Here is a 72,089-nt window from a genome sequence, read left to right on the forward strand (position 1 = left end):
GAGAACACCTCGAATGTTTGCTGTGTCAGTTCTGAACTTTACATTTTTTGTACAAGCATGAAGTTATTTTGAGAGAATATATGTGAAGAAATACATTGAGAATTCCAGTGAATTTTTAAAAAATATGTTCTCAAGTGATAATGCAAATCTTCATATTCTTAACAATCAATTAGATCTGTTTAAAATCATTTTCCAACCTCACCAGCTACAATCGCCTTTATGGTCATTATTATAGTAAGTGGTTTAGGCCTATTTAAAATACAATAATTACAACTAAGTGTTCAAAAGCATTTAGAATAATGATGATAAAAATATAACAACTAAAATCGAATATGCATAAGCCTAATTTGAATCAATTCAGCAAAAGCGAAATCTCTGATTAACGAAACTTATTGAACAGCTACATTAACAGCATTGATTTATTATAAAAAACGCGTAGTGGAAATAACCTATCATTTTTCTCACTTGGGTTTTATTTAAAGATAGCCGGTTTGACGTCCAATATTACAAAAACTCAACTTCTGAATCATTGAGAATTTTTTCAATTGGTAAACCTTGAAGTATTCGAAAATAACTAATTATACTAACAATTTTAATGAATGAATCGAACGTTTTAATTAATAAATTGGACAGTTACACATATTATAGGTCTATGTTGACAAAAGTTGACCCTGCAGTGTACTTACAGAACGATTAACAGGTGCACGATAGATAGATAGATAGATAGATAGATAGATAGATAGATAGATAGATAGATAGATAGATAGATAGATAGATAGATAGATAGAGTCACCGATCATCATATTAATACCGGTTTTAGACATTTTCAATTTCAAGTTGAAAGCTTGTCATTTACCATTTCTAGACTACCAAACTCATTGTATTTAACATAGAAAGGTTAAAGAACTCATAAAACTTACCACCATATCGGGTAACTTGCCATGACACGCGTGATCCCACAAAAAAGAAACAGGAAATATCCAAGATATATCATCCTTTTAAAAAGTTAGGCTTAAACAGACACACACACACACGCACGCACGCACACACACACACACGCACACACACACATACACACACACGCTCACATGCACGCGCGCGCACACACTCGCCCGCGTGTCAGTGAGAAAACGCGAGGTGATGATGAGCGATATTTCTCCCCGATAATCCTACAGCGTTCTCCTGCGCGCGTTCATGAGGCGCATGTTAAAGTTGGGAGCAGCTCTGCGTTCGGACCCAATCACAGGCTTCTGCCACAGGCGAAATTCTGATGATAGAGTCACTCAGTCAGCCTGAACCGCAGACGCTCGGGACACGCACTGGTTTAATAGTTATTGGGACATGCTTTTTGTGTTATATATATAAGGTTGTCTAAGGGTGGGTGGGGGGACCCCTGTGGATCGGGTAGCTATAACAACCTGTCCGGATTTCACCCCCCGGTTTAAAGCCCCTCATACGCGAAAATGAAAACGTGTGAATTGCTTGTTTGCCTTGTGTTAGTTTTTTCTTGCAGTAGCCTATTGCTTGCTTCGCTGTGTTCAAATGATTCCAATCAAGCTGTTTTGTTATTTTTAAAAATAAATAAATTCCACCTGTTTTTTTAAATAAATGTTTAAAAGCTACATTACGGAAGGAGTAACAGCATGAATTATTTTGCAGGTATTGGTTTTCTTTCCTTAATATAAAATGCACTGCAATTTTGAGTATCAAACTAATCAGGATCTGTCCATCTTATAAAAACTTTAAATGAAACGGTACGTTTGCCTAAATCTGAGATCATAAATTGATCAAAACTGACTATTGATAATCATAATAAAAAAAATCATAAACTTTCTTACAGTAATACAATAATAGCTATAGGTTATAATGCTGTTTTTCGCCAAACAGTAAACTTTCTTTTTATTTGCAGAAGTTGCAATAAGTTTCAGAGTCAGTTCCTTCCAAGCACGTGTCGTCTTTCAGATCGGAAGTGTGTTAGTCGTGTGTATTCATATGCATTGATCCTCCTCACACCTGCTCAGATGCGGTTTGCGGAGGAGCAGGTCCTTCACAGAGATCTAAAGGAGAAGCTCACATCGAGTGAACAGGAAATGCTGATGAATTCTCCCTCATCATAAAGTCTTAAAATGTAATGAGTAACTTGCAGATCTAATCAGAGAATTCTTTCCGACTATTAACTGTTAAATAACTATTGATCAACTGTTAATAAAACTGCATATTTCAACAGGACACTAGTCAAATATTCAAAGATTTAAATTTCTTCAAAGGTCATAGAGACTTTTAATGATGACTGGCTGCATTGACCTGTGTTCACAATATATTGATAAAAATACTTTCACGATGTCATCTTCACATCTGAGTCGTTTCAACCATTTCTTAACAACTCGTGTATAATATTTTCGTACTTTAATTAACGACTGCAGCTAATGAGTTACAGCCCATGTACAGGACTGCGTTCAAACACATTTCTGTTTCATATGTCTCCATCTAGTGGCAATAAGCAGCATCAGACTCTAAGTTGCTCTTCAAGTTGCTCAGCACAATATTTGAAATGAAGTAAATAGCCTGTTTTGACACATTGAGTACCGTCCATAACCATCAAATGTCATTTCTTCCACATCTTCAGTGCCAGTGAATGTTCTCTGTCTAAAGCTGTCAATGTTGCTATTAACATCTGACCTGACCAACCTATGCCCTCTAATGGAAAATAAATGTTATATAATAGATAGACAAGATTTAGTCCCTAATGCTTCACAAAAATAACGACAGATTACTTGATTGTGATTTGTGAAGTACTACAATCAGTAAACCTAAGAACCCCGTCTGTAATGAAGAAAGCCTTGGGATATATATATGCACGGTGAAATATCTCTCCCTGACAAATCAGCTTCCTGGTATGACAGACATTAACTGCCATTAAGTCAGAAACTAGTGATTTCTGGAAGTTATTTTGAATGCCTCTGTGTTGTAATAAGTGACTCGCCTGTGTTGAATGAGAAAGTTAATTTCTTTGGATTAGATATTCATTAATGGAATAGTTTACCCAAAAATAATGTCTGGTGCCATTTTTTTTTTTTTTTTTTTTTTTTTTTCAAATCCATAGACTTTCTTTATTCATGTAAAAAAAAAAAGTAGGCTGCATAAAAAAAAGAGTACCTTTTTTTTTTGGGTGAACTATTCCTCTAAGCATTGAATAATTCATATTTAGTAAAAACTGATTGGTGGTGTTGAAGAGGTTTCCAGGCAGAGCCTAATAAACACTCTTTTTACACGCAGACACCCATTCGTAGGGTGCTGGGAGGTGTTCTGTGAAAGTAAGTTCTGTGCACGACATCGAGTGTGTTTTCTACTGTTTATTTCTGGAAAAGAGACAGCAGAGGTGTGAATCGAGGTGCTTTTTCCACCCGTTGTAATCATCATGACCTCACAGGCAGAGTCAGCACTGAAAACATACTCAAATGGCATGAACAACGTCAGCGGTCCCGTACACAGCATCACTGAAACAGACAAAAATGTTTGAGGTTCTGCTTCAGAGTCCAGCTAACAGAGCTTGAAGAGGGTGAGGTGTTGTTTAGTCATGGGTTACAGTGTCGGCTCTATTAATTTAGCCATGAGATTGGAATATGATTAATATTGCCCCCAGGTGAGTGTGAGCTCAGTGAACCGTTACACTTTTTCCTCCTTACTCCACATGACTACCGGATCATGACTACAGTTTTACTAAAACTTCTTGACATTTGGGACATTTAAGCTGCCAATAAAGGGGTCATTTAGTATTATTTCACAATGTTCCTTGAGGACCACTAATGTAATATATGTACTTATATATATATAAGGTTTTTACATCCTAATTTAGAAATAGTTGGCCATATTCTGTCTTGTTTTTGACTGTTTGGTTTGAAAACTTCTTTTAAAGGGATGTGTCTCCTTTAAGACTTCAACATGAATGCATTAAACAGTTGTTGAACTGTTGAAATATGATTACGATAACAGTTGCTGAGATGAACTAATGTAAAGTGTGGATTTAATTGTTTGTTTGAACACTGTTTTTTGCAGCATTGAGCAAGGCATGGCCAAAGTTTTGCTCAGTGTAAGCTCACATACATTCACCAATTCTCTCGTCGTAACCAACAAAGTGTAGAAATGATGTAAAAGTGAGATTTCTTATGCAGTGTAGACCGTTTCAGAGATTTGAACAGAACAGAGCAGAACTTGTGCTGAACTATAGTGATAAACAGCTCCAGCGATTATAAAGCGAGCATTCTTTGACAGTTTTTTGTATATAATCACAATTTAAATATCAGTTGTTTTTAATGCTACTAAAAGGAACATGTGAATATGAGTCGATGTTCAGTTGATGGCTTGATTTTGCCGATGCATAAACAGAAATAAACAATTTTGAGATTGAACAGCGGGCTACATAAATCTTTAGATATCAAAACAGTCATATATCACAGATTAAGCTTTAGAATGAACATTACTGACATGATCAGGCACTTTATTGAAAATAAATGGCCAAATGTTAGAATCCTTCAAGCAGTCTTGAAACGTGTTTTTATGGCACAATGACCTCTTGTCAAAAGATCAAGGGAATTTAGATTTCTCGATTCATGCCTGTTTAAACAGAGCTACTTCTGAGCTACTGTAGACATAAATGAGCACATTACATTAGTTAATGTAAAACCATAAGGTAGGTGGAAGGTGAATATAAAACACTGAGGCATAACTAGCTGTTTCTTCAACAGGAACCTTTATGTCCCAGCTAAAACCTTTTTCTTTCATAATTTTATGTAATTAATATTTTATATTTTATAATATTTGTTATTAAATATACATTAATTATTAACTGAAATAAAAATTCACTGATGTAATTTCTACCATAACTAACATTTTTTTTTTGTCAGTGTTTAGTAAGTTATTGGATACCATGAAGACAAACAGTGTCAGTAAAGTGCAAAGTTGAGAAAAGGTAGCAATTATTATTGTTTTTAAAATATGCATTATTTCCAATCCATTGGGAATATATTATTATGTGTGAAAATATTATTTAAGTGTGTGTATTTAGGACATGCTAGCTATGAAATAAGCTTCAACAAGGGAAAAGAGACTGCTATTTTAGTCCTAAAAATGTTGAAAAAGTAATTTCTACCACAAAACACAATAAATAATCTCAAGGAAATTACATTTGTCATTTGTTGGTTCAGAAAAATGACAGATTAAAAACAAAAACAAGACCCCTGGACAATAATAAATCAAAAATCTTTTCATATTTCCCCTGGTTTCACGGCTTTTAAATGCACAATCTCTCACCCTCAATCCTTTTTGCCCATCTTTCACTTTTTCTGTGGGTAACAGAGGGACCTTGTGTCAACATCATGGTGTTTTCACGCTCCTATTCTGAGCTCACCGAGACCATTATGTCATGTGGAGAAATGCAAAGTCAAGGTGGTGTCCAGGAGAGTAAGTGCACTGGGTGGGCCACTGGGCCAGACCTCCACATTAGCTGCTCGTCACCCAACCTTCCTCTTTCCAAGTTCTGTTTCACCACCTCATATTGTAGTAGGTCTAAATCTTCAGTCCAGCATTATATGAAACAGAAAATATGGTACAGTTAATGTGGATGTTAAAGGAGATCACTCATAATGAAAAAAAAAAATGTGTAAGCTTTTCTTTCTTCTGTGGAACACTTTTGTGTTTCACTAAAGAAAAAAATTAAATAACATAAGGGTGAGTAATGTGAACTATTTGGTGAACTATTCCTTTAAGGAGAGATAATTTATTGTTCTGCAGAGCAAAGAGTGAAATGGGGACTCCTGTGTGTGTGTGTGTGTGTGTGTGTGTGTGTGTGTGTTGTAATCTGAGGTTTTCTGGTCAGTTTTTCAGCAGCCACATAGTTATTGTATGCAAGTCCTTCCCTTAAAAAGATGGCAGAGTGCAGTATATGCTTCTATATTAGCATATACAGCATATAGTTTTCTTGATGTGTTGCATACTTTTTATTTTACTTTTATTTTAGTTTAGTTAACATTTATTTTATTTCAAGTTTTAGTACATTTTAATAACCCTGCTCTCTTGTGACATCTTATGGTTGAAAAATTAAATTGTAAAAATTTAGCACCTTTAAAAGGGAAATATGTACAGTTCACGGTAGCCATTGACTTCCATAGTAATTTTTTTTTTTTTTTTTTTTGTAATTATAGAAATCAGTGGCTACCATCAAATCTTTGGTTACCCACATCACATTACCCACAATCAAACTTTGAAGATGTGCATGTGGGTATCAAACAGGCGGGGCTCTACAGAGAAATATTTGTTGTTGAACATCAAATTTATATGAGAAAGTACATAAGAAAGTATATTTTATAGTGACAGTAACTGTAATGGAATCTTATAAGAGTCTCTTACATTTACAGGAAAGATAATGACAGTTATGCTGAGTATACACTGCATGATTTTGGGTCAAATTTTCACTCGCTGACAGTTTTCTGGAGATCACAGACGAAAATCTGAGATATATGGTGCTCGTTTGGTGAGTCACAGACCAAAGACGCCATCTGAGAGAAGCACTGATGCAGAATTCAGAAGGTTTTTACATAAAATAGTTAGACGAGTTCTGACGATTCTTTCTGATTTTATGAGACTTTGTTTTGCCAAAACGTTACTGGACAGAACAGCTAAATCAAATCAGACAGAACAGGTTGAATGGAATCAGGAAAAAGGGAAAAAAGTACTAAGTTGCTTTAAAATGTTTTACAATGCTGTTTTTTCTTGTGACTCATAAGGCTGAACTAATAATTTCCCCTAGATGACATGAATACATTCCAGTCTTGTCTCTTCACAGCAGGAATAAAATCTATTTCTTTTCCAAGAGCAGATGAGCAGAGAGCAAAAGCTGTCTCTCTGAAGGACTTAAAACATAAATTCATACGCATCCTGTCTTATATCATGAGCGTCCCATCAATCCACTCAGTCTCACTTTCCTTCACAGCAGGCGGCCGGCCGTGGAGTATATTTCATATTCCTGTTTCATAAGATGCTGACCCACTGCCTGGAACATCTGTCAGTTTAGGCCTATCTCAAGGGACCAGGTCTGTGGCATAGGATGCATGAAGAAATGAAATGTTGCAAGCAGGCAAAAGCATTAAGAGAATGATTTAGTTTTTCAAGGTTGTAGCAATGGAAAGAGCCAGTTGTACAGTAGCAGCTGTTTTAAAATATGAATACTCACTTTCACTTTCCTGGTTCACTGTGGATTCATGCAAGAGATTTGTACATTGGGGTTCTTCTAAGGTAGGGCACTTCAACTCTGTTCTTGGGCCACCGTCATGCAGAGTTTGCTACAATCCCAATCAAGGTCACTTGCCTGTAACTTTATAGTAATTATATGTGTTTGTTTAGAGCTGGAGCTCAACTCTGCAGGACAGTGGCCCTCCAGGGGCCTGTACCATGAAGCTAGTTGAACAAACTCCAATCCAATCAGGCTTTGTTGGTACCACCAACATTCTTTCCCAACTTAGGCTTTGATCCCGAGTTCATGATTAACTATGAAGCATGTGCAATTAAAATGTGACATCAGCAAATGCAATTCACTTCTCACAAGAGATTCAGTGTTAACTTTTCACTTCTGGTGAAGATTAAGAGATTGTTATGAAAAATGCATTTACAGATTTTCACAAGGGAAGGTGACTAAAATAAAATAAAATGAAGCAAGCTTAGTAATGTTTTATAAATTGATTTTAAAGCTTATTTATGTTACATGTTATCTGTATACACAAGTTAAACTAAAATCATATTAATTGTAAAATTATAGTTGTGTAATGATGTGTTAAGGGTATGGCACAATACATTAAACAATATAAAATAACCACATTAGTTTAGGGATCAATTATCATTATTAACTAGTTGCTTATTAGTATGCATATTACTAACTACCGGCTGTTTATTAGAATTTATAAAGCACATATTAATGCCTTATTCTGCGTGATTATATTCTACACCTCTTAATCCAACCCATACCTAATCTTAACAACTAATTTACTAACTATTAATCAAATTAGGAGTTTACTGAGGAAAATAAAATAAAATGTTACTTAATAGTGAGAATTGGACCTTAAAATAAATTTGACCAAATGATTATAGCCTACTAAATTATCACTGAAAGCTTTGAGATTTTGTCTTTAAAACTCTTTTACTGTAAATTGACCTTTAATTTGGAGCAAAAGAACCTGAAGGAGTGATTTTGTTGCATCAGAGGTGTCACATTGCTTACAGCTGGTCAAATTTCGGTTCGAGATCTGTTACCCAGAACAAAAACTGCCCCGGAGCAGGTTAGCCTATGCAGGTGAGCGCAAGTTACTATGGCACTGAACACTGGTAAAAGCAGAGCCACTTTCATGGTGCCAAAACCCATGGTTGGCACAAACTAAACTGAAGCCTACTTTGTTATAGCCACCTAAATTGGCTTCATGGTATAGGCCTCGGGACCAGAGCTGAAGAGCCTCATTCTAAGAAGATAGAGGGTTGAAAATTAAAACCACTAGAGGTCAGTATTGTTTGAATATTTGGTTGACTTGAACTCATAGCTGTGTGTAATCTGTGTAATTTTGAAATATTTAATAATATGCAGGGACAACTACAACTCGTCTGTATGTTGTTTCATCTGTATATGGCTACCAAAAACATAAAAACATAGCATCCCCATCATTTTGGCACAGGAATATTGCCTCAACCACTGGCATAAATTTGGGACGGGAGTATGTTTGTCCAACCAAAAGCAAATAGGGGTGTGTTAAGGAAACCTAACTTACAGCAATTCCCATTTTTAAAATTTGTATACAAGTGTTTTAGTTGCAAAGAAATTACACACCTAACACCTGTTTAATTTATAGCTTCAACAATATGTAATAAAAAAACTGATTAATAATTACAGAGACAAATAAACAATAATATTCAGAGCCAAGAACATGCATCAGCAGAAACATTAATGCATGCTGACACTTAAAAGCCTGTAAAGAAGCACAATATTCTAATAACAAATGTTACAAATCATCATTCCAAATGTGATAAGTTTAGCTAGGCATTGTTAAATGCAGCATAAAAACGTGCAGCTTTTGCAATCAAAATGTCACATTTTTCATGACTCACTGAATTTCTGAGAGCTTTCTGAATTCCAGAGGAGAATGTTAGGACAGAGCACAATGAAATACCTGTAGCAGTCAGTCCTTCTCAGGTGTTCTATCTGTCTTGCTCTTGTCACTCCTACACTGTATAAGGAGAAAAATGAGGAGCTTATAAGGAATAGATGAGAAAATAACTTTATTTGCTGTGTAGTTTTTCATAGAGAACCCACAAATTTGGAAGGGAGTTCTTGCAGTTGTTGTAGCATGTGTTTTGTAAAGGCTAATGTACATCCAGCCGATTATGTACATTCACAGAATAAACCCAGACCTGAAGTAGTTTATTTTATGTTGTGTTAACAAACGGCTGGATGTACATTATCCCGCTTATTACAAGGCTACTTGGCTCATAAGTAAACAATCTGACACAAAATATTGATTTTAGTTAAAAATTTTTATAAGCTCTTTAAACACAAAATTTATTTGAGAAGAAAGTCAAAATATTACCATAGGCCTGCCATTAATACTGCAGTCCTCCGGTTTCATTTTACTGTAAATATAGTCGATAATAGAAGCGCAAGATGACAGCAGTTGCACTCAAATAAAATGAGCAAGAGCACAGCGGCGGTGGGATAAGAGAGACGTTGATGTTTAAAGATGCGTCGACCTCAAATACACAGAGCAGTGTGTTATTCTGCGTTGCTATTGAACCAGTGTTGGGGAAAGTTGTGTTATTCTGCGTTGCTATACAATATTGTGTTGCTTTATAATATTGTATGTATTTGCGTTACTGTTTATGGAAAGCAAAGTGTTACATTATTTTTGGGTAATTTTTTCTCATCTGGGCTGAGCTTGTTTGGTTGTTTTTTATTATAAAATATTCTGTTTTTGGCAAATGTAAAAGCCCTTTTATTCCCTCAGGCTTAAGGAATTGAAAAAGTAACTCAGATATTTTCTTGTTAATTAAAAAGCAATGCGTTACTTTACAGTTACTTGCAAAAAGTAATCTGATTATGTAGCTTGGGTTATCTCCAACACTCAGAATAATAACATACCTCAGAATGTCACGACCAATCAGAATCAAGTATTCCAGAGAGCCGTGTAATAAAATTTGATAAATAAGGCCAATGGTCAAAAATTTTCTGAAGAAAATTTGAGTGGTGGGAGATCAGTTTGACCCCTTAAACAAGCTGCATCCAGCTTGAACCAGCCAGACAGCCAGAATGGGTGAAACATGTTCCCACCACTTTTTGGCAAACTGAAATACATTTGCGCCAAACTTGTTCGGTGGTTAAACGGTCGGCTGGTTTATTGGTAGGTCTGGTTTATCATTTTATATGTTTTGAGTGAGTTTTTATGATTAAAGTTTTATTTTATAAGCAAGATTTATGTGTATCTGTTTGCTATGACAACTTCATACTCTTGGTGCTACACAAAGCTGATTGCGCTGCACTTATTTTATTTGTAGAGTTTAGACACATTTGCTTTACATGCTCACTATTGCATTATACTTCTAGCATTTCTTGTTGAAAGAGCCAGGTCTGGTCAAGTTTTGTGGTATGTAGCACACACAGTCTGGCATTCAGAGAATGATGTTCAAACTATTGACTATCATGGTCAACACAGTGGGAAAATGTGGAAAGAGGAACATGTGTAGCAGTAGGACAGCATCTGACAAATACTTTTTCTATTATTCATTTGTATTCGTTATGAATTTTGGAGTGCGATTTCTTCAAGACTGACTGCAGTACTAAACCTATCTTGCGGCAAATATTAATCTTTGTTTATTCATTGCATCCACCTTTTGAAACAAGAGGTGAAACATGACATCTGACTGTGTCTTAATTATTCCAGACATCAGCATCATTACAGCCATGTCCAACTGCGTCAACTTTATTCCACGCAATCATTACGTAGCTGAAATCAGTCGGGTGGATGTCACGGCCCTCCCTTTGATGAACTGCTTATCTGCCCCAGGCCTTTGAAAAATGGGCTCTTCCCTGGAAAGCGCTTGCCCACTGCTGTCACTTTGTCAATCTGAGAGTCTGAAGAGACAGTAAGGGGAAGGAAAGGGCTTTTGTGCTGAAGGTAGTGCCTTCTTTGATTATCACGGACGGTGAGCTTTTATCAGCTATCAAGTTTGATAAACCAAGACAAAGCACTAAGAATCATGTTCTGTAAGGTTAACTGCAGGACAAAGTAGGCAAATCCCAAAAAAACTTGGTTGAGCTACCACATAATTCACTAAATGGAGGAAGGAGTGAATGAAAATGAGATGAAATTTATGGCAGAAGGTGGAGTACAGAGGTCTGGTGAATAGTTTTGTGGTATGTAGCACACATATTCTGGCGGAGAATGATGTCTAAACTACTGGCTGTCTTGGACAACTCAGTGGGAATATGAGGGAAAGAGAAACATGTTTAGCAGTAGGATAATCCAGCATCAGTGCACCAGAAGTTTTATAGGTTTGTGCCTGCTGCAACACAACTTTACAATTCACAATGTAATGCAATGGCATAAGCCATGCAATTTAATTTAAATGCTGTTATATCTGTGAATGAATCTGCATTTTTGAGCAATTTGAAAATGAACAGTAAATGAAAACGAGGGAAAATGTTAGATCTGCTCTGTGTCGTGTGCAGAATACTTATCCATCCTCTTTGGAGTCTCTTGAACATACATGAAGTTTAATAAAAATATCAAGACCTGGTTCGTTCTTGAAGGACTTAAAGTGTTGTTGTTTCTGCAAATTTAAAGATTCACTTCCCCAGAATTATGGCACAAAATTAACACCATACGTGTTTTTAAAATCTGAACACTAGACATCATATACTTGTTGAATTTGTAAATAGTTACAGAGGAAAAACTGGGCATCATACAATAAACAACAGAGGATCACACACACACACACACACACACACACACACACACACACACACACACACACACACACACACACACACACAGACTTTCAAGTCATTCTGAACACACCAAACTCAGAAACACATGCCTTTTTGCTAGGAGATGCATGAAAAATTAAAACAATATGTGCTCTAACAATATGAGTCTGTGACCTTCATGCACTATGTGATTTTCTATGAAATCTGTCAACTCAGATCTGCAGACTGGCTCTGACTTTCGACAACTAGTATCAACTTGTCCAGACTGTAACATAGTCTGACCTGGACACAGGGTCAGTGTAAGAATTGAACTCTTTTTGGGGTACTAATTTCAAAAGGATCAAGTCACTGGGATGAATCAAAATCCTCAATTTGCAAGCACGTATTTATATACAGTTATACTTTACATTAATATTGTAGACCTGGACATTAATACCTCCCTCTGCAACTGGATTATGGACTTTCTGACCAACAGACCTCAGCATGTTAGGTCAGGCCACACCTACTCCACCACAATCACACTCAACACCGGCGTACCACAGGGCTGTGTGCTGAGCCCATTCCACTTCTCCCTCTACACCCACGACTGCAAGCCTGTGCACGGATCCAACTCCATAATTAAGTTTGCAGACGACACCACGGTGATTGGCCTCATCAGAGACAACGATGAGACTGCCTACAGGGAGGAGGTATAGCACCTGGCCTCATAGTGCGCTGACAACAACCTGCTCCTTAACACCAGCAAGACAAAGGAGCTCATTGTGGACTTCAGGAAGATAAAGGAAGCACGTATGACCCCATCCACATTAACGGGATGGTTGATGAACGTGTCTCCAGCTTCAAGTTCCTGGGAACCACCATCTCGGATGACCTGTCCTGGACCACAAACACCTCCAGCCTGGTCAAGAAGGCTCACCAGTGCCTCTTCTTCCTCAGGACACTGAAGAAGAAACAGCTGTCTTCAGCCATCCTGTTGAACTTTTACCGGTGTGTAATCGAGAACATCCAGTTGTATGACCAGTTGTATCACAGTCTGATATGGGAACTGGTCAGTTGCTGACCGCAAGGCACTGCAGAGGGTGGTGAAAACTGCCCAACGCATCACAGGGACAACACTTCCTGCTATTGAGGACATCCAGAGAAAACGCTGTCTACATCGAGCTCGCAGCATTCTTAAGGACTCCTCTCACCCTGACCATAGACTGTTTAACCTCCTGCCCTCCATAAGGTGGTTCAGGAGCCTCCGGACAAGGACAAGCAGACTCAGGAACAGCTTTTTCCATACAGCTGTCTCCTTACTGAATTCTGCCCTCTGACGCCAATCTGTATATCATGCTGATAGTATTTAAAAATCTGTAAATTATTTCCATAGTACTGCCTTATCTGTATATTTATTGTACATTTGTAACATATTGTAGACACTGTATATCCTGTACTTACTGCTTATTGTACTTCTGGTTAGATGCTAACTGCATTTCGTTGCCTTGTACCTTACATGTGCAATGACAATAAAGTTGAATTTAATGTAATCTAATCTAATAGAAAAGAATAAGCTGCATGCACAAATTATACAAAACATATTTGCTCAAAGGAATCTCTACATTGAAAAAATTGCATCAAAATTTGTGCTTTGATTTAAGACCCAACATGGTCAATGGTCAAATTTACACTGCCACCTAACTGACCTCTCTGCTTTCAACATTTTTACACTACATGCAATCAGCTTCTTTTTTTGTGATGTTGGGGTTGATTGCTATGGTACTGTGTTTCCCTCCGGGCCAGCAGCCATGGAATCTAAGCCCCAGGAATCTTTTTCCTTTATAATGTTTAACTAAAAAAACTAGGTTGTATTGTGAGGACAAGGAGTCTACAGAGAAAGCCTTAAGGAGATGGACATGCACCTACATGTCATTACATATTAGCAGAGGAATTTCACAACAATTAGAGACAAAATGTGCATTAACAGTAGCTGACTGATATTTAGAAGACTAACAGACAGGGTCTTTCCATTATGACAGACAAACTTTGCAGCTCTGATATGCACTAATCATGCCATGCAATAAAATCCATTAATGCACACTGTACAAACAGCAGTCTATGGTTTCTGTGTAAGCTGTATTCTGCCTGCACATTCCTTAGACACCTTGAATGAGGGGCTCCTCTGGACCAGATCTATCAGTTGAGGAAATGATGCTTAAAAAGAATTCTTTACATTCTCTTTTCATGCCTGTTGTCTTTCACCAATCGTTTTCATGAGCATACAGTATGCTAGCTAAATATGATGCATAAAGAGAATAGCATTGGTATGTCTGAGGAGCCATCAAGGAATTCTGCAGCACAGAGTATTGAAGAGCTCGGGTTTAACAGCTTGACACATGCACACAGTTTTTACTTTAAACATGGCGAATTTCGTAAAAGAACGAAGAAATGAAAGCATATCAAGCCTGATTTATTTAATCTTACTGGACTTAATTAACTGGTTCACATTATTCTAGGGAAAATATTTACAAATTTTGATCAAAATGTAATCACTTGCTCCAATTCTAATGATTTTTTTCTTTTGGCCTTAATCTTTTACTAAAATTAAAATCAGTTGTTTTAAATGCTGCAAGTCACTGCAAACATTCATTTTAAGGTGCGTTTAACATATGTGATACTGGACCACAAACCAGTCTTAAATGTCAATTTTTTCAAAATTGAGATTTATACATAATCTGAAAGCTGAATAAATAAGCTTTCCATTGATGTATGGTTTGCTAGGATAGGAGGGGGCAAAAAAATCTAAATACGGAGAAAATCATCTTCAAAGTTGAAATGAAGTTCTTACCAATGCATATTACTAATTACTAAAACATAAGTTTAGATATATTTACAGTAGAAAATGTACAAAATATCTTCATGGAACATAATATTTAATTAATATCCTAATGACTTTTGGCATAAAAAAAAAATCTATAATTTTGACCCATACAATGTATTTTTGGCTGTTGCTACAAATATACCCCTGCAACATAAGACTGGTTTTGTGGTCCAGGGTCACATATGTTATTAATGTGTTATTACATTAGTGTTTTTAAATATTAACTTTAAGTTGGTGTTAGATAATAGTAAAAGTAAGCTGAATGTATAAATATAAGAAATGAGCATGTACAAGTAAGTATCCACTCTCAATACATCCAGTATTGGTTGATACTTAAACTTAGAAAAGGGTAATATTGGCCCATAACCAACATGCTACATACTGTATATATTGTGCATCTCTTTTAAATGCATATAATCGAAGTAAATTAGGTAGTGAATGCCATTGCATGTTGACTTTAAATGAAATTTCTTAGCCACTGGCAGCATTGAACATAATTGCTGTTTCTCAACCAACCAGAAGTTGACATGTTGGACCACTGAAACAACCAACCATTTTACTTCTGTAATATGACGTGCTTCAAAGTGAAACTGGATATTCGATGAGAAAAAAACACGTCGGGCGAAACGTGATTTTATCCATCTGGAATTGATTGGATCATGAAAAGTGGTCTCTAAATGACAGGAGGCTGGAGTTGAAAAATAAGAGAGCTTGATGACATCAGCCAAAAAAGAAAGTCATTTTAGAGCCAAAGCAAGATGTTACATTTTGATTAAATATTACAGAGACAAACTTCTTCTTTGGAATGGCTTTGCACTGATGAGAGAGTAAATATGTGTGGTTAAAGGCTCTTGTATATGTCAGGGTGTAGTGAAGGTTGTACCCTCAGATGGTTTAGAGAAAACTAACTCTAGAAGGTGACTCCGCAGTTGTCTGAGGTGCAAGACCTGAGACAGTCCCGCTCCACAGATGCAGTGTCAGCCTCCCCATCCCAAACCACTAATGATGCCTAAAAATCCTGAAAATACCACAAGGGCCCTGAAAAGGTTGGCAGGGGAGTCTGACTGTAATGCTTTAATGTTAACTGGATGGAATCTACATCCTAAACACACAGACATATTCACTACACAAGGAAAATATTTTATGAGAAGAGCCCCACAACCCAGTTCCCAGCCTAATTGTCCTCACCTTTACTTACTGCATGCATGGTATTCACAAGAGTTAGATAGGTGGCAGGAAGCTTACACTGATTTATTTTGTTATAGGGTCTTTGCGTATGCAAACACAGAAAGAAGCCATAATGTTGAGCTTTACACGAGTCTACATGCTGTGTGTAAACAGATTTGTACAGTACATCATCATAAATTAAGAAATAGTTATGTTGAAGAGCTGTTTTATTTGCAATAATTAAATCAAAGTTAAAAAAAACTTGGAACACCTTGAATACAATATTCGTTGCTTTGTATAACAGGAAATTCTAAAATAGAAATTCTGAAATAGTACTTTTTTGAACAACTTAGTCCAACATAGTTTTGTTTTCGTTTATGACTTTGCAAAAATAATTTTTAATAGTGTAAGAACGGATGTGCAAATGCTATTAAAAATATTTTATATTAAGAAAAAGTGGTATCTCAGTTAACGCATAGAATTATGACAACAAATTCTGAATGGGCATGCACATTTTATTATTTTTTTTTCTTACTAAAATCACAAAACATTTCATTAAAGGGTAACTGAAGGACAGTTTTCTTATGTTTTCTTAAATGTTACATTAGCATAATAAATCATTTTAAGTGGGTGCTCAAAATGAGATTTCAACTTTTCACTGGTGATTACTCCTGTGCATTTGCTCAACATATGTTCAGGCACATCTGATCTGGAAAAACACAAGTATAAATCCATGGACATGGATGCACTGTGTGTGAAGGAGTGAATTTGTCTTACACACCTACCTAACCATAAAAGCCTGGAAGGCAACAGGCATGATTATTCACTAACCATGACATGGCTTTACACATCAGTGCAAATGGCCTGTCAATCATCTTCTTCAGCTGTCTTCTTTTTTTTTTTGTGTAAATCTCCATGCATACCTAAAGGAAACATAAACATGTATGTCTCTATGAGCTAATTCTTTCCATTAAATTCCACTCATTGAAACTGGTGAAAACATATATTGCAAACTAATGTGTGAAAAGTAAAGTTTTGCTACTGTCCTCTTAATATTATTTTATTAAATGGTCTTTTTATACCATGCACTAACTTCATCAAAAACCAACTGTTTGTACAGCTGTTTTCCATTACTTTAATTGTTTTTAAACTCTTACAAACCTACGAACAGTGCAGTGTGGTATTGTGATGGTTCTTAATTTTTTTTTTTTATCTAACAGTTTTGATTAATTGCACTGTGCATAGCTATAAAGCAAGTCTATTACAGTACAAATCACATAGTAATAATCCAGGATAATACAATGGATTTCTTAACGCACTATTAGCAGAATTAAAACAATAACACCCCTAACCATTCATTGGAACTAAGTTATAATATCTTTTCTAGAATTAAAACTCCTAAATTTCAGAATCGTCATACATTTTAATGTCTTGTCATAAATGCGTCTACAGAAGAATAAGTAAGCTACTATGAAAAAACATGACAGGGTATTAAACGTGTGCGCATGTCCTGAAAAGTAAATCTAAAACATTTTGGGGTAGGGTTGGTTGAGTGGGGTATGAGTGGAACAAATGAATGAAACACATTTGTCCGTGTTTCACTCTGTCTCTAATCACGGTTGCGCAAAGTGCTTGAGAAACAGTGGCTGCATCTGAAAACTGAAAAATGCTGCCTTCGGAGGATGCATTCCAAGGTTGGAAGGCATCAAGGCACGTCCGAATTCAGTTCCTGTCTCCTGAGATGCCTTCATCTGTGACAGTTAATCCAAAAAATAAAGATGGCGTCTGAAAGTTGCGGTCAGTGGTCAGTTTGTGAGTAAATGTATGTTTTTGATCAACGTTTTCCACTTTTTTTTATTTCGTTTCTTCTAGCGAGAACTTTTAATGTCATTTCTAGCTAGATTTTTATTTTTTATTAACAAAGCTCTCTATATTTTGCTGTAGATCATTAAACCGTCCATTTAGCCTAGTTATCACCAAAGCTCTCTATATTTTGCTGTAGATCGTGGAAAAAACACTGCCTGCAAAGTCATTGCCTGATACGGCAGGGAGGCAGCAAGTCATCTGCCTAAGTTTTTGGATGCAGCCAGTGTATCTTCCACAGCTATCTACACATTCAACTAATTTTTTTAGTCTCGAGCAAGACATTCACGACATTCATGTTACATGATTTGACTAATTTTTATGTAGAAAGGGTCCATATTACAAATAATGATAATAACAATTTCATAACTGCTGGCCAAATTCAAAAAATAAAATAAAACAAAAATTAAATCATATTTGAGAGCAAGTGGGCTCCCTGGTGTTTCGGGGGCCATACGCAGCTTGCGCATTTTGCGTATAGCTATATTTTGCTGTAGATCATTAAACCGTGCAGAGTATCGGCTCTGCACTGGCTGATCAAATGACATCAAGTTGATTTTGGACATTGGTGGGAAATTTAGATGCATCATCCATTTTTTTTTTTTATTACAGTCTTTGGTCTCGACAGTAACATATGGCACAGATTTTGTTGTATATCTTTGAATGTGTGCTTATTAAAACAACAAACATTGTTTAAGCAGGTTTGGACTCTGAAATGACTTAATGAAACAGACTTGTTTAGAACATGCTTGATGATGCATTTAGTGTGAATCTCTGGTTAAAGTGCTTTCATTCAAAAGGTTGTGAGAGATGATGGTGGTCTTTCCAAGCAGCACAACACGGTCTGCTGTCCAGGCCTGTGCTTGAATTTAAGGTAGGTGGTTGGTTAGGATAAATGGCTCTTTCCAGTGCAATTGATGGGATTCGGGAATTCATTATAACAGGTGTTTGGAGGGGAGGGGTTGATAAATGAGGGGGATTTATGTCGTCAGATGAAAAAGAGACCTAGGCTTAAAGGAATTATGGAATCTTTCCATTTAGTCTTTTACAAATCCAGTTCTTTAATTTGTGAGGTCGAACTCCCCATCATCTGGTGTCAACAAAGCAGACGTCATTGCCTCGTGGTTGCTCAGGTAGATCCTCAGTAATGCCATTTCACCCTGTGCATGTGTCACGATCCAGCAGAACATGCAGCTTGGCAAACAGAAACTTGGCAAAAGGTTCCAGTAGCCCACCTGTTGCTACTGTGATCCTTGTGATGAAAAGGTCCATATTGTTGCCACATTCAAGGGCTGTCATTTCAAGCATGTCAATGGCTTCTTCCAGGTGTACCCAAGAGTGAGCTGGAACCAGCCCAACAGATCTCACTAACAATCTGCTGCCAAAACAAAGATGTGTAAGTAGTAATGATGTCAATATTTGTGTTTCATCTGTGCTATTTATGTTATGTTAATGACACATCATTCTTTGCATGTCAATAACTGCTATATTCTTGAAGGCAGAGCAGATTAGCTCTATAATGTGGTGTATGTTGTCTTCACTGCTCATCAATAAAAAGCATTCAAACAAAAATGTACAACCTTTTATCCTCTGCTCTCGCCAAAACAAATCCCTCATCTTGATTTATAACTTCCAATAACTAATTTTTCTCTAGATCTTGCGAAACTAGTAAGGATAGAACAAAAATAATTGGTCTGTAATAGCTCACTGCCATTGAACTTGTGTCAGTATGTCCTCTCAGAAATATATAAAAGAAATCACGACACTGCTGGACAAGTGTTGAAAGGATAGTTCACCCAAATGAAAATTCACTCACTCCCATGTTGTTCCAAACCTGGATGAGTTTCTTTCTTCTGTCGAACATAAAATAAGATATTTTGAAAAATGTTTCTGGTCCCCACTGAGTTCCATAGTGTGGGGGGAAATACTGTGGAAGTCACTGGGGACCAGCAACATTTTTTAAAATATCTTCTTTTGTGTTCAACAGAAGAAGGAAACTCATACAGGATTGGAACAACTTGAGAAAAAAAGACGATGGCAGAATTTACGTTTTTGGGTGAGCTATCCCTTTAACATAATGGAACATAAATAATGGGAAACATATTTGTGATATTAAAAAAGTTTTGAGAATATGCAGTAAATAAGAAAACCGGTATAACCTACTTATTCCATTTCAGAAGTATCACCGTTATTATTGCACATGCTTAGACACAATCTATTAGCCTTTCCTATTTCAGCAAACGTAAATAATTAAGCCAGACTTTCAAAATCCAGCTGCTCAGTCAGTCCCCCCGACTCTCTCTCTCTCTCTCTCTCTCTCTCTCTCTCTCTCTCTCTCTCTCTCTCTCTCTCTCTCTCTCTCTCTTCTGTTCTAAGTGATTGGGAGGGGGGAGTAAATTTCTCTCAAGCAGGGATTTTACACAGCAACTCAGGACGAACGAAATGAGCTGCCCCAGAGCCGCTACAAAATGCTGGATGGACACCTTCTCCTGGGATGGTTATCATTTACCATTATAGTGCATCTAATCAGCTTGCCTGGACCGAGCACAGCTTACTTCGGGTAGGCAGAGGAACTCTTCCTCGATCTTTAAATGCTCTTTAAGTTTGTAATGCATAGACTAAAGATAGATATGCAATTATGAATCAAAAATCATAAAAAAGACCACGCGATCTAGGAAACGTTATGGAAACTTCTCTTTCCATAACAACCTGTGGAGCTGCGATTCAGTGTGAGGGATGTTCTCATTAAAGCAACATGTTTGCGCGAAGTCTCCGGTTAATAACTTATTTACAAGTTCAGCAAATGTGCTCTTATTTATCAGTGCATATCGGGACATTCATCAATGTCTTAATTCAATTACGTGTTTTGAACGGCAGGTAGCTACTAGCCGGTCAGGTTCGTCTTTCTCATAGATGCTCGTAGAAGAAAGAAAACAGACACGAGCAGCTCTTAACAGCTGTTAACAATAAAAGCTACGGAGATCTCTAACCTGATGGCCAAAACGTTTGTTCAGATCGCAGATAATATTTCTTCATCCAGCATAAACACTCGTTTTGGCACCCCCATTGCTTGCTCATAGGAGTTTAATAAGTTCAAGAATGTGTGTTGAATTTACAGTTCCCCCTATAAACATTCCCGTAGCATAATTTTAATTGAGGTAATTGTGATACCGCGGGAACGCCTTTGGAATATTTTCCTCCATGACGCGTGCATTTCTGCTTATTGATATTCTTCCATTACGCGCCTTCATGTTTCGAGAAACATGTGTTTAACTTTTAATCATCGTCTTTAAATCATTGTCACTTGGATCAACAAGTTTGAAACCAAATTTGGAGGGTAAAAGTGAAGAGGTTGACTGGTATGAAAGTCTTTTATATACAGATACAGAAGTGTTATAATGACAATTCTGATCTAAATTACTACATACAATCCGAAAGTATTGGACATCATCCACGGACAGGTGTGCGTTTGAAACTGTCCTAGAGTTCTACCCCAGAATTTGCAGTGATGTTCAAGATAGAAAAGTTTCACCTTTTAAGAGTGTTTTGAGGTTTTTGCTGTGTTTTCTGTGGTGGTGGATTATTTTTTGTTAGGTGTTGTGAGGAGGGGATGTTGTTGTTGGTGATAATGGGGGGGGGGGGGGGTGGTTGCTTCAGGCCCCATTGAACATTATGAAGCAGTAAACCGGTTTGTTGGGCTGCAGTGGTTGTAGACTGGGTCTAAGCCTATTCTACCCCCTCTTAGGAAGTCAATAAATTTAATAAATGCTGGCCTGCGTTCGCATGGGTGGGACAGTACTTCACATAAAGATTTATAGTCTCCATTATTTGATCTGAAAGATTGTTATCAATTGGAGTTAGCCTCTTAAGAATATTTTCCCCTTGTTTTTTTGGCACATTTAATGGAAAACGATAAGCTACAATGTTTGATAATGAGCAGATATGCAGTGTCAAGTGGCTATGTCTAATAAATGTCTGGATATTTTTAACATTCAATTTGTCATGCGTATGTGAGGCTAACTAGCCATTGTTTAGAGGTGCTCAAACTTTGCCAGTTTCAGCACTTTGTCTACTTTGACGGAAACCGCTTCCATGTTATCGGGCCATGGAAACAAACTATAGGAAACTCATTAGTGATATATTTCACTGTGGCATTATGGATGTTCTTTCTTATCTCACACAATGAGTGTTCATTTTGAACGCTGATATGGGTAAGACTTTTTGTTGAACTCTACAGTCAAGGGGCTACTTTTCAAGACAAGGACACAATCACAAATCAAACAAGTCATTTCAACCTTGTGCAAGCAACAGCATGAAACTATTACCTTCTGACATGTTGTCACACTTGCTTCCACTAACATGCAAATAAATACCTTCCATGAGGCGAATGCATCTTCTGGCCACTGATTTACTTAAATAGAGGGTCAATGTTGCATACCCAATTTCCCCAGTGCGGTGAAGCGTATGTGAAACCTAAACACAGTCTCTGTTTGACCTCAGTCTGTGTCTCCGAGGGTTGGGTGGGATTCCTTGCCTAGTTGAGCCGCTGCTGAAATTGTCATCCTGGCCACAAGAATGCAAAGCCTTAGTTTTTACCACCCGTCCCCTCCAGCCTGTAGCGGCAGGTGCCCAGTGTTGAGTCTCATTCAACAGCAGTCTCAAGGAGACCAGGTTTGGTTAGTTTGGGGACAGAATGGTGGTAGAACAATACAGCAATATGGAGGCTGCACACTTTTTGTCTAGGTGTAGAGCTCACCTCAAACAGCCTGAGGGACGAAAGGGGAAGAGGTTACATGCTGGGAAGACATGGGGAAAATAAGCCCTGAATATCCATGGAATGAGATTCTTTTGTACCTGGCTTTGACAAGTTTATGCAGATCTCCTGAGGAAGCCAGCCTGGGGTCACATGTGGAGAACTGCTGTCCCCCTGAATTGAAATGAGGGTATATATTTAAGACCTATATGTGAGGTTTCCACCTAAATTATGATTCTTATGTACGATGTGCTTACATTTGCATTTCTATCTCAACCATAAGTTATGATGGATGTCTTGTTTTTTACAAGGAAGACTGGTGAAATGCACTTGACCTAATAACAAGGAATCATTTAATTGAAACTCTTTATCAGTTCATAAGGTTAAAGTGTCAGACACTTTTCTTTTTCATAATTTCTTTAACATCAGCTGTTACTGGCATGTTTCAAAATACTGTGTAGAAGAAGTTGGCTGCAACAACATGCAAGGGTATGTGCATTATAACCCTGTAATAAAGACTCAACCGGTTTTGGTTTTGGTGTAGTTCTGTTCCCTAGAACCCAGTCAGAACAGGCCCAAGGCTTCCACAGTATTTTTATAGGAAATACTGTGCTTCTATCCCTCAGACTCTGTAATTCATCTGTCATTTATTCTGATTTAGTTGACTAAATGACGAGTCATGTTTTGTCACAACCTGTCCATCATTAGGTGCAGCAGTACTTGCAGTGCCTGATGTTTCCACCAGGGGGTGGAGTCACTTCTGTAAAAGCCCCTGCCCTTCAATCATCATCTGCTTCTTTATGAAACCTTAGCACAGTGGGAAATGAGTGGCAAAAACAGATATGAGCGCAGAGAGCTATGTGACCAGAATACAGGGAGAAGGTCAACAGAGCGGCAGTTTTATTCAAAGGTAGCTGTGGTCAGTTTGATCTGTTTGCATTGGCATTTTTTGGCCTCGACTCTCAGGAAAGCCCCAGTTTGCTGCATAAGACTTCAGATTAAATCTCCCGACTAGACTTGGGCTTGGGAATGTTGATGAGAGCGGCTGCCTGAGCTGCGGTGGATCGCCTTTCAGTGCCAGAGAATAGCAGTGTCTGCAACTGAAGATCCTCACATGCGACCACTCCCTATACACACCCACAGACATTTTATTGAATCATATGCATATTTCCTTTACATCAAACTTAAAATGTGTTTCACTTTTCTAAAGGTACAACTCCACCAAAGTGTGAATCCTTGCTGGACAGCTTAACATAGTGTGATGTTTCTACTATAAACACACTTAAGATTATGAACATTTCTTAGGCTTTCATGACATTTCAAGTAACCACTTGAAAAACATAAATCCATGTCTCTATATTTCTGCTGGTTTGTTTTTCCTCAATGGCTTTCTCGACAAGCTGTGAGAATGGCTTCTCCCACAGGAGTCATCCCAACCCTGCCTTGATTATATGGTATTATTGCTCTGGGGAATGTCTTTAAATGTGTTTGGCTCACTTGCATTCAAATGGCTCAATATTCTGGTTGTACGGCTCCGACCACAGTTTGGAGGTTTGCCTTGATTTTTTAAGAGAGGGCGGGTCCACTCCTGCCATAACCCAGTCAGCGGTGTGTTTTGTAGATATGTAGGCTGTTGTTGGGAATGCAGTGATGGGCATCGCAGACAGGAGCAAATAGCCAGGCAAAACCGGAAAGCCAATATGGAATCTGAATAGCTTTTGGTGGTCAAGGATTGATGAAATGACGTTAATTAGTGGCACTACCATGTCATGTGTTTTCCGTCTCTCACCACAGGCTGTTTTCCGCCACAAAGGGCTTTGGGTGGACTCTGGGGCCAAAATGATCAGTGACTACAGCCAAGATTAGATGACTGAAAAACCATAAGATGACTGTAAAAACCCCGAGCTATGAACCATACATGCACATTTATTACATGGACTGGGTGTTGATGTCAAAACAGTAGGCAAGACAAACCAAGAATGTACCTTGAGTTCATGCTTTTTCCATTTCATTGCATCAAACTAGGTGTTTTTAATTAAAGCTGTTTTTCTTTTCTTTTTTTAATTTAGATTGTTACCGCTGCGCTGCCTGTATAAAGTGAACAAACAAACAAAAACACACAACCACAGATGAATGTATCAATAAATGGTTTTGGCTAGGGTAGGTTATGCACATGACTTCAGACTTTAAGACTGAATTAGGGAACAATATACTGCTAAATTATTTGGTAGCAAACATATGATTTGAATAAATATATAATAGATATTTTTGGCTATGGTAACCACAAATTCAAGCACTTCAACTGGTTCCTCTAGGCATCAGTAGTAGTACTTGTACACTTGGATTTCACGAGAATCTCTAAGATGTAGAATAAGATATATAATCTTTGTCAGTAGCAATTATAATTCATGTAATATAATTACCAACTAATTAAGTTTAAGATTAATTGGTTCTGTAAAAGGCATTTTGGTCTTTGGTTCCTTAAGGCACCAGCTGTAGTACAAGGTACACATAGGCTTTACGAGTCTCTAATATGTAGAAAAAGCTATATAATTTCTGTCAGCAGCAAATATAAATAACTGTAACTAATATAGCTGTCATTTTAAGATTAATTGGTTCTGTAAAAGACATTTTGGTCTTCTATTTGGAATGAAGATGATCAATGTATCAGTGTGCCCATAGAATCAGTGTCATAGTTGCTGTGTCATTATATCATCACACAGCTTACAATAAGAACCATAAATGCTACGTTACTGATCCCCGCAGTCAAAGCATGTTAGGATTCCCATCTTCTCAAGTCCATTTTTATGCTTTTCTGGTAAGAACAAACACATCATTAAGATCTATGTTTGCATGCTTTTAGAAAAGGCTTTTAGTGGAAGCCCAAATGTGAGAGTGGAACAGCTCTCGTACCTGTCACTGGGTGCTGGGGTTCTCAGTGCCATGGTGTGAGGTCGATAGGTAGAGTCATGTGGAGCTCTGTGGTGCACCCACGCTGTGCCAGTCACACAGTCATCATCGCTGAGCAGCTGACCTGTGTCAGGCCCCGTGGTTAAACCTCTTACTAATGCTAACCACACGCATGGTACTGTACGCACCAACCTACTGTGTGTGTCCTACTCTACTACCCCTACATTTATGATGAATTACAGCTGAATTATTTTCTAAGATATTGTGGCCTGTGATTGTTTCTCATAGATGTCTTACAGAGTAAATGGAGACTATTGCTGAGGTCTGTACTGCTTCTCAGGTTACTCTCCAAATAAAATAACCTTAGTAAATACATTTGTGTCTCCCTTTGCATTTAAATAGATCACAACAATAAGAAAAACTATGCCTAAATTTGTCAAGTTTCCATATTTTCAGAAAAAAATCAAACACATTTTTTTTATTATCTTACTATATGTTCCCAAGTTACTTATATAATGCAATTATCGTCAAGCATGCAAAACATGCGCAAAATGCACACATTTGGATTCCTGCTGAATGAGTTAGCTATATTTGACTCGAACCCAGTACCAAGACTCGAACCTGCGACCTTTGGGTTACAAGTTGATGACTGCCCCCTTTAGGAAATTTTTAGGAACCACTTTATTTTGATGGTCCTCTTTAGACATTCTGTTGACTATAAGCACTTTTGCAACTACATGTCAACTACTAGTCATTAAAGTATTAGTAGACCATCTGCTTACTATCTGTTAACACTTTCTTTGGATATCTGTAGTGTATTGACTATAAGTAACTTTGCAACTATATGTCAGCTTAGTCTATAACCTTAACCCTAACCTAACAATCTACTAATACTCTACTAATACTTTAATGACTGGTAGTTGACATGTAGTTGCAAAGTTACTTTTAGTCAACAGAATGTCTATAGTGGACCATCAAAATAAAGTGTAGTTTCGCTTTGAATAAATTTGTTTTGGCTTGGTGTTTATACTACATGTAGTTTATAAGGAATGCCACTATAATTTATGTTCATTTTATACTTATTTTTCATTCCTGTTCTGAAAACCGTTAAAGTAAAAGGATTTGCTATGGAGTTGAGGGAAATAAAATGCATGTTTATAGTCTTTCTATTTTTGTAAACATTTTATTTACCCGTATTTTACATTATTTCTGAATGTGATAATAAAATGCAACTTTTACACTAATGCTACTTATCTGTGTTTTTTTCTTTTCTCTTAACAATGTAGTTTTGTCCTGATGTGACTTATAGTCATTTTCCAGAAAATAAGGTACCAATCTACAAGCAAACACCAGTGGATTCAATTTTATTCATTTAATTTCTCATCAAATTCTTCCAAGATCAAATCCTTTCAGCAGTGTAATACACATTAATTATATTAATATTAATAGTGCTTGACAAAGGAAACTTCACTATTACTATTGCTCAAGTATTAAACTAAAAATGTTTGAATTTGTTAAATGCTTTACTTGTCCCGCACCATTTGTGGTACAGACATGAGCGATACCTCAAATCATGAGATAAAGATGTACTATTACTTTTCCAAAGACTCTTGCATTTATTGTTAGTGCATATCAACAACTGACTTGTATATTTCTAAAGTTGTAGAGAAACATCAATGACAAATTTGATATTAAATTAAAACAAAACTGCAAAATCCCCTTAGAAATAAAGTTTTCCTTTAGGATGTGCTAGGTGTTGTCCATTAACTTTTCCTTTGGATATTACACCTGGTTACAGCTGTAGCAGACTGGCAACTCTGTTAATGATTTTAAGTACATACTCAGGTGACCTCGCCAAACAAAATATTAGTGCCGTGTGAATAAACATCTCATCCTCATCCATCTGGCCACACTACCACATGGAAAACACTTTTCTTTGCGAAATGTTTCTGGATTGTCTATCCGTGTCTGATTGATTTTTAGCCATCCTGTGTGTGTACATCTGCAGTTTTCCTGTGTTCTATCGTGACTAGAACTGACACATTTACAACATGATGTTTCTCAATATCTCAGCTATTGTGCCAGTTGTCAGCCCACAGTGACTCTAAAGGTCATGGCGACTCGTTCACATCCTGTGTGTCACTCTGCTGTTGCCGTCATGTCCCGTCATCTTCTTGCTATTTGGGAGCACTTTGTTCTTGTGAGGCAGTCTGTGCGCTGGTGAATTCACAGATAATTTTAGGGGCGCAGACTGTCTTCATTCATTCATGTCGTCATATAGAACAGTCCCTGTATGCTGACTGGCATTGAGTGGTCATGATTAATTGCAGTCTAAAAATGATATATATGGAACTGACTACAATGCTTTTTGTCAAAAGCATTTTGAGAAGAAAGATGGAAAAGTCAAGAGTGATTTTCTAATAGGTCTCAGTCAGGTTCTTTCTCAGACATGTGCAATTATTTAAACCATTACAATAATGGACAACATTTGGTTAAAGTTCATTTTTTAGTCCACAATTTTATATATTATATATATATATATATATCGGATATATATATATATATATGTGTATATACACACATATATACAGTACAGACCAAAAGTTTGGAAACATTACTATTTTTAATGTTTTTGAAAGAAGTTTCTTCTGCTCATCAAGCCTGCATTTATTTGATCAAAAATACAGAAAAAAAACAGTAATATTGTGAAATATTATTACAACTTAAAATAATAGTTTTCTATTTGAATATAGTTTTCTAAAAATAATTTATTCCTGTGATGCAAAGCTGAATTTTCAGCATCATTACTCCAGCCTTCAGTGTCACATGTAACATCCAGTCTATCACATGATCATTTAGAAATCATTCTAATATTCTGATTTATTATGAGTGTTGGAAACAGTTCTGCTGTCTAATATATTGATGAATAAAAGGTTAAAAAGAACTGCATTTATTCAAAATAAAAAAAAATTCTAATAATATATATTCTAATAATATATTTTCTTTACTATCACTTTTTATCAATTTAACACATCCTTGCTGAATAAAAGAATTGATTTATTATTACTGACCCCAAATTACTGACCAGTAGTGTATATTGTTATTACAAAATATTTATATTTTAAAAACATAGCTTCTTTTTTTTTTTTTTTTCTTTTTATTCATCAAAGTATCCTAAAAAAGTATCACATGTTCTGAAAAAATATTAAGCAGCAGAACTGTTTTCAACTTTGATAATGAATCATCATATTAGAATGATTTCTAAAGGATCATGTGATAATGATCCTAAAAATTCAGCTTTGCATCACAGAAATAAATGATAATTTAAAGTATAATACATTTAAAAACAATTATTTTAAATTGTAATAATATATCACAATATTACATTTTTTTTTCTGTATTTTTGATCAAATAAATGCAGGCTTGATGAGCAGAAGAAACTTCTTTCAAAAACATTCAAAATAGTAATGTTTCCAAACTTTTGGTCTGTACTGTATTGATGAGCAGAAGAAACTTCTTTCAAAAACATTCAAAATAGTAATGTTTCCAAACTTTATATATCTATATATATATATATAAAAATATAATGGTTCTATGTTTCTTAGATCACTTTTCAATATTTAAAATATTTTAATATGAAAATATTTTAATATGCTGATTAAAGCATTGTCATTGAATGTACCACTCTTTGACAGTTTTGTGATTGTATGACATAATGCATCTTTGGGGAGACTTCTTTACTTTCTAAAGAGGACATTGAGATTCAAATTGCTGTAAAACCTGTGTACATATAAAATAAATACTGTCTAGTGGTAAGTAGTACTGTAAGTAGTACACTTTTATCAGTACATAAAAACATTAACCAGTTACTGCTCTCTTAACATACTGTTGTGCACAACACTTGTATATAAATCACTCCTTCCCAGCTGCCACAATTCCTTCACAATTCAGAAACTAATAAACAATAAACACATGCAGCAAATTTTACCATATATCCACCTGTCAAAGCAGTAATCACTAACCTACAATGCTAACCGCACCTTACAGGTAAACATTTGCTTTAGCGGGATCACTATGATGGGAGTCATTAGGATTTTTTGGCTGCCACACTTGGGGGCGGAAAGATGTAAAAGAGGCTGCCACTGCTGTTTGCCTGGAACTACCACAGTAACACTATTGCTTTCCTGCTGTGCCAAGCCAGTCAAACTCTAGATGGGACTCCAGGACTGCAGCCTGAAATTCATCTTGCTCTCTGAAATGTTCTTCCACTTCGGAGTAGGAGGGGGTGTTTTTCAGTACCCAGTAGAGGTGGTGTTCTTTTTCTAGTGGAGTGTTTCTTGGGCCTCTCATCTCCTGGAGGAGCTGTTCTGACAACAAATTCAGATCAGACAGGGTCAGGGTTGGAGGCCACCAGTTCATTTCGCTGACACTGAGCAGATATTGTGCAATTACGAGTTGCTTGCTATCTTTCTGGTATCTATAACATTCAATGTCATTAAAGCATCTTGAAACACTTTTTCTGAACGAGCATCACAGACTAATGCTTAATCCATCTTGCTGACACATCTGTTGAGATTTGGCTACAATTGGCATGTTTTTGTCCAGAGAATTAAAGAAGTGCATTCCAAGCCAAATCAGAAACACAAATGGACTTCTCGGAGGTTTTTGTTTGGCTTGTGCCAGTAACACACACTTTTCCTCACATCTGTCTTAGTTTTGGGTTACTGTGGTAGACAGCTGGGGGTTGGGGGGGTGTCTGAGAAAAGGCTTTGTTTGGGGTCAACAGCTGGGGGGAATGATTGGCATGCATTTGAAGTAATTGGGGACCCTGACTTGCCAGCCAGGAGACCACACAACCAGCAAGCCCAAACGTGTTGAAAGCAAGTTCGCTTTGTCTAGGTTCAAGACTGTTAACTGTCTTGTGTGTGTGTGAGGACTTGTTTTTGTGGTGGGACCAAAGCAGAGACATTGAGTGTTGCTGTGTAGTTTGTTTGCGGATATCTACTAAAAACACTACGACTTTTAAACTCACTTAAGTGCACCCTAAAAGCAAAAATAAGCAATGGTATTTAAAGGTACAGTTCACCCCAAAATTAAAATGCATTCACTCTAACGCTATCGGACATGTAGAGTTTGTTTCTTTATTGGAACAGATTTGGAGAAATGAAGCATTACATCACTGGATTCATCAATGGATTCTCTGCAGTGAATATGTGCCATCAGAATGAGAGTCCAAACAACTGATTAAAAACATCACAATAATCCACATGACTCCAATCCATCAATTAATGTCTTGTGAAGTGAAAAGCGGTTTCTTTGTGAGAAACAAATTCACCATTAAACGTTTTAATGTAGTCCATAATTCATAATAAGCTTAGTAAGCATAAGCTTTCGCCAGTGAAAGAGACCATCTTCTGTTGTTGTCTCATGTCAAAATTCTCTGACATATTTGTTTAGAACTTTTTTTGGATTGTTCTTGTTTGTAAAAAGTAGGGCTGGGTATCATGTTCGATACTTTTTAGGCACCGACCAAACTGGGTCGATACTATTGAGTCTGATGTCTTGTAGTTTGGTACCAACTACTGATGTCTTGTAGTTTGGTACCAAATTTTGATAGCTAAGGGTTTAATCTCGTCAACGTCAGTGAGCCAGTAAGCGTGCAGCATGCGTGATGTGCCTAAATCATGTGCTGGTGATAGGCTCTGGTGAGGCGTCAAGGAAAATGCGTGTTACATGACCATTCACACTATAGCATCATGCTACATATGACAATTTATAAAATTTATACTATGCTTTTACTCAAAACTCACTACTGTAATAATCGCGTGTTTCTTAGCTTCATGTTTCATCCATGTAAATATGTTTTTCTGGAAGTGTAATGCACACTCTTCGTAGGAGACAGGGCGGGTTATGAACACAGAATATAATTGACACATGAACTTTATTAAACCTATTTGCACTGATTTGATTGTGTTGGTTGCATTTTGTTCCTTTGTGCAGTGGCTCAGGAGAATCTTTGAGTCTGTAAAATCCTCAACAAACTGAAAAAAAGTTTTACAAGTTAATGTGTAATGTAATCTTGTTATAATGGATTTCATAAAACTGGTTTAGAAAAAAGTATCATTCAGGAACCGTTATTAAAGTCAAGGTATCAGTATTTGTATTGATATTGAAAACTTTTGAACGATACCCGGCCCTAGTAAAAAGTGCTTGATCTGTGTATATTTCTCTCCTGATTCAGATGAGATGACTTTTTCACTGGAGAAATCAATATTATGGATAGAGGGCACTATGGCTAGATATATTTCAGCAAGAAGCAATGGTTTGAAGTTAAAAACACCCTAATAAAGGATTTATTAAATCTTGCATGGTCTGAATACATTTTCAGCAACTATTCTTTCAAATGCAAAATAAAACATTTGTTGCATGCTAAATAAAAATGGGGTCTGATACTGCTGCAAGTCATAGCCAGGGAAGGGAAACAGAGGTGGAGTCTGGTAGGCTGGAGAACCAAATGACGCTGGAGGGGACCAAGGACCAACGCAGAGCCCACTGGAACAAAAGGGGTGATGGACTACAGTGGAGATGGGTGATACTAGGGCCAAGTCAGAGCTGAAGTCTGAGGCAGAGCCATGGAGTCAGGTTGAGCAAGTGGGGAAGGAGGAGCCAGAAGATTGGAAGGGACCAGTGGAGACAAAAGAGCCAGGAGGCTGGAGAAAGGTCCAGAAAGTGCTCGGCGGCAAACCATCCTCAGATCGAACTGGCAGGGAGAGAGTCATCTTGGGGGTGGGAACATAGGCAGGAACATAGTCCTGAGCATCCAGCTCTATGAGCTCCGGAACGAACAATTCGGCAAGCGTCAGCTCCGTGATGAACATGGCATCAGGCTCTGCCTCTGGGACGGGGCTGTAGCTCCATGGCAAGAATAGACTCTGGTTTCATGGTAGGTGTGGACTTTGGCACTACGACCGTGGTGGGTGTGGGCTGTGGCTCTGGATCTGTTGCAGGCTTGGGGAGAGGCTGGATGATCTCAGGAGGGTGAGCTGGGATTGGTGCAGACACTGGGGGGAGTTGAGATCCACCATGTATGGTGAAGGCGGATACACAAAGGACAAGCACCCAGTCCAATTACCCACTAAGGGTCCCTCAAGGACAATCACTGAGCAGATATGCTCTCGTCTAAGCATTGAGTCCCGTCCGGGAAAAACATACAGAGGCTGTCATTGGTGTAGTGGACAAGATGAGCCACATCTGAAAAATCGTGTGTTTTGTACTCGACGGAGCAATCCCCTGTTAGAGGAGAAGAGTCTGTACTGCTGTTGGATACATTTTTAAAATCCATTCCTTTGTCAGCGTGTTGGTGTGAAAGCAAGGAGAAGCAATGAAACTTAAGGCTAAATTTACTGTACATGGGAACGAACATGAAACGAAATGAGACACAGGTGTACACAATGTGTAGCTATGGCAACAAGTAAGAACACTCTAGAGCAAACAAACAAACAAACAAACAAACAAACAAACAAACAAACAAGGGCAACTAAGTAAACAGGAACTAAACAAAGGAAACAGAGAGGAAAGGAAATAGATACACATATCAAAATAAGAGTACATGGAACAGAACCTAAATGTGACAGTTAGTTGAACTTAAGAGTGTTTTTTACCCCCTCATGTAGGACTTAATTAGATCAAAATAAGTTTACCTTTTTAAAGCACAACAAATGATTATTCAAACATAAAGATTTAAAAAACACTTTAAAGTGAAGCTTTTAATCTGACAGTGTTACAAAGTGCACTTTTTAAAAGTGTGTCAAGAAACATAGTCATACTCTCAGTACACTTAAGTGGCATTTACTTTAATTAATATTATTAGCAAGTACAGTTTTTTTTTTTTTTTTTTAAAGTAAACTTTAAAGATTTGAAGGCATGCTGAAGGTCACGGGGTGATGTAAGCACATGATAAACAAGCTCCTCCTGAACTTTTGTTTAGTAGTCCATATCTCAAACTGTCAGGATTTTGAGTGTGATTAGTTATACTGTGTTTCTTCACATCTGTTTTCTATAATCTCTCTCCTATCCTATGAACAACATCAGGTTTTTAATGTTATCCACTGACCTTTCCTCTCCCACAGGAGTCTTTTCTTTTCCCAAATGATCTCTTCTCTTCTGACACCATATTGTTCGTGAGCCAAACAATTTCATATCCCACATGCAACACTTACCGTTATGGTGCATGCAAAGAACTGTTTAACAGAAGGTCATAATCTTGAGCTTGTGAATGGAATGTCACTCATTTGTCATGTCATGGACAGCAAGCACAGAGAATGGCAAAGTTTGAAACCCCATTTCCACGCATAACACACTATATAAACGTACCAATTATGGGTGAAAGTTAACGTAACTGCCATAGTAACTTCCAACTCAGTTGCTTGGATTTATAAATTTTATGCCCTTTAATCTTTATCCATTATTTTGTAGTTGTGTTAGTTACTCTTGTCTATTTTTTTTGTTGTTGTTGATAAAATTCCTCTTATTACACTTGTGTCTTTTGTGTGTTGATAGTATAGTAAGAGGACAGATTGGTCAGCTGACAAACTTCCTCCAATTTACATTTTATTTCCTTCCTTGATTGTTCTTTTACTGTTAAGGTGAAATTCCTTAACTGGTACCCGAGGTAAAAGAGAGAGGGGTCATCTGGCACTCTCACACTCACCTTAAGTGACGTGTGACCAAAACTCATAACATTAATTTGGTGCCACATGTAATAACCAATACAGTCAGTATGCAGTATCTTTAGTATTTGACTTAGTAAATCCCCGGGTTTACAGACAAGGGCATCATTTGCTCAGTTTCATCTTTGAAATCTACTGTGGTGCTCATCCATTATTCATTTTGTTGACATTTTAATATTCATAAACACTTTATTGCAAGCTCTAATCACAAATATGCTGAACAGACAGACAACCGAGTTTAAAACAAACAACAACTTTAAGGATCCTGGAAAGAACCTCCAGATTGTGTAATGAACCATTTTAGTTCAACCCTCACCACGGAAAATGCATATGACGGTTATGTCACGGGTAATATGAAGTGCTGACAGTAATAAAAAAGGGGCAAACAAGCCCCAGAGCACTGAGTGACAGAACTGCAGCAACGACTCTTATGAGAGAGCATGATGGAAAAAGCCAAGTGGTGAAAAATCATACAACCCTAAAGATAACACACCAGTGCTGTTAGAATCTCATGCCTTATATGAACACCTGTAATAAAAACTGTAAATATGAGTCAGGTCAAATTTATTTGTATAACGCTTTTCACATTACACATTTTTTCAAAAGAAGCTTTACAGTAAGTCATAATGTTATTTCTGTAATGTCTTAATTTTTTAACATAGATTGCTTTTTAGAGCTGGTTGATATGGCAATGTATAACAATGGTATAAATGATCCTTCAAATTTAGATAGCTATAGTGTATTTATTGTATTTAATTTGTGTAGCAGATAACATCGCCTGAACGTTCTATCGTTTTTACTGGAAGAGCAATTTATGTCATTTTGATTAAATATTACGAGGTCTTTTTTATATATAAAAACAGACATGGGTGAATAGTTCACAATACGATCTATAATATGCATTTACAACTTATTAAAATATAAATATTAGTCTGCTTTGTTTGAAGCAAGAGAAGGCAGTTCTCAAAATGTATTAATTAAAAATATTAAATAGTATAAAATTTTATTTCAAGTAGTAACATCACGGTACTCAGACAAGACAAATATCAGACAGAAATATTATATTGTGGTTAAAAATGACTCAAACTGTGGTAAGGATTTGGTCACATGTATTCTGTGTTTTTTAGTGTCCAGAGAATCTTATTTTGAGTATTTCTATGGACGCTTAGTTTATTTCACGTTCTTTGTACCGGTGTTCACATTTTCTGTGTTTACTTTTGTTACCTTAGTTCCTCATTATATTTGATATATACACTAATCAGCCACAATAATAAAACCACCTGCCTAAAATCATGTAAGTCCTCCACATGCTGCCAAAACAGCTCTTAAGTTTCGAGTCATGGACTCCACAAGACCTCTGAACGTGTCCTATGACATCTGGCACCAAGGCATTAGCAGCAGATCCTTTAAAGGAATAGACATGGGTTGCCGGAAGCCAATGATAATAGTTTATAAAGTGATTTTTTTTTTCTTAAAAAAAAAACCCATTGTTTCACTTCAGAATGCATTCATAAACCCACTGGAGTCGTATGGATTACTTGATGGATGAATGTGCTTTTTGGAGCTTCAAAAACTCAGGTACCATTCACTGCCATTACAAAGATGGGAAAAGCCAGGATATTATTAAATATAACTCTGATTGTTTTCATTTGAAAGAAGTAAGGCATATACACCTAGGATGGCTTGAGAGTGAGTCAATTCATTTTTGGTTGAATTATTGGAAGTCCTGTAAGTTTTGAGGTGAGGCCATCATGGATTGGATTACTTGGTCCAGCACATCCTATTGTTACACAAATGGTGTTCGTGGTCTGCAACAATCTTTAGGTAAGTTGTACATGTCATAGTAACATGAATGCCAGGACCCAAGCCTTTCCAGCAGAACATTGTCCAGAGCATAACACTGCCTCCATCACCCTGCCGTCTTCCCATAATGCATCTCTTCTCTAGGTAAACAACACATGCACTCAGCCATCCAGCTAATTTAAAAGATAACGTGGTTCATCAGACCAGGCAACCTTCTTCCATTACTCCATGGTCCATTTCTGACACTCTTGTGCCCAGACGCTCAGCGGTGGACAGGGGTCATCTTGAGAACTCAGTTTTTTCTGACGTCTTTCTATCATGGACAGCATTAAGTTAAGTTTTCAGCAATTTGAGCTACAATAGCTCTTCTGCGTAATCTGACCAGACGGGGTAGCCTTCGCTCCCCACGTGCATCAATGAGCCTTGGGCACCCATGACCCTGCCGCCGGTTCACTGGTTGTCCTTCCTTGCACTATTTTTGGTAGGTACTAACCACTGCATACAACCCACAAGACTTGCCGTTTTGGAAATGTTCTGATCCAGTTGTTTAGCCATCACTATTTGGCCCTTGTCACTTTTCACTTGCCCATTTTTTTCCTGCGTTCAACACATGAAATTCAAGAACTGGCTGTTCACCTGCTGCCTAATATATCCCACCCCTTGACAGATGCCATTGTAATGTTATATTTAATGGTTTTCATTTTACCTTTCAGTGGTTTAATGTTGTGGCTGATCAGTGTATAGCAGTCTGTTCCATCAGTTTAATAGTATGTTCTTATTTGATATGGTGGGTTGATATCGGTTTGTTCTTTTTTTAGCTGTTATATTTGCATTTGCCTTTGTGTGTGTGTGTTTTCCTCAGTGTTCCATCTGCTTCTTTACAAAATATTTTCTGTTGTAAAAAAGGCCACACTTAGATCTGCACCGTTTTAAATTTGTATGTATCAGATGTGTTCAGCTGACTTCTCAGAAAAGTTAGCAAGCTAGTCTGTTTTTGATTGATTCTGGAATTCAGATTTGCAGTTGTGAGTCAAGTAAGTCTTATGAGTTGAGATTTGGAGAGATCCATAACCCTAACTTTGCAGCAGCAAATATGAAATGATGTTTTATTAACAAGATTCGGGAGGAGCGCGTCAGATACTTAGCCTAATTAGCACAGGTGGAGCGCACTCAAGTTAATCAACACTATGGTATAAATACAGCTGACTTACCTCTATCCATTGATGGTTTTTTAGCACCCCCCTCCACCCCATCTCCTCACTTGGAGTTCATATTACACATACGGTGGGGGGGGGTACTCTAGGTTCGGGCCATTCCCAAGCTCGGAGCCCTTCCCCAGACAGCATGCCAAATATGCATTACCATACTTCAGCTAATTATATGTAAGAGTGAACTCATGAATCACTCGAGAGTTCAAAAGAATGAGGTTCTAGACATAACCTTACTTTCCTGCAATGTCTAGTTCCAACACTAATCTCAAAAAGACTTTAACCAGTCAGTCAAGGTCTTTAAGTTCACATGAAAATGACAGGTGTGTTAGTGCAGGGCTGGAACTACATTCTCTGGGAAGGTGGATCTCCAGAAGTGGGATTGAGCCTTTCTGATTTAGAAGAACAAGAGACCTTGTCATTTACACTATTTATTCTCATATATTTAACATATTGGCAGCAAATTCTGTTCTAGCATAAAACCATCTGACTCAAATCTCTCTCTCTGAAACACACACAGTTTGAACATACAGTAGTGATCATCTGATTGTTTAAAAAACACACATTTTTTTCATTACCTGTTGTGCAATTTATTTCTAAGTTGTTTGTGGAAAAAAGTACCAAAGCAATGCAAATAATAATCATAATGCATCCAGACATATGTGACTCTGCCTGTGAAAACCCAGCTAAAACCTTTTTTAGTGATTTGCAGTTTTACATAACATCACCCTTCCTAATGTAAAGAACATTCTGTGAAAATGTAACCTTGACATCTTTAATATTGACTGAATAAGGCCATGTCAAAGATTGAACTCAAAGTGAAATTAATGGTTGAAATCTAATTTTGATGCTGATTATACAGTATTGAAGTATACAATTATTCCTAATAATACACTCAGTATTTTGGGTGTAGTCCTACCTTAAATATAAAAGAGGTAATTGTCTTTATGCTCGAAGTTTTGCAACACTCAATATGTCACCCTTATAATTAAGTTCTTAATAAGTCCTGTCTAACAGTTAAAACAGCGGATCTTTTCATCGAAAAACATGCATGTGGATAGGCAGGAAAGTCTGAAAAAAATATGATGTATTTATTATTTCTTACAATTTTGTCAGATTTTATTCCTTCTAAAGAATTTGTTATATAATTAGCATGAATGACATCTTGTTATGAAAATGAGCGTTATGGAAGAGCTGCAAAAAGATTCTTTGAAAAGTCTCTTTTTTGTGTTCTGTGGAAACAACAAAACATGGTTTTTGAACTGCATGAGGTTTAGTAAATAATGCAATGGCAAGTTTCCTTTTTGGGTGATCTATTGCATAAAGTCAAAGGTTTGTCCAGAGATAAAACTTCAATTTAAGATTTATTGCTAGTCTCTATTGACATACTGTAGAGACTGCAGAACAGTCTGTCAAATCTATACAGTTTTGGAAAAAGAAAACACATAAAAGCTCACACATAGCTGAGGTGACTTCATCTTTCAAAAGCCTGAATACTTGACTGCTCTCCATTCTCACACATCCAGGCTTGCCCTCCAGCACTCTGGGTAAAAGGCTAAAAATACTGGGCTGTGAGCCATCGCCAGTAGCCCAGGGATTAGTGGAGCTCAGTGTCTCTGGCAGCTCTCCAGTTCCATAGTAGCTTTTGTGTTTCAGATAGAAGCATGTCTCAAAGACTTCTGAGAGGCCAGACATGAAATTTCTGTTTTGTTTCTGTGAGATCTGTCAGTTTGTGCTTGAATTCTTACAGCCCAACATGCCTCTGGTGTGTATGTTATTGGCTGGTAATGAACTCTTAATCCTTTTTAAAAGACTGAAGGGTAAATGCACAAGGAATAAGTTTTTCTTTGGGCCAGAAACAAACTTTATACAACAAATTTGTAATTTAGTTGCTCCGCCATGACAGTAGTTGACAGTATGTCCACCCTATCAGCTCTTGTGGCAACAAGTTCTTCACTGGTCCCCCGAAACATGCAATGTCACATTAGCTAGAAGTTTTTGTGTTCACATACTTTTTGGCCTCATACAATGACTGCATTACTAAAGTTTCAGGCACTTCTATTAGAATGTATAAAGCTAATGAATCAGTACAGCCACAAACAATACATCTATTTTAAAGCTTAAATGAGTTTAATTGTCGTGTCTTTGGTATTTGATAATAATTGAGCAATGGTTACTTGTGAGTGATTGAATTTTATATCAGATGTGTGCATTGACTATTTCTTAGGTAGTAATGAATGAAGTTCACTTGTAATATTAAACATGGCTCTGTTGCAGAGGGATAAACTGTCATTATAAAATAAGCTATGGATGTGGGTGTTGTTAATATGCTTTTGCAAGTCTTTGCTTGCCTAGTTTCTGTTCCATAACTTGTCAATAGATGTCAAATTGCTGCAGTAAACAGATTCCTTACACTTACAAGATTGTGTTTGTGTTCATTTAAACATGCTGAACTCATGCCTCGTCAGGGCTCCCGAGAGAAATGTCTCACAGACATTTGCAGCCACCTGTTTAAATCTGTGTTATGTGTTCAGAATTTCCCTTTAGTACTTGGAATCAAACCTGTAGACTGTATTTTTGGCTCTCATAACCATTTGCATCATATATTTTATTTTGTCAGCTTTGCTGCAGAAGCGTCATTGCACACTTGTTTGCTTATTGAGGTTACACTTACAGACCGCCTTCACGTCTGAGCTGGAACTAAAACTTGTAGAAGAAATTGCAAGTACTGTATATCATAGCCACTATATGAGGATGTAGTTATAATGGAAAGATACACTTTGCTGAGGAACTGAACATTCCTTTTTTCCATTCCCAGAGAACTGTAGTATGTTGGTACGTTGAGGGTGGTCTCTCTGCGAGCCAGGATATTACAGGATCACACAGGCAAGCCACAAGCATGTCTAATGTCCTAATTGGATTATGCAGTTGCGGTTTCTTGACAGCAAATTATTCGAACAACCTGAACCCTGAACCCCTTGTGTTTTCAAGAGATGACAAATAATGTAAGACAGTGTTTTGGCTTACACCTCATAATCAGCAATTAACTCGACTCGACTCGAAAATGTTCAGACAATATCGCCAAGTAGTATGTGACCACATAAGTCAAGCTCATTCATGAAGCGATCAAGAACTTTGTGGTCATTGCTGAGCACCCCATACATTTGCTTAAAGAATTCCTGGAAAAAGCAGCTGAAGTTACTCTTTCCCCTCCAGAATTCCCCCATTTTGTCAACCAGATCTCACAACAAGCTTGAAGGTTAAAACTGAATAAAAACACAAGTGGACCCCCTCATATTTTTGCATGAAGTCACCTTTGAGCAACTGAATAAACATGTTTTTATGTCATGATTTCCTTATGAGGCAGCTTCTTTTCAAGCTCAGAATATATTGCATGAACGTTTGGAAATTTAGCTGCATGAAAAGAATCAGTATCTAGTGCCAAAAAACCTCAGCAAAATTATATTGAAGTGATCAGAGCAGAATACTTCTGGAAACCTCCAGTGCTGTCATTAATATCAACATCTGCTGCTCTGTTGATGTATGTTTTCTGGGCAACCCCTAGGTTGTAGTTAATAATAGCCAGCACTTATATTAGAAGACAAAAGTGGCAGATTTAAAGCTATAATCTTCACTATAATAACATGTGTTTTAAGACCTGAGTCTGTGAGTTTTGTAAATCCATTTATTTCTTTGCCTCTCACTGAATGTGTAAAAGGAACCCAGAAATTACACATAATGAGCTACTGCCCTGCCAGTGCTGTCAATTGGTGTGACCAATATGGTCATTAGCTGACAGTCTTGTCCACTGTATGTGCTATGAAAGTAACTCTCAGCTGTCTTCGTCACAAACCGCAGAATGCTGGTTAGATCTTCGCCAGCTATGCGGCAGACCCAGCCAGTGTGTTTTATGCTTGCAGTTTTCTGTTTTTTCAAATGCAAACAAGTGAGATCAGCAACACAAGCTCACGCAAAGAAATACCCCGCACTAGTGGGTAAACTTGACTTAATTAAAATATTCAAGCTGCAATGTTTGCGGTGTTATGTGTAGATTATGTATGTTCACATTTTGATTTAATGCGTTGCATTATTAATAATAAATTAAAAACATGAAGTGTGATATTATATCCTGTTCTTTGCAGTGTCACCGCTTCACACACACTTGAATAAAAGTGCAGTATTTTATCAGTCTGTAATAACTATTATCAGTATTGGACTCAAATACCGTGATATGATATTCTACACAATCAGTTTTGTTTTGGAAGTGTGCCACTATAAACTTATAAACATACGGGTCAACCTCTACAGCTTATCAGCTCATCAAAGTTTGAACTGGCATTACTTGATTACAGTTTTTTTTTTTTTACAATTGCTAGGACACAATTCTCAATAATTAGGTCTCTTTTTCAAAAATCTTCACACAGCAAGCACAACATCAATATATGTGGGCTAAACTGTGGATCATTTATCACTCTTTTTACACAAGATGCATTCATTGATGACATCTGTCAAATCACACAAATTCTTTTCTAACTTCGACACAAACACCACCAAAACTTTATGTACTACAAGCTGATTTGCACGTTTACATACTGTTTTCAAAACTGTTAAACTTAGTTAAAATCCTAGCACAGTACAAAAATGAATAAGATTCAATTCAGAATGTAAAAACTCAAATACCATCAAAGCAGTTGCATGTAGCTGAACATCTTCACAAGTGTTAGTCTTTCACTTTCATTACCATCTATACAAAAGGGGAAAACTTAGGAAAAATTTTATACTGTAATGTTAACATGGACCATGTAAGATATTCTGCAGTGAATTATAAACAGTAAAGAGTATGATTCTTGTTTTTTAAAGAAATGTTACAAATGAAAACATTGTATAGTGCTACCTGTTGTTAGTGTTTTTTAGGTTGTTGTGTTACGAGTGATAAAGCCCAGACAGCACACGTGTGTATGTTTGTTATGTATTAATTATTTATTAAGTAGTATTGTGTTTTCAAACATCTGATAGACGTCTCTAAGATGACAGTTTTACATACATTCTAAATCATAAACATCTTAAAGACATTTTCTAAACGTCTATTTGACATCTGATGGGAAACGTCCTATAGATGTATTGCAGATGAGCAAACACTCTAAAAAATACATCTTGCAGATGTAAATGCAGACATCAAAAAGACGTCTCTGTGATGAATGTGTGCTATCAGTGTGTGTTTGTTTGGTGAAAACCTTTTCTAGTGTTATGTAAGAATGCCTTGATTTGAGACATTAATGAAGTGTTTTGGTAGTTGTAGTGCATTTTGAATGTGAAATGAACCGCTGTGTCAAGTTGAAAGATGGTTAGGAGAACTGTGTGAAGAGTTTTGAAAAAGTGACTTTAGTATTGAGAAATATGTCCTAGCGGTTGTAAAAATCGGTAAGAACAGCTGTAATTTCAGAAAAGAAGAAGAAGAAGAAGAAAAAAGGAAAAAGTAAATTTGGGACCAGAATTTTCTTTTTACGACATTGTCCCCAAAACATGTTATTGATTTGTGATGTCCTGTGTTTTGCCAAATAGTAACAAACAGAGTTGTGGTGCTTATGTGGGTAATTCGATGTTGAATTTGGATTTTGGCATTTTCCTTTTACAAATCTATGCAGTCCTCAGTACAAAGTTGTATAACCCATTGAACTTCAGTGCAATATAGACAGTTCACAAACTGCTTGTCTGTTGTATTGGCTTTCTTGAACATCTCAAGACTTGAACTAGCCTTGGCTAAAACAAACATCTTGGCTCAATGTGTAGAAAACATGCTTGCAAACACTAGGCTCAGGGGTTGGTGGAACTATCCAAATCATATACCATGGTATGAGTACATTTATGTCATGGTAATGGTATATTACAGTAAATTTATCATAATTTTTTTTTGTCTATACACTGTATTTAATGACTGTATAGTTTTGGACTTTGGTCTTTGTCTGGGACACCCTTTCTAAATGGTTAAGGCTATTGGCTGACACATCCCTTCCGATGTTCATATATCACATAAAAAATAGCCTTTTAACAATTCCTTAGTAACAGTGATTGTATTTCTCTCTTTTGTAGGCTAACAGGTAATGAACCCCTGTCCATTTTGCCACTGAGCTCACAGCCAGACGAAAAGGGGGGCAAGGCACACTACAAGCTGTGTGATCGACTCAAACTGGAGAAGAAACAGCGCAGAATGTGCAGACGGGACCCTGGTGTGGCTGAGACTCTAATGGAGGCCATCAGCATGAGTGCCTTAGAGTGCCAGTATCAGTTCCGCTTTGAGAGATGGAACTGCACCTTAGAGGGCCGCTACAGGGCTAACATTTTAAAGAGAGGTAAGTAGTGTGCAATCTATACAATATTGTTGGTCTACGGTCTATGAGTAAATGCATGTACAGGTAAACTTACTTTTACTACTAACCCTAACCTGAAAGTTTAATACTCTGATGAGAGCAAGAGGCTGTTTACACAACACTGTTTTCAACTTAAAACAGAAAACGTTTTATGACTTTTGGCCATTCATTTACAAGACAATAGCATTTTGGAGGTCTGAAAATCCCAACCCAGGCTCACTGAAAATATGTGCTTGAGGCAATGTGTGTGCAAAATCGATATTACATACTTTATTGCATATTTTGCACAGTTTTGATGTGAAAGGTCCAGTAAGTGGCGCTAAAACGTAAGTTGCCATGTGACCATGTTTTTATCACGTTGGTACACATATTGCGGCACATGTATAATTTGGCCCACCATGCCATATATGACAAGAGGGGAAAAATGCCACTCATGCTAGGCTTGTTGCGATAGTTAGAGTTCTCGCACGAAAAATGGACATGACCGCGGTAGGTTTTGGTGACGCAGTATTGCCCCTTGCGTTTACATGCTTGTTTGTTCACATAAAAATGAATTTCAAAGACATAATGGATATCCAGCTGCCTCTGACATCTGGTCTGCTCTCTAGGTTACGAGCTCCCCTAGTCTATGTTAGGAAATTCTCATAACAAGGAAATAAAAGTAAAATAAAAGGACTTGGATCCAATGATCCGTATCTCCTCTCCTGTCCCTAGATTACTTGGATATAATGTTATGTATATGATATAATGTCCCAGCTCACAAAAATAACGCTTTACCTTTAGAGCTTTTGGAAAAGAAACTCACACAATAAATACACTGGTCCTGACTCCACACAAGCCGAGTTACAGAAAAACACAAATACAGCTTCCACACATCATGTGATTAAAATGCTGATTTTGCAAAAAAAACACGATACAGGTCAGGGGAGCGAGTTACAGACGCACACATCAGAGGCGACGACGAACGCCTGCACACCAAACAACTCCTGCTTAGCCACTGAACAGAGGCTGAACTCTATTGAACTATAAATGGGAGTGTTGCTATGTTTTCATTGTACTTTAAGTTTAATTGAAATATAAAACTTTGAAAATAGAACTGCATTAGTTAAGCAGATTACTTGATACAGAGTAATATTTTCTTTTTATTTATTCATTTTTTAAATATTATGAACTCATAAATGGTGTTAGTTTTGGGGATTTTAGTGTAATATTTGTAATTTAATAAAATTGTAATATAATACAGTTTGGTATAATGCAATTCTTATTTTCGGCCCACAGCCCTCAGTCAAGTTTGATTTTTGGCCCTTCATCAGAAAAAATTGGGCACCTCTGCCCTACACCCAACCCAACCTAAACCAGCCTGATAGTGTTAACGAATGTGATGCTAACGTTCGAAAGTATCAGTTTTCAAATTTTGCATCATGTTAGAATTGTTTTGAAGTCATAACACAATACTGTCTAGGAATTGTGCGAAAATTAGGCTTTTTTAGGGAAAAAGTTTTACTGCCTCTAGTGTTCATTTCAACTGGAACCTTTTTTTGAGTTTTGCAGAAGTGTAGGTAGAGGCACGTACTTCTAATGTGCCTGCAGGGCAGGAAAACGCAAACTTTTAAAATAGATTTTCAAGTTTTTAAAAAAGAATACCAGTATAGTCTCCATGTGAACTATAAAAACGTCATGCGTAGACATAATATGTGTCCAGTCTATAGGCATGCGCAAGTTTCTTTACAAAGTGACATTACCAACTACTGGCCTGGCATGCTTAATACAGCAGTTTAGTCATTTTCAGATCCATGAGAACAGCTGTTGTTTTTGCAATGTTGTCACCTATATGAGAAACTTTTCAAAAATGCAGAGTAAAAACATTTTGTAGTACATTGTTGTCTTTTAAACATACCCTTAGTTGACATGTAGTTGCAAAATTACTAGTTAGTAGAATGTCTAAAGTGGATTATTAAAATAAAATTGAACTGCTTATGATACTTTTTTTTTCAGGTTTAGTTTTTTTCAGGTTTCTTTGAAAAACAGAAAGTATTTGAGAATCTCTTTACTGTCATTCATTTAATGTGTCCTTGTCGAACAAAAGTAAGTTCAAGGGGGGCTTGGAACTGTTACTAGCATTCTCTGTAAAATAACAGGAGAAATCACAGTATTAAAGGTCAGGAATGAATTATTGGCTGCCTCGTAATCTCCATGTTCCTCACAGGCTTCAAGGAGACGGCATTCCTCTATGCCATCTCTTCAGCAGGCCTGACCCATGCCATGGCCAAAGCCTGCAGCGCTGGCCGCATGGAGCGCTGCACCTGTGATGAGGCTCCAGACCTGGAGAACCGCAAGGCTTGGCAGTGGGGAGGCTGTGGAGACAACCTCAAGTACAGCAACAAATTTGTCAAAGACTTCCTGGGTAAGAGGTCCAACAAGGATCTCCGCGCCCGGATAGATATGCACAACAGCAATGTAGGAATAAAGGTAGGCTGCTAAAATATATTAAAAAGTATGGGGATCATGGGAATCATAAATAATGTGAGAAATGTTGTGTGACAGACACATGAATGAGAAACATGAAGTTATCTGCATCCAGTATACTGTAAAGGGATTGAATCATTTAGCTTTCTTTCTTTCTTTCTTTCTTTCTTTCTTTCTTTCTTTCTTTCTTTCTTTGTGGTGGTTAAATGTTCAGCTTAAAAAGTAATCAAAATATGTGGGAACATCAAAGTCACTGCTTCAATGTGCTTTTGAAATACTTGTTTTGTAAATAGCATTGCCCATCTGTTTAACTGACCCATACAGATTTTTCAATTTGAGGGGCAACATAAGGGTTTGGTAAACACTGCACTTACTGCGTCTTTGATGTATCGCAGCTGAGCGCTGTGCTGTGTCTGCTGAGATAATTGGAGATGTAAATGTTGATGTTTGGTAGAAATCTTGAATGTAATTCCTTTGATGTGTGTAGTCTGACTACTTTTAACATTTGTCCTGCACAGGTGATCAAGGCAGGGGTGGAGACCACCTGTAAGTGTCATGGTGTTTCGGGCTCATGTACTGTGCAAACATGCTGGAGGCAGCTGGCACCCTTCCACGAAATTGGCAAGCAGCTCAAGCAGCGCTACGAGACTTCAATCAGAGTGGTCAGCTCCACCAATGAGGCGACTGGGGAGGGGGAGATCTCCCAGACCCGATCCCAAGGGCAGCAACCCCCTCCGGGCCCTCAACCGGACCTCATTCCCCGCACCCTTGACCTTCTTCACATCGAGGACTCGCCGAGTTTTTGCAGGCCTAACAAGTATTCGGCAGGCACCATGGCCCGCAAATGCTACAAGGATAAGAACTGTGAGGCCATCTGCTGCGGCAGGGGTCACAACACTCAGAGCCGAGTGGTGACTAGACCGTGTCAGTGCCAGGTGCGCTGGTGCTGCTATGTTGAATGCAAACAGTGCACACAAAGAGAAGAAGTTTACACCTGTAAGGAGTAAAAACTGTCATGACTATGCATAATATCTCTCACCAGTCTGAGAACAGTGAATGAGTGGAAGGCAAAAAAAGAGAGGAGAAGTGACAAGTTGTCCTGGTTTGGGGAAAGGTCTCAAAGACATCAAACTAGCTGAAAGCACTTTTTTGAGAGGTTTTGCAGGGCATTTTATTCTGTTTTCCATGTGGAGCAGCGTGAAAGCTGTATAATATACCAAGCCTAAGGGAATGATCTACAGCTTTGAGAGACACCTTGGAACTAGATTAAACATTTCACAGAGTATTTTGTCTGCCAAGATATCAATCAGCAGTGAAGTCCAGTCTTGGACAGACAATTGTTTGTCCAATGATTTGACAGTCTTTGAATAATAGCTTCAAGCCATTTGTGTAAGAGGTTGTGTTTGTATGTGACTTAATTCCAACTTGCAGACAGAATTTGCAGTGAAAAATGATGGCGTCAGATTTATTCTACATGCACATGTATCCCACACCCACACAAGAGTGTGTATGCATATGTACATAGATAAAATTACATTAATATTCTATTATATACACCACTTATCTGAGTATGTTAAATAACCACTAACCACACAAATGTTTTATTGTTTGTGTGCTTGCATTCACTTTGTGTTGTAATTCTCTTCGACAAGGCCCTTAGAAAAGCAATACTTTTGATTTGGGTTTTTCTGTGGATATAATTTATGGAACATCTCAAGGAACGGTCCTTGCATGGAAGGAAAATGTGCTTTTCGTTCCCTTTTGTTTTTTATTTTATTAATTTCTTTTTGCTTGACAGTGGAAATCTTTGCCAGTCTATCTGAGATTGAACTCGGCCTTTAACAAACTCTACAAATGACTGTTCAGGGAACAAGTGAAACCACTATGTGCCACTGGATGGTAAAGAAATCTCAGAGACATCGCAAGGAGCTTAGTCTCAGTCACAGATCTGTCCATCCAGCTGCTGATTCATTGCTGTAATCATTGCAGCAGTGCTTTTCAGAACAATGCTGGTTAAATATGAAATATGCCATGGTTCATGGCCACTTTACGTTCTGTCAGTTTCACAGACAGCTGGAGGGTGCAAATAAGAGTTGAGAATGAACATGACAGCAAATGTGAGACCCAAATTTCCATTGGAACGAAAAAATTTCCCCTTTTTGCATTGTATTTCTAGGGGGGAATAATCAAACTCAGAGCTAATCTAATACATTTTCCAGCCGATATTGATGTTGGAAAATTACGGTGAACGTTTTTTATATTCAAGTGTGGATGATGTACTGCTTGACTGTGGTTCTCTCTTGTCGCATTGTTAACTTTAACTAAGAAAGTTTTGCTGAATGACCACATTGGACAAATGATCATGCATGTTAATCAACAATGATCACTTCAAATCTATTCACAGTTGTGGAGAGGCTGGACATGGTATATTTTTTTATGACTATATGGGCGTAGAAGTCCATATACTGTATCTATATTGTAAAATATAAACACTGAAATTCCATATTTTTGAAAATTATTTAACATAACAGCTGGCATGGAGAATGCCGCTGTGTGACCAAATGACAGGATCTAAGTTTCTGATCAGACTTTTAATCATTTAAACGCTCTGTCAGTTTAGTGGCAGCACAAACTTTGAATATGACTTTGTATTCAGATTGCCAAACTCTGTTGAGATCACTTCGTGTAAATACAATATGTAGAAATTAAGATATGACAAAATATATATGAATGAATTATATATGCTCTTTTAATTTTTTTTAGTTTAGTGTGAATGAACTACTGAGTGAGAGACTGACAACAAGAAAAATGGCACCATTCACGCACTGAAGCTTGGAAGCTCTTTTATTTATTTATGATTTTTTTTTAAAGTTGTAAATAGCTATGGTTATGTTCCTGTGGCATACAGACAAAAGTGAGGCACATGCATACCGCATTTGGACAGAACTTTCCAGAATAAAGATGTTTAGACCTGTCTGACTAAGTAGAGGTACGTTGTTGTTTTAAGTTAAAATTCAAACTCAAACTTTTTTGTATTTTTTTCAAACTTTTATGAAGTGCCAAGTTCAGTGCTTTGTCAATAAATGTTACAATTTTATGTAATTATCCTTTGTAGATCTCTGTGAAAATATGGAAAGCGCTGTATTTTATATTTTTTTGTAATCTTTAATTAAGCAAATTTACTTTTTTAATTTTTGATCAAATGTCACAAAACCATCTGGTGAATGATTCAATAAGCAAAGTTTTGGTGTTGCATTGAAAATGGGCAAATAAAACTTAAATGTCATCTGCATAAATAGACAGTACTACAAAAAAGAAAAACATAATAATGTCTTTTTTTTTTCTAGTAAAAATATCTTTAAAACAAGACACATGTACTTCTGCAAATTTGCATATGATATTAAGACTTTTTGCTTCTCAAGTAAGGATGTTCATATATTTGCTATGGGAAGCAACACAAAAATGCTAATATTTCATATTAATAAAAAAAAAAATTTTAATCAGTGAAGATTTTGTTGCAAATTTTGAATAAAAAAAAATGGGGTTCAGGAGTGCATAGAAAATAATTCCGTCTGAGAAGGGATTCAGTTTTTCTTTCATTTAAAGTAACGAGCTGAATTCCAAATAGTTATTTGATGGGGAGACATGCCAATTAAAGAATGCATGGAAACACAAACATAGACTTTAGCACGCTAAATGGAAATCATAATAGGTATGCCGAGTTTTTCACCAGTCATGATGTCTGTCCACAGCAGAAGTGAACAGAAAACAGCAATGACATTCATATAAGACATAATTCTCCTCAGCTGCTTGTTCACATCTGTTTTGATTCACTAAATATGCTGACATACAGTACAATGTAGATATCACATATAGTTGCATTTTTGGCATGCTGCATGTTCTCAGTAATCAGTAATATATTTTTTTCATTGACAGAAGGCATTGTGAAAGCATATACGTTTCTTTTTGTTGTTGTCTTGGTTCCATATTCATCCTTTTCCAATGCAAGCTGTATAAAATGTATTTGGTAGGGAAATGGACACAGAGACAAAATATAACTTATTTTGAAATGTTTTATGAGTATGTGTTAATTGTATATTTTGTAAAGTTCAAGATGATTTTCTATATATTTTCTTGCATTTTGCCTGTTATTGGGTATTTGCTTTCTAGGGTTGCGGTATACATTTTTCTCCTACAACTTAATTGCTCCCGGTGGTTAAAATAAAAAAATTCCCCCCAAGATAAAAAACAATACAATCCCTGTAAAATTCAGTTCTGCTCTTATGTCTGAAATGCAACGTTGTCCTTATTTATTATAAGGAATGTATACCAAAGATTAACAATATTTAGTTTGTAACCAACACAAAACTACACACCCACAATAATACTATATGTGTCCCAGTTAGCTGTAGCAATTTCATCATTTGTAGCATAAAGGCTGTAAAATGTTATACTATTTTATACTACTATGTTGATTATATAAAAAATAAACAACTAGCAAGTCAGTTGATTGTTTTAGACCTACATTCATTGAGAGTGGATCACAGATACTTAGCATTGAACAAATGCACAGTAATTTTTTCCATAAATTCCAATGGCTTGGTCACTATTCTGATTTTTGTCAGGGTTTGTGCAATGCTGTAACTATTAAAAGGCATTCTTTTTCTTTTAAGGGCAGAGTTTTTGTCAGTAGTTTGTCTTTGTCCACTTTTTCTTGTCTTGTGGGAAACTATTTTCCTCTAAATTATTTTCCTCTACCTCATGTGTATAGCTTGTAGGTATAAACTGATCATGAATGACTGGTAAGAATGTATTTAAGTTATTTAACATCTTTGTATAACAAAGGCAAGAAAATCTGAAAACAATTAAAGAGTTTTAAAAAGAATGTTGAGATTTTGTGTTTCTGATTTTACAGGATTTTACATCACATCCCAAACCTCCTTTGTATTGGTTAAAAGTTGTTGAAAAAAAGTTGTTGGGTTTTATTCAGTTAAATTCTATTTTCAAATTTTTTTTTTAAAGTAACCTATGCTGACAGGTTAACATGTAATATGATATTCTTTCTGACCCTTTCTGTCTGTTACTGACCCCCTTTACTCCGTAATTTGGAAAAGCTACACAATGAAGTGTAAAGACGTTATCAAGGAACTGGGAACATGTAACTGATCAACATGGTGTGCTGCAGTTTCCTGTTCTTGTCTTTATCCTATTTTGGGGACACTGAGATTAATTACAGGCAGGAAACAGCTGTCTCAAGGTGCTTTTTTTATTCTTTTTTTTCTCCAGTGACAGATTTCTGTAATGACTTTATATTTAATGGCTTTCATATCTGTAGTGAGGTACACAAGCTTGGTTCAGTTAAAGTCATTCATTTTAAACTCCTGCTGGAATAGCATCTTCCAATGTCCGGCTGTAATTGGGGACGGGGTTGAGATTGTCGCCACCAGAGATGTAATTAGTGAGAATTGATGAGTTGAGAGGAAGATGTACATCTGGGCAGATGGACAGGACATGGGAGAAAAAAATATGAAGTATACAATTTCATCATAATTTTGACATGTCTTGGTACCAAACACTACAATGATTTGTAAAATCAGCAGAATATCATTTATATGCACATCTCTGCTTACACATTTTTGTAAACCTGTTTCATATCATGCTGACACAGCTCAAGAACCTCTGATTATGTTGAATCAGAAGTCAAACAACTTTGCCAGATTATGATACTAATTCCCCACTGAGGATCTTTTGTTCGGTCAACAGCCTCAAGTTCTTCACCAGCTGTGTAAAGCCTTATAGTGAGAGAGCTCTGAGTTTCCCAACAACATTCATGTGCTAAGAACGTAAGAAAATTGCTAATAAATGTGATTTGGTATCAGAAAAATCTACTTCAGTAATTCATGTAATTACTAATAGTTCACCTTAGGGCTGCCCCCGACCAAAAATGTTTCTATTCGACAAATAGCTGTTCATTTAAGCCACTATTTGACTAATCGCATGTTTATATTAACTTAATTACTTGAATATGTACTTGGGGGGCCTTTCATATATAGCCTATTCCACGCTCAAGCGCATGCATAAATATTGCCACAAAGTTAATGATCATGAATGTATTGGGAAAAAATAGCAAGGAGATATTTTAATTAATTAATAAACTAGTGCTTTCTGAGTCAATGTCAGCTGACAATGCACCTTTAAAGGGGTCATATGAAGTGATTTCAAGTTTTCCTTTCTCTTTGGAGTGTAACAAACTGTTTGTGAATAGATTAGATCCCTAAAGTTGCAAAGACTAAAGTGTCAAATCCAAAGAGATATTCTTAATAAAAGTTGACTCGTCCATGCCCTCCTAAAATGGCTCGTTCTAACATGCCCCCACATGTCTACGTCACAATGTGGTAAGATTTGCATAATGGCCCCCAAATGTTCACGCAAAGAAAGAAGGTGTAACTGTGATTCTCGCTGTAGTGTTGTTGCTGCCGCCGGCGCCATGTCGTGGAGATGCTGTTTCTTTGTAAAAGAGCAAAAATACTTTGTTTGGCCTTCCAAAAGAGGACACAACTAGAAATCAGTGGTTAAGTTGTATTTACAACACTGTTCCAGAACAGTTCAACCCAAATATTCAGATGTGTGCAATGCATTTTATAAATGCCTGTTTCCTGATCCTGGCAGAGAAGACTACAATGCCGGCACTGCTGACTCACAGCTTGTAAATTTTTTTCATATGTTGAGGTACTTGCCACTGATGATTCAAACGTGATTTTTGAGCATTGTAGAGTAGCGCTTGTTGTTTGTCGTTTCTCTTATCACAAATGCAGACATGGTTTTATGTTTATGCGGTGCGATGCAACGCAACATGTAAAAACAGTATAAGTCATTATAATCCACAATTATGTCTCCACTGGATGCAACAAATGCCTCGTTTGTAATGGGTTTTAGTGTTTTTGTCTTGTGGCGCCGGTGTTCTGACTAGGACATGCATCACAGTATGGCAAGGGGCGTATCATTTCCGTCACATGCTTGAGGCATTCGGCCAATCACAATGCACTTGATAACTGGCCAATTAGAGCACACTTTGCTTTTCAGACTGATGAGCTTTGTAAAAGAACGATGCATTTCAAAAAGACGGGGCATAGAGGAGAAACAATAATGTACAGTATATGGAAAATAATGCGTTTTTTTACCTTAATCTGGATAAACATATTTCACTACAACAAATACACAAAATAATGTTCTTTTTAGCAGCATCAAATGACCCTTTTAATATGGATTACAAAATGAGAGTTTCTTTTTTCGATTTTAATTGGTTCGTTTAAATTTTGACATTTCAACCTAAAGGCAAGTTGTCTATACGCGAGTTTCGGTTCATTTTTTGGTGACGTGAGATAGCAGAAAGCACAACCTGGTTGTTTTCTTTATTTTACAAGAGCACAACATTTTTTTTATACTGTGAGTGTACACAAAACAGTAGATCCTTCACAGTTTCTAATGATGTATTACACTTATCTGCATGAACAAAAATGACGGCGTATTTTGTTTCCACTGTTATCAAAAAAAAAAAAAAACGCCAGTGATCACGCTAGTGCGTCCATGTCATTTAGTAAATGCGCCAACAGCTTCCACACTTCACACAGACACTTGGATATGCACCTAATAGTCTGATTTATCTAGGTTAATGTTAGAGCGAGCAGCCATGTGAAGTTGCTACTTCTTAACATGCATCACTTTCAAATGATAAACCATATTTGAAGTCAATGAATGATAGGTGCACATTTAGATTTCATGCCTGATATACTGTAATTATCACAAGGACAAGCCATTAATGATCTGTCCGTCATGGCAGAGCCGGCCCGAGCCTTTATGGGGCCCTAAGAAGAATTTTATTTGGGGGACCCACAGTGCTGCTAATGTGACTGATTATTGTCAATGCTTGATTATTTACACACTTTAAATCTAACACAACCATTATCAGTTGTATTTGTTGTAGCTGTGTTGCTGCATCATACCAATGTCTGCTGGGCATGTTTTTACTCTTCTACAATTTTTAACTGTAACAGTAGCAAAACCACAAGAGTGGTCAGGTGTTAATTTGCACTTTAAAATTCAAAGTCTTTCAGTACTAAGTGGCATACTTAATGCGGTGTACTGAAAAGTAGCTAAATAAACCAGCAGATAATGCATTTATGAAACAGAATGTTATTTTAACAACATAAATTATTAAACACAGCAGCAAGCCATCTGTACACCAACTCTTAATCTATAACTAGTTAATTGAGGCCTAATGATATTTGAATATAATAGCGAAGATCCCAAAGGTCTCACGGAGACAGACGCGCTCAGTGCTCCCTAAGCAGCCAATTAGTTGGCTAATGCCTTGGCTCTGCGTCATGTACACTGACCATTTTTTTCTGAGACTAACCAGTTAATAATACTTAGCCTCTTCTTGTCGACTAATGTTTAGTTGACTATTAGGGGGGAGGCCCTACAATTAAAACACACATCAGAGCAATCTTCCATTCACTTCTTGGCTACCTCTCTATTGCATGGATGCAAACGGCTCTTTACACCTGTCTCTATCTTCTGTTAGTCAATGCAACAGAACCAACACAAACAAAGAGTGCTTCTATTGCTAATGAAATCTTTATCATTATCATTTGACAGACTGTCATTTGGTCTTGACTAAATAGCGAACTGTATTGAGTCTCAATATGTTTATTCAATAACAGGTTGTGTTGGTGGTTTAAATCTAATAGTGTATGTCACAGAATGTTCAGTTTTCACATGGTTAATTTTTGTTAGCTAGATTATCACAGAAACCCTGTGATATGTCTGACATATGTTAAAGAATAACAAGCATTGGAATGGCATCGTATTCACTTTTCCTCCCTTGGGCTGCTCTCACCTCAGTCTGTATGACCCTTATTCCCAGCATACATCACCCCTCCTAGCTTCCTGTCCTGTGCCAGGCTCTAGCTCCAGCCGTAACTGTGCGGTGTACTGTAATCCTGCAACGTTTTGACAGCTGTTACCATTGAGGAAGTGGGTGCAACTAGAGCAAAGGCTGTAGAAAAAATACCAACCAGACAGACAGACAGACACACGCGCGTGATCAAAAACGGTCTGTTTCCTATTCTCATCATTTTGTCTGCTAAGCCACACAACAGGGTTGATGCGGTCAAGAAGGGTGGGTAAGTGAGATAATCTGGCAGTTAAAAAGTTAAAAACAAAACAAGTATGCAGCAGCCCCCTCACTAGTCACCCATAGAGCAGAAATGTGTAGTTGCCCATTCCACAGAAGCTTTGTGCTGAGGCGTGTTTCATTCTGCCTGAGGCTGGATGTGAAATCAAGGGCTACGAGGTGAAAAAGCCACAGAAATGGAAGAGTTTGCACTGCAAGTTTAACAATGTTTACACAGGTAGTGCTTCTAGGCAACTACGAGGGTTTGTGGAGAGACCATCAGATTCAACTTACAGGTAACATACTGTATATAGCAATATCAATCTTGATATTGCTATATATGGGTTACATATTACATTTCTGTATGGGGAAACAGAGGTAAAGAAACCAAATTCAAAAGAACCAAAATACAGATGATATGCGACATACAGTACCAACCACTAATATTGGCACCCTTGGTAAATATGAGCAAAGGTGGCTGTAAAAATAAATCTGTATTGTTGATCCTTTTGTTCTTTCATTCAGAACAATTCACAAAATTCTAACCTATCATTGAAGTAAAACAATTGAAATGGGGGGGGAACTCACATTATGAAATAAATGTTTTTCTCCAATGCATGTTGGCCACAATTATTGGCACCGCTAGAAATTCTTATGAGTAAAATATCTCTGAAGTATATTCCCATTTTTTTTAGCAGACCAGGTTGACTGGGAGCATGAAATTCTCCAGCCATGACTTCCTGTTCCACAGGATTATAAATAGACGGACACAAAGGCTAATTTATGTTGGTCATAATTATTGGAGAGTATAGAAATTCTTGAGTACAATATCACTGAAGTATATATTATTGAGTTTCACAAAACAGAAAGAAAATGTAAGAAAAATAGCTAAAGCATTTAAAATCCCCATTTCCACCATCAAGGCAATAATTGAGAAGTTCCAGTCAACTAAAGATATTACAAATCTGCCTGGAAGAAGATGTGTGTCTATATCATCCTATAATGCATGGTGAGGAGGAGAGTTTGAGTGGCCAAAGACTCTCCAAGGACCACAGCTGGAGAATCGTAGAGATAAGGTGAGTTTTGGGGTCAGAAAGACAATAAAATAAAAAAATAAAAAGTAAAATCAAACAGCCCCTACATCACCACATGTTGTTTCAAGAAAAAGGTTTCAAGAAAAAGTCTTTTCACTCATCCAAAAACAAACTTCAGCATATTCACTTGTCAGACATGATTGGAACTTCGAATGGGACTGACTTCTACGGTCAGATTAAAAAAATAAAATAAAAAATAAAGAGCTATTTGGCAGCAAACCCACTATATGGATTCAGTACAAACAGGGATAAAATGTTTTTACCATGTTTATTAATTCAAAATTATTGCTTAAGGTTATTCATAAATTCAGACATAGACAATATTTTTTGATTATTTAACAATATTTGACAATATTTTTTGATTATTTAAAGATTATGATAAACAAATCCATCTATAAATAAAGAATAAATAATTTTTCTTTTTTTTTGCATTGACGAATATATTGGCACAGCTAAGATTTTGAGAAACCATAGCTGGATTTCAAATAAAATGAGATAAACATGGATTTGTCCTTTGGGCCTCAGGTTCTGGCAGATATTACATGCTTGCGTTTGCTTTGTGTGAATCAGTCTCTTTGCCAACAGAGGTGCAGGGTTAGCAACATTTTGATTTTAAAGGAAATTCCACCTAGTACTCCATTATTCATCCTAATCTCAGAAGTATAGCGGTAAAGGTCTAAATAGACATTTGTATAGAACTGTGAGTGCTGCAAATTTCTTTAATTTCATGTGTGCATTATTTTATTCTTTTTAGAAAATCAAAAAGGTGCTTAGCTCAGTTCCCTACATTTCACTGGATCTCATTCACTAACCTTGTAATTCACAAATTTTGGTTAAAACCTGTGTTTTTATGCCGTATTAACAGTTCATTGATAAATTTGCATATAATTTTTTTTTTCTTCTAAATTTGGGACAAAATTTAGAACCACATGTATGCCGAAATCACTCCTGGTGGCCTTACACATGTGGAATGCGTTAAGCGTGGAATGCGTTGGCGTGCAACCCCTTTACAGAGTCACTCTATAATTTGGATTTATTACAAAAATGTTTGTTATAGCTTGTTCCAGGATAGGTTTTAGTGAACCTATAATAAAAGACCCATGTAATAGATTTAAAGAGAATTACTAAATCTGGGCACATGCTCCCTTCCTTAGAATAATCTGGATTCTTCAACATTAAAACTTGGTAGACTGTTCAGAATTATCCCAACTCCAACTTGAAAAATAGCCATTAGAATGATGCTTAAAGATACAACTGACAATCAATGTTTAAAGGGAACCCTGGGTATTAAGACTGGTGTTTTATTTTATTGTATTAGTATTTTAATTTCCGAGTTGTTTATTACGAGTGTTTCAGTAAGAGAAATCATTTAAATTATTTTAAGACAATATCTTTACAGAGAGGGCATTGATTTTTTTCCATGTCTACAGGTGGCTATCATATGTAAAATGCTAGACAAGACAAGGAACAGTAAATAGTGTGAGTGCTAAAGGAATTATGGTCATCAAAATGGCAGCCATAAATCTCTCATGAACCCATGTCGAAAAACAGAGGAAAAAAAAGGGAGCTTGGCGCATCTTACTTGGCCAAGGCACAAGAAGATATTTAAAAGATAGAGGTCAGTCCCCATAGCTCCTACATTATTTTTTCTTAGCCATTCGGTGTCTCAATGTTTATTCACTTACTGGATTGTTGTGTTACCATTTACATAATACTGAGGAACCACAGACACAAAATGAGATTACAGACCACCCAGCTCAAAATCATTATGTGTCTTAAAAAACATTGTGTCTCACAATAATTTCACAATAATAATAAAAGTTATATCAGCTGACATTAATATGAGCACAGTAATTTTAATGTTTTAAATACAGATATTCTTGAAAGACTTTTTTTTTACTGGTAGCTTGGGAAAAGAACAGCAACAAAAACTGGTTGATTTCTTGTTGAAAAAAATGGGAAAAAATATTGTTATTAAATTTTTGGTTAATATGAGATATGAGTTTATATTGTAAAGTCAGGCTGAGATAGGTAGTGTTGTGTATCATGCCAAAAACACTGATAGAAAAATGCCAAAAGACTTGGCCAAGCAATGTTATATTAATAAGTGGATTGGGCCGAACACAGATCCCTGTGGCACCCCAGACCAGAAATGAGGTGTACTGATTGTTATCCGTAGGCTATTCTGTGAAAGACGTGCAGACATGATAATCTGTTAAAAATATAGAGGGTTTACTGAAAACAACTCTATAGTTTTTGACATGAATGGACCGAGACTGAAAAGGTTCCTCTGGTGCAAAAGGGCAAAAGGGGCTATCGTCTTGTTGGGGCGAGTTACTTCCAAAGACTCAGTGGTTTTCCCTTTCCAGATGCTGATAATTATGGGGACAACTAATTTTTGAGTTGCAGCAACTGACTTAGAAACCGGGGACTGAAGATGATTTCGGTGTAGTTGTGGAAGACACGGCATTGTTGGAAGGCTGACCACCGGGCTTCCGAGTCATCTGAAGGCCATCCAAATGTTGAAAATGTTATCTTAAGGTGGCCACTTTGAGGACGATGTACAATTAGCCACATCACAGAAAACGTTCCCGGTTACTTAACTGTAACCTTGTTCCCTGAGAAAGCGAAACGAGATGCTGCACTACTCAGCGCATTGGGAAACATCTTGTTTGTGACCAGCTGTGAATAATGTGTGTAACACGTCGATAGAATTGACCCGGCAGTAATATAGCCTCGGTTGATGACGTCATTGGAGCGTGCACGCAACACAGGGCTATAAATGGATAAGCCACAGGTGCATCAACAGGACATTTTGTCTGAAGAGCAGTCCTGGGACATATTCCAGTACATCAACGCAGCGCAGCATCTCGTTCAGCTTTCTCAGGGAACAAGGTTACAGTTAAGTAACCGGGAACGTCCCTTTCGAAAGCTTCAGTCGATGCTGCGCTGCTCAGCGCATTGGGAACGAGAATACCCACACCGCCGTGCTTGAAAATGTCTGGACCCCTAAGGTTGTGCAGGTGTGCTACCAAACCACAAGAAGGCCTCAGACATTAGCTTGCGATGTTGACTCAAGGATATGAGAGCCCGGAGTAGCATGGACATCCAAACTATAAAATCTTATGAATGTGTGCGGAAGGCCTCTAGAATGACCGGATGTACAGCCGAAAACGGAACCTTAGGCAGGTAATCAGGATGAGGATGCAAAATCACTTTCATGCTCCCTGGGGCAAAGTCTAAGCATGATGGTGAGATAGACAGAGCCTGCATATCCCCAATTCTCTTCAACAAAGTTATTGCCATGAGAAAAAACATTTTTAGAGTCAGAAGTCTATCAGACGCTGACTCTAAATGTTCAAAGGGGGTTTCAACCAGACCCTCGAGAACTATAGCTAAGTCCCAAGAAGGCATCTTGGTTTTTACTGTAGGCCTCAGTCGTCTGGCCCCACGAAGAAAGCGAGAGAGCAGAGGGTGTCTCCCGATTGGAGACCACGCCGTTGAAACTTGGAGGATTACGAATAAATTGGATCCTGTATCCTATCCATACTGTGCTCAACACCCTCGCAGAAATGCCCGGCAGAAATTTCCACGCTGCCAGACTCTCCGAGAGTGGTACCAATTTTAATACTCTCTTTTGAGGGGATGTTAGATGTTCCGTGTCCTGAATGATGGCAGGAAACACTGGAACATCTAATATCTTGCTGGAAACCATCACCCCCCGAGACACAAGAAGTGGCGGGGATGGAGGGGTTTTGTGAGGGTAACCGGGGGGGTGGGGGATGGGCGGCGAAAAGCTCTCGAGCGCGCACCACCCCGTGAGGGACTACCCCCACCAACACGGGCGACAGAGCATCAGGACTTCTTCTTTTTATCAATGAAAGTCCTGAGGTCTGGTTTGGGAAGTTGCTGAGCACGGCGAACCTGCCACCAATCCCTACGATGGGGAGCACGGTCCGCCACGCTCTGCTTTTTAACCTCACTGGTTTTTGAAGGACCAGGGCGAGGCTGGGTGGCTGACGGCCCCTCCCCTTGAGTGCAGCGAGGAAGAAACTGAACGAACGCTTCTTCATGTTTCTTTACTTGCCTAAACCTGTCGACGACAGTATTAACCGAATCGCCAAACAGGCCAGATGGAGAGATAGGAGAGTCTAAAAGAAACAAATGTTCCTTCTCTTTAATGCCCATCAAATTAAGCCACAGATGCCTCTCCGTGCTGACTAAAGCTAACATAGACCGGCCAATGGCACGAGCCGTCTGCTTGGACGCCCGGAGAGACAAATCTGTGGCCCGACGAAGCTCTGCGACGCTTCCTCGTCGATTGTACTGCCCACACTCAAGTCCTTCAACAGGTCAGCCTGGTATGCCTGTAACACTGCCATAGTGTGCAGCGCAGCACCAGCCTGACCTGCAGCTTGGTAAGCTTTACCCACTAGCGATGATGTTATTCTACAAGGTTTAGTGGGGAGAATAGGTTTCTTCACCGAGGATGCAGATTCAGGCGAGAGATAGCTCGCAAGCGACTCTTCAACCCAAGGCATCTCCGAGTACCCCCGCGACTTTGCATCCATGATAGTTGAAAAAGTGAACGTCGAGGGCACAAAGATGCGGGAAGTATACGGTTTGCTCCATGACATCGACAGCTCATCATGGAGGGCCTTCGAAAAAGGGGAGAGACTGATGTTGCGGTCTCCCTCTCCTACCACCCGACAGAAACCTATCCTCCAGCTTACTACGTTTGGGGGTCTCTTGTTCGCGTGGCCAGTCAAGCTGCAGCCTGTCCACCGCGCGAGTAACCACCTCGAGCAGCTCCTCGACTGATTTCCTCTCGCGAGAGGAACGCTCAGAGGCGGGCTGCTCATAGCCCGAAGACCCAAGAGATATATCATCCTCCTCGTAAACCGAAGAAACACCAGAGCGCGCTTCGAGATCATGAGAGAGGATGCGTGGATCTGGTGACACCATACGCGAAAGGGACGGGCCCGTCGCTCGCTTGTCATGCAGATCCGCACGAGAGCCCTCCGACGGAAAGGTGGGTGCGGTCTGAAAATAATTCAGACGAGCACGAAGCATCTTCACTGAGAGCAGTTCACAATGCTCGCACTTGCCTGTCACTAAAGCCAGAACCGCGTGCTCCTCCCCCAAACAAATCATGTGTAACCAGCTCATACATAGGACGAGAGCATGGAGGAACACAACACTTACCATTTCGTTGGCTCATCCTACGAAGATCTGTAGCAGACAAAAAGAATCTTCCTGACGCACACATGCACAGAATGATCTGAAGACAAAAGACCTGTTGATGCACCTGTGGCTTATCTATTTATAGCCCCGTGTTGCGGGTGCGCTCCAGTGACCTCATCAACCGAGGCTATATTACCGCCGGGTCAATTATATCGACGCGTTACACACATTATTCACAGCTGGTCACGAACAAGACGTTTCTCATTGCGCTGAGCAGCGCAGCATCGACTGAAGCTTTCGAAAGGGAACGTTCAGTTTCAAATTAAATTTTACTAAACCAAATAATATGGGCAATAACAGAAGCAAAAAATGTCAAGTTCTCAAGTTAAAGAAAGTCCTTTATCCATAATATTGCTTTCTCAAGTGAAAAAGTAATCTCATCTGAATAAGGAGAGAAATATGCATAGATCAAGCACTGTTTACAAGCAAACAGTCCAAATCAGCTATAAACAAATGTGATTACTTGTGGATTATTGTTATGGTTTTTATTAGTTTAAACTCTCACTCTGACAAGCACCCATTCACTGCAAAGGATCCACTGGTAAGCAAGTGATGTCATTTCTCCAAATCTGTTCCAATGATGAAACAAAGCCATTTTCAGCAAATTTAATTTTTTTGGGTGAACTATTCCTTTAACGTGAGAACTTGACAGCACACTTCAGCACCAAAGACATGAAATGTTCTGCAGCTGGTTGTCCGAAAGTGTGGCACACAGTATCATCCCACCAATAGCAAGCACCCCTTCCAAACTCTGAAGCCTAGCTGTCAGCCTTTCAACAACACCTTGTCTGCCACAATTAAACTCATATCATCATCAAACCCTGGAAAAATAAACTGAACTAAAATAATAAAGTTAATAAAGTGTTCCTGTGGCTTAGTCATGGGTTCGATTCCCAGGGAACAAACATGGTAAAAAAAAAAATAATGTATAGCCTAAATGCACTGTAAGTCGCTTTGGATAAAAGTGTCTGCCAAATGCATAAATGTAAATGTAAATGTAAAATGAACTGCTTCTAAGTTAGTTGTCTGGAAAGGGAAAGCCAATAAGTCTTCTAAAGAAGCTCGCCAGAAGACAATCTCCATCCCTAATCCCTTGGTTCCCCAAGTTCCCTTAGGATGGATAAATCTACAGATTGCTTTCCACACAACAGTTTTTACCTTGCAGGCTGCTGTTCTCACCTCCAAAGCCCTTGCCTATGCAGCAGTCCTAGGATTGGACTTTGTTTTTTCAGTAGTTTGCAGATTAACATGACAAACGCCTAAAAAGGACAGCACACAAAGACATCTAACCAAAGCCTAGACAGCATAGATAAAAAAGCATTAATTGATATTGCCGTAAGTGATGCCACTTTATTTGTCAACAAATTGGCGTTAAAATAAATAAATTAATTAATAAAACAAGGAAAGAAAAAGCAAAGAAAGTATATATCATAACCTGTAATATATAATAATATACCTATAATAACCTTATTTTAAGAAAATGTGCTTAATAGAAAAAGTATGTGCATGATGTGCTTGGTTCTACAAGGCGCATTCGTAAACAGTAGACTCCTAAAGCACAATAATTCGCTTTAACATGATAGCAGTATCACATTCCCAATAGGACTTTTGTGATTTCACATTCCAGTGGTGTTAGAGGCTTACTTCCCACCACCCTAATATAACTGTGAATCAGAGAAAGATAAAGGGCACACTAACAGGCTACATCATGCACAGTTTGGTTTGTAAAGATTCTCCAGCTGTCCAGAGGATTAAGCTTAGTGATTAAAAGCTTAAGCCTCATGGCACCGTGGCTGGAGCAGGCGCCTCTGGCTCAGGGATGGGTTGGTACCTTCCCCGTCATCAGCTCAGACATTCTACACCCTCTTGTCTATTCTACCAGGGATGGATTCTATCTATTGGTAAATTGAGTGAAACCATTATATTAGTGCTTCAGTGATATATTCATGTTTATAGAATAAGGGACCATTCCCAGAGGAATCAAAGAAAATCTGTTAACAATTGTCCCTGTTTAACTAAATGTTTCATAGCTATTGTCTTTATTTTTTGTCTGACAACCTAAGAATAGCAGAACCTAATGCATATGGGATGTTTATCTTGTTGCCCATGATCTGATGCCAGTGAAAGAATTTGCCCTTTCCTTGTTAAAATAAATCTCACCTCACAAATGAGGTTTAATATTTCTCAGTTGCTTCTAAGTGATGATGTGATGTGTCATTTAAAATGATAAACGGTCATTGTACAGGCCGATCTGAAATTTCAGGAAGCACTCTGTGTTCTTTGTATCTCTTTACTCAAATGTTGGTTCAACTGAGGCAACTGGAACCTGAATGACATTTGGGATGACAAACAGTGACATACTGATTCTGTGCATAGAAGTAGAGCACAGCTGTGATCCGAGCAAACACTCACATACATGTACACACACAGACGCACACACACACACACACACACACACACACACACACACACACACACACACACACACACACACACACACACACACACACACACACACAAACACAAACACACACAAACACACACACACACACACACTCACAAACCCAAATGGGTCTGTGCCATCAACAACAAGGTGTCAAGAATGAAAAATTAGTTTGAATGTCCTGCACAAAGCTACTCATACTGTGAATGATTCAACCAACATTTAAAGAAGAAGAAGAAGAAGAAGAAGAAGAAGTTTATTCAAGTGTGCTATTTGTATACTTATTTTAAGCTAAAAATGAGAGAGTAAAATTTCAGGATTTTTTATGAAGTAATCAGAGATATACCTAAAATATAGAAGGTCTTCTAAGTATACTTAACTCATGTTTACCCTTTTGATAGAGTAACCTATCATATATACAATTTATTTATAACTTTTGTTGGCTTCCTCCATGTAGTACTCTGGCATTTGAATTACATATGATTTTCTAAACTTAGATATTTAAGTTTACAGGTACAAGGGAAATTTGTGGTGGAAGTAAAGTTTTACTATATCTTCCAAGTATATTTAATGAAGTATTAGGTATACTAATATTAATGCACCGGTAAAATATTTGTATGTGTTCTATTTCAAAACTTTTTGGGAGTTAGTTGGCCCATTTTTAGTTTATAAACATATACTTTTATGTCTAAAAGTACAGAACTATTTACGTTTTTTAGTATCTCAGTAAACTACCAGTTTAATAGTTTTTATACTGCGAGTATTAAACTACCAGTTTAATAGTTTTTATTGTTATTTTTTTGTGTTTTTTTTTTAAGTTATCTTGTTTTCATGTTTTGATAATAATTTTCTTAAATTGAGTTCTGAAGATGAACCAAGCTTTTACTGGTTTGGAACGACATGGGGGTAAGTGATTAATGACAAAATTTTCATTCTGGGATGGAGAAACCCTTTAATATGCGGCAAAATAAAGTCTCATAAGTAATAAATTTATTTTTTGAATATTTTAATTATATATATATATATATATATTATAGGTTCTAATATGTTATATGATCACATGTTCAGGGGTAATTTATACTGACACTTTAACAGCTTACTAATGTTAATAACTCATTAATTGATTAGTTAATTAATTAATTAGCTTAAAATTTTTCCACATTACATTAAGTTGCTCTTTCACAGATTACAACATGAATATAAGGATCATCGGTGCTCAACCTTCTTCACAGGTAACTACTATTAGAGGTCTGGACATAAACTATTTATTATCAAAATGTCATGAATAAACAAATTATGGTCATGTATATTATATAAATGTTATGGATATAAAATTTTTTTTAATTGTTTTTCTTTTTTTATTTTTTTATTATATTGAGTTTGAAATTTTTTATTTTGATAAACAGGCTTTCACACATTGAACTCTATAAATTACCATAAATTAGCCAAATTGACTTGTCTGTTGAATAAAAGTCAATTTGGCAATTGGTAAAATCTACTTCCTGTATTTTTACCGTTAAGATCACGTTCACACATCATCACAAAAAAACAAAGAAGTAAATTCTGCAATGTCAATAATCTGAAAAGAAATCTTTAAAGGGGTCATATGATGCTGCTAAAAAGAACATTATTTTGTGTATTTGGTGTAATGAAATGTGTTTATGCAGTTTAAGGTTAAAAAAACACATTATTTTCCAAATACTGTACATTATTGTTTCTCCTCTATGCCCTTCCTTCTGAAACGCGTCGATTTTTACAAAGCTCATCGCTCTGAAAAGCGAGGTGTGCTGTGATTGGCCATCTATCCAGCGCATTGTGATTGGACGAATGCCTCAAGCGTGTGACGGAAATGTAACGCCTCTTAAAATATATTGTGATGCCTTGTCCGGCCGGAGCGATGAGACATAAACATAAAACCCATTATAAACGTGATATAAACATGATTTCTAGTCGTGTCCTCTTTTGGAAGGCAAAAACAAAGTAGTTTCGCTTTCGCAATGAAACAGTGTCACACACCGCGGCCTTGAGCAGAGGCCGGAGGCCTAGAGTGAGCCGTGGCCAGCTTGAGTGAGCAGAGGCGGGCAGCTTGAGAATGGTGCGACATGCGGATTCTAAAAAGGAGCATACCTTGGGCTTGCAGCAACCACATGTGACAACCCCATGCTGGACTCCGCTTGGTTGATGATTCAACGATCCACAGTGCAAAGTTGATGTATTTCCTCAGCGACCAGCACGGATCAGCTCTAGGCATGACGAAGTGGATATTGTCCTCTTTTGGAAGGCCAAACAAAGTAGTTTCGCTTTCACAGTGAAACACACAGCGTCTATACGACATGGCGACGGCAGCAACAACAATACTACAACAAGAATAAAAGGTACGCCTCACAGGTATCTTTCGTTCTTTTTCTTTCTTTCTTTCTTTCTTTCTTTCTTTCTTTCTTTCTTTCTTTCTTTACGTAATAGCACAGCATGCACAGACGCACAAAAATGCCTCTTCATCTCTTTGGTGCACTCACTGGTGCAAATGCATGAAATCTGTGAGAATGTGTGAGGTCAGCTTGTGAAATGAGACGGGGCAAATGTTTGGGATGAGCCGAGCTAGCCATAATCCCATCCACAAATGTGAGCTGCTCTTCCTTAGCCAGTTTCCCACCCATTCTAGTTTTGTCTGCAGTGTTTACTTACTACACTTAATCCTCAGGGTATCAGGGGGTCTTGTGAAACAGAAAAACACTTGATGGGCAAGTTCTAAGCCCTCAGCAAATGAAACTCCTTCAACATGAAGAACCATTATGGCTCAGACTGGAAGAGGGTCAATTTTGTTGGAGTTTAGATATTTGTTGGTTAAATTGTGTATCCTTTAGATGGAGAAACTTGTTAATCCTTTGAATTTGCTAGTTTGAAGGCACTGGCATGGGTCCCAAACCACCCAAACTCAGGTCCCAATGTGTGAAAGTGTCAGTTACAGGGCTATTGCTGTGGGAACATAATGGCATGTCTGGTCTGTGGCAAAAAGCATGTATCTAAAAAATTTCAATGGCTAGAAATGGAACTAATAGACCTTAATCAGGTTAGTTGACATATTTGATTTAACCCAGATGAAAACAAGGCTGTGAGGGACAGACACAATCTTTACAATTGCATGCACTGTATAAAGGTTGTAGATCATGTAATTGATTGATTGTTAGTTTTTAACATAAAAGTTCTATTTTTTGCCAAATGTAAAAGCCCTTTCACAGCAAAAGTGAAATGAATAAGCCTCAGGCTGAATGAAATGTAAATTTATGTCTGTACAGTAGAGGATGCAGGTCAAACAAACCTTTCAGATGTGATGCCATTCTGGACTGCATGAAGAATAGGATGCAGGAGAAGAAAGTTCAACACTCTTCAGCAAAGAAAAAAAAAAGAAACCCATTGTCAGGACTGGACCTGTTTTCATGTGTGCCAGTTCCTGTTTTTCCTTATTTGGTCTGTTTCCTGTCCTTGTTTAGGTTGATTATTAATTGATTCCATACACCTGTGTTTCCCCTATTATCCTGCCTTTATAACCCTAGTCCTTTCAGTTCAGTTTTGTTAAGTCTACCAGTTCCATACGTGTGTCTTCCTCCTGTATTCCCGTGTTGGATTAATAAAGACTATTTCAATTATCCTCGGCTCTGTGTTCCTTCCAGCACACTAGTGTGACAAACAAATGTTTATCGAAAGTAATTTTTGCTTATTAGTATGGTGGAATTGGATCATTGAAGGTCAGCAGTAACTCGGATATTTTCTTGTAAATTAAAAAGTAATGCAGTACTTTAGTTACTTGAAAAAAGTAATCTGATTATGTAATTTGCGTTACTTGTTAGGTGTTACACCTAACACTGGCCACGGGTATTAATTTTGAGTTGCCTATATGTTTTTTGTTTTTTACCCGTGGACTGGTATTGTGATTCACCAAAGACTGCGGTTTCAGCTATATATTTTCATTACTATTCTACTTAAGAAAAAAGTCACCTACTGTATATCTTGGATGGCCTGAGGGTGAGTAAATTAACAGCAAATTTTCTTCTTTTTTTTTGGGTGAACTATACTTATAAGGCCCATTCACACCAAGAATGACAGGTAAAAAGATAACTATAATGATGGGTGATTGCAAGTGACGTCACATGCAGAGAAAGCACAGGTCACAGTGCAAGTGCATGTCTGCAGCCATTGTAATATAATGGTTCATCTGTGCTCATCAAGCCATCTTGTGTATTTTCATGTAAATAAGGTATATTTATAATGCAATGCTAATTGACCCATTGCCGGGAGTCTGACGAATCATAATGCCGAATCTGCCATTTTGTCTAACAAACAAACCGGACAGGAGAGTAGATTAAAGTCAATGTACTTGAACTTGAAAATTGGTGTGTATTAATGTCTTTCTGCGGTTGAAATAAGATACCTTCTGATGTTCATTCATGTTTATTTCACGCTATAACTAGTAAAGAGGAAGAGATGAACAGTTCACATGCTGCTTAAACTGAGACACTATAGTGATCTGTCACGACACATCAAAGAGCCACAAAATTGTATTTATTGTTTGAATTTCTTAAAAAACTGACAAAATTTGAAAGCTTAGACTGTTTCATACCAAAAGTAACCTGATCTGTCTTGTCTGTCAGTATTGTCAGTGTCTTCTTTTCTCCTTTATGTATTTTTCATTGCATGAGAACATGATTAGTGGAGTGAGAGTGCCATGGCTTGTTGAATGTATGGTAACACTAACTAAGTGTGGCGGTTCTTTGCAAAGGGTCAATTGACATGGCCTTTATTACAGTATTGATTACTATAAGTAAGTAACTGTTAAATTACTGAAAAATAATGCATACCCATGGTGGTAATGCAAAGTCAATTATTCAACTTGTACCACACTTACAACACCTCAAAACTTTCTTCAGATGTTTTAAAAATTTTGAACGGGGTGAATAATGTGTTTTGTGTATTTTTCTTTGGCTGCATGTTACGTTATTTATTGCTTTAGATTCACTCCAGAGTCCATTCAACATGCTTCTGCTTTTCAAATAAAACTAATCCACACATAAGATGAAGTCAACAGATGCACAAGTATCTTGGATGAATCCCCTGTGCATTTAGTATACAGATGTTCACTCTAACAGTAGACAGAAATTTATTGAAGAAATAAACCAAATACCATGCTCATTTATTTTCTGACTTTGAAGCACACTGCCATATAAAACATGTAACAGCCCCTTGCATTTAGCTTTAATGAAAACTGCCCAGACTGCTTTATTCGTAGTTTATTTATTTATTAATTTTTTTATGTATTTATTTTTTATTAATTAAATGAAGAAAACCTCACAAAATCTTGGAAGTCTAAAATGAAAGAAGGTCATTACCTTTAAGAACAAGTCTGAACCAACATGCATTTTTCGAGATTGCTGACTGTTTTTGGGCACAGAACGATAGAGAAAACTCCATTAAATAGCCACTATGAATACCTAGTATTCGAATTACATGTATACATCTTTTTTTTAAAAAACATTTTTAAAATACCATAGTTAGAGAAACTTGCCAAAAGTTCAGTAAATCTTGGACAGACTTTAAAGCTTGATGGACATAATGGCAGATGACAACAAGGCTTCTCTCTACAGTGATTTGAATTGGCTATTTGGAATGTCACTCATTTATCTGTTGTAAAGTCAGTTAGGCTGATGATACACTGGGCAACTTTTTGAGCAATGTTGCCATCAATGGGCAGCTAGGTGAGACACAGGGCCCACAACTGATCTAAAACATCCAGATAGAAATGTGTTACCCATTCTTAAAGGGAAAGTACCCAAGCAACATTGCTCAAAAAAAGTTGCCCCGGGCCGTGTATCATCAGAGTTAGAATGAAGCATTCAACAGCCCTGTGGTATAAAATAATATATCTTCTGCCTCATTATATGATGAGACACCACAGATTGCATCACAACCACAGATCAGATCAGAAAAATTATTTAAAGAACTTGAATGACATTATATAGTGAGTTAAAGCAGAAACACAATGCTAATATGCTAACTTGCCCTTATGCACCTGTTGTGGTTGTTTTATGATAGGGTGACCAAACGTGCCATTTTCCTAGGACACGTCCTGTCCAGGATTTCTATATTGCCTAAAATATCCACGTTTTGGCTTTGTTTGCGTTGCGCAGAACAATTGTTGTATGACAAAGTTAAGTGAAAGCTATAGAGAGCATACGGCTTCTTGTGCTTTTGAATCGCTCTCACGGTACTGTGATGTCATACACCAATCGGTATGCTCAGTGCTGCTTCAAGTCAAACACTAATATGTACACATATTTGCATCACTTTGACCGTTCACTGTAGATCCCACCTTCTCACGCACCACGATTGGTCGATTATGTACAATGTCTGCATGTTATTGGTCAAACGATCATTACCTTCATTACAGATGAAAACAGGAAACCAAAGCCAAAACCTGGATATTTTAGGCAACAAAGAAATCCTGGCCAGGATGTGTCCTGGGAAAATGGCACGTTTGGTCACCCTATTTTATGATTCATTTTGAAGAGTAAATATATGTGAGATCATTGGAATGTTTCTTTCATAAGAGGTACATTTGATACAAAGGCAAAGAAGGTAAAGTGAGAAGCTTGATCAAAGAAATTAAGGATTAAATCTGTAAATAGAAAGGTGTCAGTAAATATATTAAAGACCATGGAATTACAATCACAGGCGTATTCCACCCAGAGAGGTGTGAATGTGTGCTGGGGGAGACCGAACATGAATGGAGCAGTTTGCAAACATTTACATTTATTCATTTAGCCAATGCTTTTATCCAACGAGACTTACAACTCTTAATGGATAAAATCCCACTTTAGATTTTTTTCCCCTTGTTAATTATCCAGCTCCACTCACAGATACATAACATAACAGAAGTATAATGGTTTGTGAACGCTACGGGGGAACTAAAGGTAAACCAGCCTTGACCTATGTGGAAATTTGTGTTGGTCTAAACAAGTTTTCAGCACTTATGTTATGTTGTTAAAAAAAGTGATTGATTCCAGCTATGCAAACCATCTGACTCAGAGCCACAACACTTTGGAAATCTTTCCATGATTTACCCAAAGGAATCTTTCATATAATTTCAAAGCAAAATGCAGCTGTTAATAACAACTAGATTAAACTGAGCATGTCCCATAATCAACATTCTTCAAGCCCAATAAATGTACATAGTATATAGGTTCCTTGTAAATAAGTCCCTGCCCTGGGAGTAAATATGGGAATGTTGCGGCCTCACAGAAATACAGTGAATGTACTGCTGGGTTTAAATATATTTAACACAGACGTGAATAAGCAGCAAGAAAGCCCAGTTTTGCTGGTAAAGATGCATGACAGGAGATGCTGAGAACCAGGCTGTAAATGTGGCCAAGCAGAAGAAAAACACAAGAACACAAAGACAGCAGACAGCAGAAAAAAAAGAAAAAAAAAAAAGAAAGAAAAATGCAAGTAACCGTATAATTGAGCATAGTTGGTTAGGAAAATCAGTAAGCTTATCAACTTGAGAAAACACTAACAGTGTCTTTTCTTGTTGGCTAAAATGTTACGCAATATTTGGCACAAACTCATTTGTCATTGAGTGAAATCTGGCCAAATTAGGCAGACGCCAACATGTGCAGGTTGCATGACAAAAACCTCAACCTCGAAAACTAATAGCAAAAAAAAAATTCTGGCAAATTCTGGATCCTATACAGTAAGTAAAACCAGATGAGAACCACACTACTTAAACGACTGGCTCAGGCTGGTTTATGCCACGTTGTTCACCAGCAAAATTTTGCCTTTAGTTTCAAATAATTTAATTATAGCTTTTTAATTAGAAATAAAGTATAAAAAAAGTTCAGCTGAGTTGCATAGTACTGCCTCCAGTGCATTTAGAAAATTTGTGAAATCTTGTTAAACAGAAGCCAGGCTTGGTCAAGCTCTCTCGCTCTTTTTTTCT

General features: G+C 37.4%; 2 protein-coding genes across 2 annotated transcripts in view; one reads left to right on the forward strand and one right to left on the reverse strand.

The window, feature by feature from the left end:
* The window catches only part of wnt3a (wingless-type MMTV integration site family, member 3A), a 16,688-nt gene extending 15,364 nt beyond the window's left edge, over positions 1-1,324 (reverse strand). Inside the window, exon 1 of the mRNA XM_019115647.2 lies at positions 921-1,324. Within this exon, the coding sequence (XP_018971192.1) occupies positions 921-994 (74 nt within the window). The 5' untranslated portion in view covers positions 995-1,324. The remainder of the gene's footprint in view (positions 1-920) is intronic.
* An 18,992-nt stretch (positions 1,325-20,316) lies between these two features.
* Positions 20,317-48,646, forward strand: LOC109102319 (protein Wnt-9a-like). The gene is made up of 4 exons (XM_042769663.1): positions 20,317-20,466; positions 43,400-43,659; positions 45,884-46,146; positions 46,662-48,646. The coding sequence occupies exons 1-4, from the start codon at positions 20,375-20,377 to the stop codon at positions 47,148-47,150; spliced, it is 1,104 nt and encodes a 367-aa protein (XP_042625597.1). The 5' UTR covers positions 20,317-20,374; the 3' UTR covers positions 47,151-48,646.
* The last annotated feature ends 23,443 nt before the right edge of the window (positions 48,647-72,089 follow it).

This window comes from Cyprinus carpio, chromosome A2, assembly GCF_018340385.1.
Source record: "Cyprinus carpio isolate SPL01 chromosome A2, ASM1834038v1, whole genome shotgun sequence".
Classification (NCBI taxonomy): domain Eukaryota; kingdom Metazoa; phylum Chordata; class Actinopteri; order Cypriniformes; family Cyprinidae; genus Cyprinus; species Cyprinus carpio.

Excerpts from the sequence above, each read along its gene's own strand:
- LOC109102319 (XM_042769663.1), top strand. The coding sequence starts at position 20,375 with ATGCTGGATGGACACCTTCTCCTGGGATGGTTATCATTTACCATTATA. Across the intron at positions 20,467-43,399 it reads CCGAGCACAGCTTACTTCGG|GCTAACAGGTAATGAACCCC; the intron begins GTAGGCAGAGGA and ends TCTCTTTTGTAG. Across the intron at positions 46,147-46,661 it reads ACAGCAATGTAGGAATAAAG|GTGATCAAGGCAGGGGTGGA; the intron begins GTAGGCTGCTAA and ends TGTCCTGCACAG.